General features: G+C 39.9%; 1 protein-coding gene across 1 annotated transcript; it reads left to right on the plus strand.

Annotated features, from left to right (window-relative positions):
- The first annotated feature begins 14927 nt into the window (after window positions 1-14927).
- LOC104246227 (uncharacterized) lies at window positions 14928-40608 on the plus strand. Its single transcript, XM_009801997.2, has 3 exons — window positions 14928-15534; window positions 15844-16242; window positions 40313-40608. The coding sequence occupies exons 1-3, from the start codon at window positions 14928-14930 to the stop codon at window positions 40606-40608; spliced, it is 1302 nt and encodes a 433-aa protein (XP_009800299.2).
- The last annotated feature ends 31481 nt before the right edge of the window (window positions 40609-72089 follow it).

The following is a 72089-nucleotide window of genomic DNA, read 5'->3' on the forward strand; positions in this document are numbered from 1 at the left end:
TACTGGGGTCAATGAGGCCGACCCAGCAAATGTGAGCTCAATCTTCGAGGAGTATCAACATCTTTGCTCTATTGTATGTTTTTAGTGGCACTTAAATTTCTCTAACATCATACTTTCTTCTTTTGTCTAATAAATCATTCCTTTCTGTAGGCCTTCGATAAACTTAAGACCGAGCTGCACCATTGTGAATCCGAGTTGCGTAGAGCTTCGAATAAAAAGAAAACCCTTAGGGTTCTCCTTGACAAAAAGGAGGAAGAACTGAAGCATCTTCGATCGGAGTTGACCAAAGCTCATGAATATGAGAGTTAGAAAAGTAGGTAATCTCTGTTCTGAAAAAATACGGGCTACCTCTCCCATCTTTAGAGGCTAATACTTCAATGTCTCAGCTGCAGCAAAAGCTAGATATGATTGGGCAGCTTCCGGGTGAGGTAGATCAAGTTCGAGCCGAGTGCAATAATTGGAAGGCGAAGATGGACACCCTTGTTGCGGCTAAAAATGATGTACTGGCAAAGCTATCGGCCCTCGAGGTTCAACTTCGGAATGCTCAAGGGAGCAACTTGGTTCAGGCTAGCAGAATAGCCGAGCTCAAAGCTGGTCTTACAAAGGCCAAGGCCGAAGATGTGGAAGTCCGGGCCGAAGCCAGAGAAATACAAGCCAAGGCGGACAGGATGGTGGCCATCTATCTGAAGGATGCTACCAATGCTCAAATGGAGTTGAGGGAGGCTTCCGACTGAGAGAAAAGAAGCAATGACTATGCCTGACGCCGATCCCGGAGGGAGACCCTTGAAGAGATCAATGGTAAGGGCTTCGATCTTTCCGAGGAGATAGAGAAAGCTAAGGCAGATGAGGATGATGAAAAGGAGGGGGTTGCCGAAGAAACTACCCCCGCGGAAAAGGCCGGTCCCGGTGGAGTGATAGGTCCTGGGGGGGATTCCCCTCCGGTTTAGGTAGAATTTTTTCCTATATTTTTGTAATTTTTTTCTTTGTAAGACTCATGTGTAATATCTTTTTGTGTATATTAAAAGGAAAGGAGTTTCCTTGATTGTTTGCCTTCATTTTTTCTTAAAGTTTTCTTGATTTTTGACATTGTAATCTTTGAGCGTTGATTCAAATTCAAGGTAGAGTAGACCCTCAAGTTTTGTGTTTTGATCAATAGGTTACCACTTAAGGTTCTGAGCTGGGTTTTAGCTTAGGACTTCAGAGTTTGAGCTGGGTAGGGTCTCGAGCATGGTATGCTTCGGCCTTTAAGCTCTTTAAATATTGACCCTTAGGCTTTTTAGGTTGGCCCTTAGGCTCTTTTAGGTTGGCCCTTAGGCTCTTTTGAGTTGGCCCTTAGGCTCTTTAGGTAGGGCCAATTCGGCCTCTAAAATGGCTACAAATTTTCCCCTCTTTCTGGCTAAAGACTTAGTGAAAATTTTGGTATGCCTTAGCATGTATTTTTTGTATTCATATTCGTTCGATTGGAACCTCGTTTGTAATTTGATATGCAACGTTAATCAAATACCTCTTGAGGTTTTTCGAAGGCTGACGTTATCGAAGCCTTCACATTATTTGAGGGCTCATTTTATCGAAACCCCTTATAATTTGCTTTTGCGGAGGGTAGCCTGATTTAACAATTTTTTCGAAATAGATTATGGCCTTTTAGTTTTATGGCGGAAGTTGGATGTCTCCGAGCTGCATTATTTTGGCTGTAGCCTTTTCATATGACTGTAGTCTTTTATATGCCGTAGCCTTTAGTCCCCGAGTGTGATGGCCTTGGCCTTAATATCGAGGGGATGCCTCTTCAAGGTCTTGTGAGCTTGAGTGTTCCTCTTTGAGGTCTTATAAGTCCGAGTGTCCGATGACTCGAAATGTCGATTGTCGATGATAGTCCCCGAATATTCAGGGGCATTCATGGTTTTGGCCCTTGAGCCGTCAAATGTGAAAATAGTAAACTTATTTGAGGCACATAGTGTTTTGATATAATAAGAATGCTTCTTCAAATAATTGATATATGCGTACATGTTTTGTTGTTGGGGGGCTCGACTATTCTATATGGACACGGTTCACTTGACCATTTGGCCCATTACAACATTCCCCTATCGAGGCCCTCCTTGGCATGAATTGCTTTCCTCGAGAATGCGTACTCCGTGGGTGATTGATAACAACACGATAGGGGATTCAAGAGTTAGTAAAGAAAATCACGAAAAATCAAGAAATATGCGGAAGCTAAAAAAAATAAAGAAACAAAAAAGACAGAAATTAAAGATATATTGAATTCAAGAAACTCTCTTGAATTCAAGAAGTCTATTCTTGAAGTTGAATCCTAACAACAACAACAACTAGTTAACGAAAAACTAATCGCCTTTGGTAGAGACTTAAAAACAAGAGATAGATTGTGAAACCCGACCCCTTAGAATAACAAGAACAACAATAAGCCTAAACTTATCACCTTTCTTAAATACTTAGAACTGATCTAAGATTTCGAAAACGGTTTAATCTAACCACCTTAAGTTGAGTCTTGAAGGTTGAAGAATAAATCCAAGAGTAGCCACACACAAGAGTGCAAGAAAAATCTCACAATTTTTATTGATAATAATATGAATAATCTAAGTCTAAAAATAAAAGAAGACACCCCTTTATATAGAGAGAGGGTCACAAAATTGTACCTAAAAAATTAGGAAATAAAGTCCTAAACTACTTTAAATAACAAGTCCAACTACCTTAGGAAAAGAAAAATACTAGGAAGCAAAAACCAAGCCATTCTTGGAAAATAATTCCAAAGATCTTAGTAAAAGGAAAATATAACCTTAACTAACTAGGAAAGAAATAAATATAGTCCCATAATATATGGAAATAAGTCCCAAACCAATCTTGTATAGAATCTTGGAAATCTTGAAGGAAATTTGCAAGCAACTTGGCACCTACTTGCACTTAATATCTAGCACGACTATTGTACCATTATTGGACATCATGTAAGTCCTTTTATGCTATAAAAACGTGGATTTATGTAGGACTTCATGGGCTGCAAGTTTGGATACATTTTAGGTGCTAAATTGGTCCAACAGTGGGCTGATTTCGACCTTCTACAAAGGATGTTTCTTTGGATCTAATCCACCTCTTATTGGACATGAATTTGGGCCATAAAATAATTATAACACCTAGATAACTCCTATCCTTTATCCTTAAGCTCTTCCTCCCAACTAACAACTTATTTGATTGTTCTTGAAGTCCAATGACCTTGTTTTGCAATTTTTTAGCTTGAGATCTTGTTAAACGCCCTCTTTGAGATTCCAAAGCTTCATCCTTGTCCTTGACTAGATTTTATCTTCCTAGGATGCTATCATTCCCCTCTTCTTGAAGAAAATTCGTCCTCGAATTTCGACCTTGCAAGAAAACGAAGACAGGCACTAGAAAATGCATCCACTAATCTGCAAAAATGGTAAGAATAAAACAAGATAGTGACCATATATCTACCTAACCCAATTAAGCCTGATAAGTGTAAATACTCATTTATAAAGAATATGGACATCATCATGCCAATAAAATTTATGTCTACTTAGATTTGTCCCAACAAAACCTCTCTTAAGGTAGTTAAAAGATGTGTATGACAATGAAATTATAAAAGATTGATCATGAATCCATTTAAAACATGTATCTCTAACACATTTATCAAATAAAATACATTTATGATATAGTCAAGTATTAATTACAAATCTCATGTATTCTTCTACATGTAAGTTATTCAAAGAAGCACATAAATTCATCAGAAGGTTAGAAGAACCCATAATTCCCAAAATAAAAGTTTCAATACATTCAAGCTCATGATTATAACTTTCCCAAATAATATTCTCAACATCAAAGGATTCTAAACAATTGTTCAAAGGGTCGTAGAAAGAGTCATAGCTAAACCCATGAAAGAGTATTTGATCACTAACGTCACAATAATCATGCATAGCCTCTTTACTAGTATCAAATACTTTTATATGTTCAGAATCAACATCACTAGAAGAATGACTTCCTATCACACTACAAAACTCACATTCTAGCAATTTATCAGATTAAAACTCATTTCCAAGTATCTTCTCATAAATTTCATGCCTCTTTCTACCATCCAACAAGAATAGATATCGCCAAATTCATGTTGGAATCCAATTGGATCTTTTGCCACCATCTCTTGCACTTTATCTCCCCTTTCAAAAGGTCTATAAACACTTGACTGCACAAAATCACAAGAACTAAAACAAGAAAGAGTTAATTGGTTAGGAAGTAAAGAACATGTTTTCTTATTACTTACACTCTCTTTGGCTTTTATCTCAAGACTAATTTTTTCCTCGCCCTTATTCTCTTTTTTCTCACTAATGTTTTCTTTTTCTTCACTCAAACCCTCCTGTTTTTGTCTCTCTAACTCGCATACTTTTGTTCTCATTGCCTTTTCTTTTTTCTTTTCCCTCAAGCTCACTCTTTTTCTCATTTGACATCCCATTCTCTTCACTCAACACAACCTCTCCTTTTTCCTCTCTTGGGATGTCAACATGCACTCCCTTACTCCTCTCATTCTTTCTCTCTCATATTTTTCCATATTTTCTTTAATAGTTTTTCCATCTTCACAAATTTGTGAGGGAGTCAAAAGTCCAAGAATGAGCTTCCTCCCGTTAACCTCAAAAGAGTATCTATTTTTTCCATATTATATGAAGCTCTTCTATAGTCATACCATGACTTTCCCAACAAGATATGATAATTATTCATGGGAATCACATCACACCAGATCACATCCTCATACCTTCCAATAGAGAATAGTTATAACACTCTTTTATCTACCTTTACTCCTCCAAATATGTAGGGTTCAATATGCTCAACATAAGGCAAGTTCAATTTCTCAACCATATAAGTGCTAATTGAGTTATAGCCAAACTCTTTGTCAATTCTAAAGGCACAAATCACAGACACCACTTTAGCTCTTGTTTGAAAAAATAACTTTACATTGTCTTCCTTCCCTTCAGCATGTTGTAAGTTTGACTTTTCAAATTGTTGAGTCATAGTCGCCTTCTTTCTTCATAACTACATATTTGAAACATCTTGAACAAAGATTAGAAGAATTATGTCTCTCTTAAATTTGGCTTATTCCTTCTAATATTCTCACCTCTCTTGCCTTTTTCCACTCAATGCAACTCTTGGTCGTTAATCTTTAGATTTATTAATAAACCTTACTAGTCACAACCCGTAGTGATAAGAATATGGAGTTAGAAAAAGAAAGAAAAGTGAATGACCAAACCTAGGAAGAATAGGAATTGGTTAGTAGAAAAAAAAGGAAAGAATTTTAGGAAACCCAAAACCCACAAGAATAAGGAAAGAAGTTTCCTTAATTTTTAAGAACAAGGATCCCCTCTTCTTGTTTCCTTTCTTGACTTGGAAACCAAATAATACTTGAATTCTAAAAATAATAATGAGCAATAACACTTTTTTGGGTTAATTTTGTTTTTTTTTCTTTTTGTTTTTTTGTTGTTCAAGAATCTCCGAAGATTATAAAGATTGAAATCTTGATTAGACTATGCTCTTATACCACTTGATAATAACACGATAGGGAATTCAAGAGTTAGTAAAGAAAAACAAGAAAAATCAAGAAATATGCGGAAGCTAACAAAAATAAAGAAACAAAAAAAGACAGAAATTAAAGATAGATTGAATTCAAGAAATAGTTTCTTAAATTCAAGAAGTTTATTCTTGAAGTTGAATCCTAACAACAATAACTAGTTAACGAAGAACTAATCGCCTGTGGTAGAGACTTAAAAACAAGATATAGATATTGAAACCCGACCCTTTAGAATAACAAGAACAACAATAATCTTAAAGTTATCAACTTTCTTGAATACCTAGAAGTGATCTAAGATTTCGAAAAGGGTTTAATCTTACCATCTTAAGTTGAGTCTTGAAGGTTGAAGAATAAATCCAAGAGTAGCCACATACAAGAGTGCAAGAAAAATCTCACAATTTTTATTGATAATAATCTGAATAATCTAAGTCTAAAAACAAAGAAGGCACCCCTTTATATAGAGAGGGGATCACAAAATTGTACCTAAAAAATTAGGAAATAAAGTCCTAAATTACTTTGGACAACAAGTCCAACTACCTTAGGAAAAGGAAAATACTAGGAAGCAAAAACCAAGTCATTCTTGGAAAATAATTCCAAAGATCTTAGTAAAAGGAAAATATAACCTTAACTAACTAGGAAAAAAATAAATATAGTCCCATAATATATGGAAATAAGTCCCAAACAAATCTTGGATAGAATCTTGGAAATCTTGAAGGAAATTTGCAAACAACTTGGCACCAACTTGCACTCAACATCTAGCAAGACTATTGTACCATTATTGAACATCAAGTAAGTCCTTTTTATGCTATAAAAACGGGGCTTTATGTAGGACTTCATGGGCTACAAGTTTGGACACATTTTAGGTACTAAATTGGTCCAATAGTGGCCTGATTTGAACCTTCTTCAGAGGATATTTCTTGGGATCTAATCCACCTCTTATTGGACATGAATTTGGGCTATAAAATAATTATAACACCTAGATAACTCCTATCCTTTATCCTTAAGCTCTTCCTCCCAACTAACAACTTATTTGATCATTCTTGAAGTCCAATGACCTTGTTTTGCAACTTTTTAGATTGAGATCTTGTTAAAGGCCCTCTTTGAGATTCCAAATCTTAATACTTGTCCTTGAATAGATTTGAGCTTCCTAGGATGCTATCAGTGATGCCCCTCAGTGTTCGAGGTTGATTGAAAAGAAGCCTTGAATACTTGTTGAATATTCCTTAGGCGGCATATAGGTGTTGCCTTGTTAAAAACCTTACCAGTAAAACCCATTTGGGATAAAACCCGATCTAAGGGAAAAAAAGTACAATGCATGCTTTAAAACTCGAGGTCTTCGTACTGAAAGGTGACTCAATGTTTCCAGTCGAACATCTGCATGGATTTAATCTTAAATATAAATGGAAAAGGGCATAAGGTCATAGCTCAGCAGTAATAACGTTTGAGCAATGATATATTCCAATTTTTCGGTAGTTGCTAGCCTTCCATTGTGCTAAGTTTGTAGGATCCTTTCCCTACGACTCCGAGGACACAGTACGGTCCTTCCCAATTGGGGACTAGTTTCCCTTCGTTTGGGTCTCGAGTGTTGAGAGTGACTTTCCCTAGTACTAAGTCCCCGACTCCGAAATATCGAAGGTTCGTCCTTCTATTGTAATACCTTTAGATTCTTTTTTTTTGCACGGCCATTCAAATTAATGTGGCCTCATGTTTTTCATCTCTTCCTTCTAGTAGCATGTCTCCCCCGTGCTTGACTTTGACGTCGTTCGATATGCCCATAGCACCTCGGGCAATACTTCTCTCTATTTCCCCTTTGCATCATCTAAGCTTTTCTTTATGTTTCGAATGATGGTTTTGTTTGTGGATTCGGCCTGACCATTTACACAGGGGTGGTAAGGCACTGATAGAATCCTTTTGATTTTGTGATCCTAGAGGAATTCTTTTACTTTGCTGCTGATGAATTATTTCCCATTGTCACATGCTATTTCGGCAGGTATTCCGAACTGACATATGATGTGGTCCCATATGAAGTCGATGACTTCTTTTTCTCTTATCTTCTTGAAGGCCTGCGCTTCTACCCATTTCGAGAAATAGTCAGTCATAAGCAAGATAAATTTAGCTTTACATGGCGCCGTTGGGTACGGGGCCGACAATGTCCATCACCCATTTCATGAATGGCCACAAGTATAGGACCGAATGGAGTTGTTCACCGGGTTGATGGATCATCAGTGCAAATCTTTGGCATTTATCACACCTTCGAATGAACTCCTTGGTATCCTTTCCATGCTATCCCAATAATACCCCGCTCTGATCACCTTGCGAACCAAAGAGTCGGCACCAGAATGGTTCCCATAAGTGCCATCGTGGATTTCTCGTAACACATAATCGGTGTCCCCAGGTCCCAAGCACACTGCTAGTGGTCCATCTAAGGTTCTTCTACACAACGTTTCATTTTCATCGATTCAAAATCGAGCTACTTTGGCTCGAAGTGTTCTCGACTCTTTCGGATCTGTGGGGAGCTTCCCATGCTTCAAGTAGTCGATGTACTTATTCCTCGAATCACACGTTAAACTTGTCGAATTAATCTCTGCATGGCCTTCTTCGACTACCAACCTCGATAGTTGGACGACAGTCCCTAGGACGATATTATCTTCTTCAACTGATGACCCCACGTTTGCAAGTGCATCGGCCTCGCTGTTCTATTCTCGAGGTACATGGTCCAGTGTCCATTCCTTGAAGCGGTGCAATGTCACATGAAGTTTTTCTAAGTACCTCTACATTTGATCGTCTCGAACCTCGAAGCTCCCGTTTATTTGATTTACTATCAAAAGGGAGTCACACTTTGCCTCGATGACCTCCACTCTAAGGCCTTTGGCTAGTTCGAGACCTGCAATCATGGCCTCATACTCGGCCTCATTGTTAGTCAATTTAGAAGTTTTGATAGATTGCCTAATGACACTACCCGTAGGCAGTTTTCAAATGATGCCGAGCCCGGATCCTTTCACATTCGAGGCACCATTTGTGAAGAGGGTCCATACCCCCGATGACGTACCCATTTTTAGCAAGAGTTCTTTTTCTACTTCGGGTACGAGGGCAGGAGAAAAGTCGGCAACAAAGTCTGCTAAAATTTGAGACTTGATAGCCGTCTGGGGCTGATATTCTATATCATACCCCCCAAGTTTGATGGCCCATTTATCCAATCGGCCTGATAGTTCGGGCTTATGCAAGATATTTTGAAGTGGGTATGTTATCAATACAAATATGGTTTTAAATTCCTAGATGCACTTATCAATGCAAGAGCTAACTTTTCCAAATGTGGGTACCTGGTTGCAGCATCTCCTAGGGTCCGACTCACATAATAGACAGGAAATTGCATACCTTGTTCTTCTCGAACCAACACACAAATTACCGCCACCTCGGATACGGCCAAATACAAGTAGAGTGTCTCATCCTCCTTCAGAGTATGGAACAAGGGTGGGCTCGAGAGATACCATTTTAATTCTTTCAAGGCTTTGCATTCCGGAGTCCATACAAAGTTGTTCTTCCGCTTGAGTAGGGAAAAGAAATGATGGCTCTGATCTGATGTCCTCGAGATAAATCGGCCTAGGGCAGCTATCCTTCCCGTCAGCCATTGTACGACTTTCACATTGTTCACCACGGTGATTTTCTTGATAGCTTTGATTTTATCAGGGTTGATATCGATCCCCCTATTCGACACCATGAAGCCCAAAAACTTGCCTGAGCCGACTCCAAAAGCGCATTTCTTAGGGTTGAGCTTCATGTTGTACTTTCTTAGGATATCGAACGTCAACTGCAAGTGAGTTAAATGGTCCTCTGCGTGCAGGGACTTAACTAGCATGTCATCGATATAAACTTCCATAGATTTGCCTATTTGATGTTCGAACATCTTATTAACTAGGCGATGATACGTAGCTCGTGCATTCTTTAGCCCGAAGGGCATTATATTATAGCAATATGTGCCATACTTTATGATGAACGAAGTCTTTTCCTAGTCCTCTGAGCTCATTTGAATCTGATTGTACCTAGAGTAGGCATCGAGAAAAGTAAGGATCTCGTGGCCAGCCGTAGCATCGATCAATCGATCAATATTGGGCAGTGGGAAAGAATCTTTAGGGCATGCTTTGTTCAAATCTTTATAGTCTACACACATTCTAAGTTTGTTTCCTTTATAGGGACTACTACTACGTTAGCTAGCCATTCGAGATATTTACTTCCCTAATGGATCCTATCTTGAGAAGTTTGGTTATCTCTTCTTTGATGAAAGCATACTTTACCTCGGACTGAGGTCTCCTCTTTTGCTTCATCAGTTTAAATCTGGGATCGATGCTTAGTCGATGGGTAGTTATCTCTGGTGGGATACCTGTCATATCTAAGTGGGACCAGGCAAAACAATCAATGTTATTGATAAGAAATTGAATGAGGTTTTTCCTGAGTTCGGGGGTTAACCCCGTCCGTAGGTATACCTTTCGTTCTGGAAGATACTCGATCAATATGGCCTGCTCTAGTTCTTCGACCATGGACTTCGTCGCATCTGATTCTTCGGGGGCAACGAAGGCTCGAGGGGGGTGAGAAAATCTTCTACTTCGTCCTTGAACACCCGTTCTTCGATCACCTGTCCCTCCGGCTCAACCAAGGGCCTGGGCTGTGATTGCTATTTGGCGACCTGTTTGTCCTTTGACTTCTTCGATGTGGATGGTGTCGATACTGGAGCCAAGTCATGTATTGCGAACATCTCGTTAGCTATATGTTGCTCTCCATATACTTTTTTCACTCCATCCTTTATTGGAAACTTCATCATTTGATGAAGGGTTGATGGCACTACCCTCATGCTATGGATCCACGGCCTTCCAAGTAAAGCATTATACCTCATATATCCTTCGATGACATGAAACTTGGTGTCTTTTATGGTTCCGGCCATGTTGACTGAGAGGATGATTTCCCCCTTTATCATTTCATTTGCCATGTTGAATCCATTCAAGACTCGAGAGGCAGATATGATTTGGTTAAGCAGCCCGAGCTGCTCCACAACCCTTGATTTGATTATATTTGATGAGCTACCTAGATCCACGAGAACACGTTTAACTTGAACTTTATTTAAAAGGATAGAAATTACTAGTGCATCGTTACAAGGCCTTGATGTCTTCCTTGCTCAATGTGTGGGCATCCTCGGGCATGTAGTCACCAGTCCGCTTCCCCCTTATGATAGATACTTTGGTACGTTTGAATATGGGTTCCTGTGGGACGTCGAATCCTCCGATGATCATGTGAATAACATGTTGAGGTTCTTCGGGCTCATTCTTCCTATTTGTATCTCTTTCTCGGAAATGGTTCTTGGCCCGGTCGCTGAACAATTCACGAAGATGCCCTTCATTGAACAATCAGGCTACCTCCTCCCTAAGTTGTCTGCAATCCTCGGTCTTATTCCATGAGTACCATGATATTTGCACATCAAGTTAGGGTTCCTTTGAGAAGGATCGGTCTGTATAGGCTTGGGCCATCTAGTATCACTAATTTTGCAAATGGCTGAGACGATCTGTAACACCCCGTAATTTTGAATCGGCTGTGGATGCATTAAACGAGTATTAGCGTGATGGTAATTGAGTGGTTATGATAATAAGTGTACGAGGCATATTATAGGTGATTTGGGGTCTAAGGAGAGGCTTAAGTCCAAGCCAAGTTGAAAATTTTCATTATAGCTGAAAATTTGCAAATGAGTATGCATAAGACCTCACTTTGAACGATCATATCTCCGGTTCTATAACGCGTTGTGCAATGCATAACCTATCAAATTAAATCCCTTTGGGTTTAGTTTCCAATGCAACAAACCGTTCATCATTTGGAGGTCTATACAGAAAGTTATGACCATTTTACTGGGCAGGTGTCACTAGCGCGAACAGGAGCGCGAAGTCGTGCGCGGAGTCCCGCATTTTTGCTGAGTATTCTGCCTCCCGTGCGCGAACAGGCACGCGAGCTCGCGCGTCTGGAAGGTTTTAAATATCTTAAAGACCAGAAATAAGAGAAATTGAGTCAATCCTCAAGCTTAGGGCCTCCTCTACACCCCCAACTCGACCAAGGCATCCAATTGCACACCTAAGGTGAGTTTTTAAGTGTGTTATCTTGGTGATTTCACTTCTCAATCACTATTTACAACATGATTTTGATTGGGTTTCATAGGATTTCTTCAAAATCTCAAGAACACCCAAAAGTTGTCTTTCAAGATTTAGTCTACAAGAGGTAATCCTACACCCTTAGACTTACATATATGGTGTTATTATGGAATTATGAGTATGAATTAAGTATTACAACATATGTTATGGTGATTGGAAGTCATAAATTTCCAATTTAAATGCATGACCATGGTAGGGATTTAAAGGTGATTATTTGATAGGATTTGTTGGTTGGGTGTGAATGGATGGTCATACATATGTTGTTAGAAGTTATAAATTTGTTAGGAATGATGGTGGAATGAATTGTTGGTTAATGGTGATAGTTGGATGAACCAACACTATAGTTATGAGGTGTAAATATCTATGCCTACAAGAGTATTTGATAATATGCCTAAATGGCATAAGTTATGGAATTTATTACTAATATTGGGTTCCATTGGATGTTGTTGTTGTAGATTGAAGGTTCTTAGTAGTGTGGATCATTGAAGTATCACTAAGGGGCAAATTGAGGTATGTAAGGCTAACTCTTTACGTTTGGGAATATCTATGATTCTCCCTACGTCCCATTCATCATGAACATTACTAGTTTGCTCAGAAAGTAATTATGCCTTGGTTCCATGAATAGAAGTAGAACTTATATTCTCTAGATGACATAGTTTCATAATCATTCGATATTCTATGAGTTTCAGTTATGAAAAATCAACTTATTATGAATACTCATCTCAGTTTAATCCTATTCACTATACCAGTATCATGTAAGTCAGTATGGCTCATTATTTCAGTATCACATATTACAGTATGATTCTCAGTTCCTGATTTAAATTCCTGAATGTTGAACACCAGCATTTGGGCCTGAGGCCGCAGTTTATGCTTTATGCATTTTGGACCTAAGGTCGCAGTTATGTATACGTATACTTGGGCCCGAGGCCACAGTTGTGCACATATATATATATATATACATATTGGGCCTGAGGCCGCAGTTTAATGTTCAGATAAACAGGTTGTTCATCATTCAGAAGAGGGAGAATTCACATCCTTACTTCCTTGTCCAGTTATCAGTTTATCAGCTAGCAGTTCAGTTTCAGTTTCAGTGTTGACAGTTCTTTTGTTCAGCTATTTTACATACCAGTACAATCCAAATGTACTGACGTCCCTTTTTCCTGGGGCCTGCATCTCGCGATGCAGGTAACGATTTTCAGGTTGACGATTCTGCTTGCTAGGACATCTCGTATCAGCTATTCGTGAGCCCCAGTCTTCCGGGGCCTTGTCTCTCTTTTATTTTAGTCATTATAGTATTTCAGTTAATAAATTATACCAGGGACCTTGTCCTGGTAAACAGTTAGCATTTGCAGTATTCTTTAGAGGCTTTGTAGACTATAACCCAGTCAGTCAGATCTTAGCAGGATTTCATGTGTTAGCCTTGTCGGCTACATGTTTATACTTGCAGACCTTTAAGTATTTTCCGCATCTATAATATTTCAGTCAAACTCTTTAGTAGATTATCATGTTTTATATTTACCTCTAGCTCATAGTTACACCACATGTTGATTCAGCTAGCAAGTTGGTTCGCTCGGTCACATGTAGCCAGGCACCGAGTGTCGTGTTACGTCCAGGCCCAGGTTTGGGGCATGACAAAGCTTGGTATCAGAGCCCAAGGTTCAAGAGTCCTAGGATGTCTATGAAGCCGTGTCCAGGGTCTCTTTTATGAGTGTGTGCGTGCCACACATGTAAATAGTTGACCACCAAGACATCTAGGATTGTTCTGTTTCTTTCATACTCTAGATCGTGCAATTAGAGCTACAATTTCAGGAATCTTTTTAACCCGTGCGAATTGCATATTTCAGAAAAATGCCTGCAAAAAAAAACAAGTACCCTCTTCCTAGGATAGATGATTTATTTTATCAACTTCAGGGTGCCCAGTGTTATTCCAAGTTTGACCTCAGATCGGGATACCATCAGTTGAAGGTTAAGGAAGTCGATATTCCAAAAATAGCTTTTAGGACTCGATATGGGCATTTTGAATTTTTGGTAATGTCATTCGGTTTAACGAATGCACCAGCAGCTTTCATGGACCATATGAATAGGGTCTTCAAGCCTTATCTTGATTTGTTTGTTATCGTGTTTATTGATGACATCTTGATTTATCCCTTAGCGAGACTGACCATGCCGAACATCTCAGAATTGTGTTACAGACACTGCAAGATCACAAGCTATATGCAAATTTTTTTAAGTGTGAATTCTAGTTGAAATCAGTAGCGTTTTTGGGCCATGTCATCTCAGGGGAAGGCGTGAAGGTGGACTCTAAGAAAATAGAGGCAGTGAAGAATTGGCCTAGACCCACCTCAGTATCCGATATAAGAAGTTTCTTGGGTCTAGCAGGCTATTATAGGCGTTTCGCAGAGGGATTTTCTTCTATTTCGTCCCATTGACTAGATTAACTCAGAAGAAAGTCATGTTTCAATGGTCGGACGCATACGAGAAAAGTTTTGAGGAGTTAAAGAAGATATTGACTTCAGCTCCAGTCCTGACACTACCAAAAGGAACCGAAGGGTTCGTTGTTTATTGTGATGCTTCAAGGGTTGGTCTTAGGTGTGTATTAATGCAGCACGGTAAAGTCATGGCCTACACGTCGAGACAGCTCAAGGCTCACGAGAAGAATTATCCGACTTATGACCTTAAATTAGCAGCTGTGGTGTTCGCACTTAAGATTTGGCGCCATTATTTGTATGGGGTACATGTTGACATTTTTACAGATCACAAGAGTCTCCAATACATCTTCAAGCAAAGAGAATTAAATCTACGTCAGAGAAGGTGGCTCGAATTACTTAAGGATTATGATGTTGATATCCTCTATCATCCGGGGAAAGCAAATATTGTAGCCGATGCTCTCAGTCGGCATTCTATGGGGAGCCTAGCTCATGTTGAGGCAGACAAGCGAACTATGATGAAGGAAGTACACCGCTTAGCAAATCTAGGAGTTCGACTTTTGGACTCCGAAGATGGTGGCGTTGTTCTCCAGAACAGGGCTGAATCCTCCTTAGTAACCGAAGCAAAAGAAAACAGTTCAGTGATCCTTACTTATTGCAGTTGAAGGAAGGAATTCACAAACACAAGACTATGGCTTTTGAACAAGGGGGAGATGATGGCACTTTGAGATACAGAGGCAGACTATGCGTTCCAGATGTAAATGGGCTCAGAGAGCGGATTATGTCAGAGGCCCACAATTACAGGTATTCTATTCACCCAGGCTCCACAAAGATGTATCTGATCTTAAAGAGGTTTATTGGTGGAATGATATGAAAAAGAATATAGCAGATTTCGTGGCTAAGTGTCCAAATTGCCAGCAGGTGAAAGTCGAACACCAGAGGCCTGGCGGTTTAACTCAGAATATAGAAATTCCCATTTGGAAATGGGAGATGATAAACATGGACTTCATAACAGGTCTACCTCGCTCGTTCCGAAAGCATGATTCGATTTGGGTGATTGTAGACCGACTTACCAAGTCAGCTCACTTCTTGCCAGTGAAGACTACAGATTCGGCCGAGGATTATGCCAAGTTGTATATCAAAGAAATTGTCCGATTGCATGGGACTCCTTTGTCCATTATCTCAGATCGTGGTGCTCAGTTCACAACAAACTTTTGGAAATCCTTTCAGAAGGGATTGGGCACAAGGGTGAACCTCAACACCGCTTTTCATCCTCAGATAGATGGCCAGGCGGAACACACCATCCAGACTCTTGAGGATATGTTGAGGGCATGTGTTATTGATTTTAAAGGTAATTGGGACGATCATCTACCTCTTATTGAGTTTGCTTATAATAACAGTTATCACTCTAGTATCAAGATGGCACCGTACGAAGCTCTGTATGGGCGAAGGTGTAGATCACCAATTGGTTGGTTCAAAGTCGGAGAAGCGGAGTTGTTAGGACCCGATTTGGTCTATCAAGCCATGGAGAAAGTCAATTTGATACAAAGGCATTTGAAGACGGCTCAAAGTCACCAAAAGTCCTATTCGGACGTACGCCGTAGAGACTTAGAGTTCCAAGTTGATGATTGGGTGTTTCTAAAGGTATCGCCCATGAAAGGCGTTATGAGATTTGGGAAGAAGGGGAAACTTAGCCCCCGCTATATTGGTCCATATAGAATCCTGCGAAGGATTGGACAGGTGGCTTATGAGTTAGAATTGCCACAAGAACTAGCTGCTGTACACCCAGTGTTTCATGTGTCCATGTTGAAGAAAGTCATGGGAGACCCGTCATTTGTGGTTCCTATGGAGATTATAGGGGTTAAGGACAACTTGTCTTATGAGGAAATTCCAGTGGCTATTCTTGATCGACAAATCCGCAAGCTCAGAACTAAGGAAATTGCTTCAATAAAAGTGCTTTGGAGAAATCAAAAGGTTGAAGAGGCTACATGGGAAGCCGAGGAAGACATGAAGTCCAGATATCCCCATCTCTTTGAAGAGCAAAAGGAAAATGTGGAAGGTAATTAACCTTTCCATTCAGGTCTTATATTATAATCTCTATGTCCTACAATATTTACTTAGCTTAGTATTTAGTGATCATGTGCTCGTTCAGTTCGATATACATGTATTCATAATATTTCAGTATTCTCATATCTCCATAACACCCATTTAATGACCATAGATAACCGTAGTTGCAGCTAGGACCATCATTCAAGGACGAATGATCCCAAGGGGGAGATAATGTAACACCCCGTAATTTGAATCAGTTGTGGATGCATTAAACGAGTATTAGCGTGATGGTAATTGAGTGGTTATGATAATAAGTGTATGGGGCATATTATAGGTGATTTGGGGTCTAAGGAGAGGCTTAAGTCCAAACCAAGTTGAAAATTTTCATTATAGCTGAAAATTTGCAAATGAGTATGCACAAGACCTCACTTTCGGCGAGCATATCTACCTGGATATAATGAGTTTTGTGATTCACAACCTATAAAATTAAATCCCTTTAAGTCTAGTTTCCAACGCAACAAACCGTTCGTCATTTGGAGGTGTATACAGAAAGTTATGACCATTTTACTGGGCAGGTGTCACTAGCGCGAACAGGAGCGCGAAGTCGCACGTTTTTTCTTAGTATTCCGCCTCCAACGCACGAACAGGCGCGCGAGCTCGCACGTCTAGAAGGTTTTAAATATCTTAAAGACCTGAAATAAGAGAAATTGAGTCATTTATCAAGCTTAGGGCATCCTCTACACCCCCAACTCGACCAAGGCATCCAATTGCACACCTAAGGTGAGTTTTTAAGTGTGTTATCATGGTGATTTCACTTCTCAATCACTAGTTACAACATGATTTTGATTGGGTTTCATAGGATTTCTTCAAAATCTCAAGAACACCCCAAAAGTTGTCTTTCCAGATTTGGTCTACAAGAGGTAATCTTACACCCTTAAACTTACATATATGGTGTTATTATGGAATTATGAGTGTGAATCAAGTATTACAACTTATGGTATGGTGATTGGAAGTCATAAATTCCCAATTTAAATGCATGACCATGGTAGGGATTTAAAGGTGATTATTTGATAGGATTTGTTGGTTGGGTGTGAATGGATGGTCATACATATGTTGTTGGAAGTTATAAATTTGTTAGGAATGATGGTGGAATGAATTGTTGGTTAATGGTGATAGTTGGATGAACCAACACTATAGTTATGAGGTGTAAATATCTATGCCTACAAGGTGTTTGATAATATGCCTAAATGGCATAAGTTATGGAATTTATTACTAATATTGGGTTCCATTGGATGTTGTTGTTGTAGATTGAAGGTTCTTAGTAGTGTGGATCATTGTAGTATCACTAAGGGGCAAATTGAGGTATGTAAGGCTAACTCTTTACGTTTGGGAATATCTATGATTCTCCCTACGTCCCATTCATCATGAACATTACTAGTTTCCTCAGAAAGTAATTATGCCTTGGTTCCATGAATAGAAGTAGAACTTATATTCTCTAGATGACATAGTTTCATAATCATTCGATATTCTATGAGTTTCAGTTATGAAAAATCAACTTATTATGAATACTCATCTCAATTTAATCCTATTCACTATACCAGTATCATGTAAGTCAGTATGGCTCATTATTTCAGTATCACATATTACAGTATGATTCTTAGTTCCTGATTTAAATTCCTGAATGTTGAACACCTGCATTTGGGCCTGAGGTCGCAGTTTATGCTTTATGCATTTTGGACCTGAGGTAGCAGTTATGTATACGTATACTTGGGCCTGAGGCCGCAGTTGTGCACATATATATATACATATTGGGCCTGAGGCCGCAGTTTAATGTTCAGATAAACAGGTTGTTCATCATTCAGAAGAGGGAGTATTCACATCCTTACTTCCTTGTTCAGTTATCAGTTTATCAGCTAGCAGTTCAGTTTCAGTTTCAGTGTTGACAGTTCTTTTGTTCAACTATTGTACATACCAGTACAATTCAAATGTACTGACGTCCCTTTTGCCCAGGGCCTGCATCTCGCGAAGCAGGTAATGATTTTTAGGTTGACGATTCTGCTTGCTAGGACATCTCTTATCAGCTATTCGTGAGCCCCAGTCTTCCGGGGTCTCTCTTTTGTTTTAGTCATTATAGTATTTCAGTTAATAAGGTATACCGGGGACCTTGTCCCGGTAAACAATTAGCATTTGCAGTATTCTTTAGAGGCTTCGTAGACTATAACCCAGTTAGTCAGATCTTAGCAGGATTTCATGTGTTAGCCTTGTCGGCTACTTGTTTATACTTGCAGACCTTTCAGTATTTTCCGCATCTATGATATTTCAGTCAGACTCTTTAGTAGATTATCATGTTTTATATTTACCTCTAGCTCATAGTTACACCACTTGTTGATTCAGCCAGCCAGTTGGTTCGCTCGGTCACATGTAGTCAGGCACCGAGTATCGTGTTACATCCAGGCCCAGGTTCGGGGCGTGACACGATTGTCGAGGCATCGACGCTAAAGTTGTACTCCGATAATCGAGGTGCCTCGGCCGGTCCCAAATGCCTATCAAACCCAATTTTGCTCATGAGTCCACGGGAACTTTGACCTAGACTCTTCGATCATTTCGAAGTATGTTACGCCTTGTAATATTTCTTCGATCCTCGACGTATGGCTGATATCTTTCCTTGTTCGATCTTGTCCCACTGTCTGCATTTCCTGACCCCCTTGCTAGTAACTGCTTGGATAAACAGAGCCCGAGGGGGCTCCCAACTAGTCATCCTCGACCCTAATTTTTGATTGGTACCTGTTATGCACATCCGCCCAAGTCACAGCGGGTTACTCGACCAAGTTCTACTTCAGCTGCTTCGAAGCTATCGAACTTCATTCATTTAGCCCCTGAGTGAAGGCTTCTACAGCCCAGTCATCGGAGACTGGTGGTAACTCCATTCGTTCTGATTGGAAACGGGATACAAAATCCCTTAACATCTCGTTCTCCCTTTGCTTTATTTTCAATACATCGAATTTCCTTGTTGCAACTTTTATGGCACCGGCATGTGCCTTCACAAATGAGTCTGCCAATATGGAAAACGAATTGATAGAGTTGGGGGTAGGTTATGGTACCAAATCATGGCACCTTTAGACAAAGTTTCCCTAAACTTTTTTAGCAAAACAGATTCAATCTCATCATCTTCCAAATCATTTCCTTTTATGCCACAAATATATGTGGTGATGTGCACGTTGGGATCGGTGGTTCCGTTGTATTTCAGGATATCTGGCATCCGAAACTTCTTCGGATGGGCTTCAGAGCCGCACACTGAGAGAATGGTTTTTGCACGAACTTCTTTGAGTCCAGTCCTTTCAAAATCGAAGGTGCTCCCGGTATTTGGTCGACCCTTGAGATAAATGTATCCATTTTTTTGTCATTTTCTTCAATCTTCTTTTCTTCGGTCTCGATCCTTTTGGCGAGTTCTTCGAGCACTTTCATTATCGTGGGGTCGGTCTATTTCACCCCGCAATATTACGTCCTGCAGTATTATATTACGACAATGTTATGCTCTACAATAATATTTTACGATGATGTTACGAACTGCAGTATTAAGTGACGACAGTGCTCTACCTAGCAGTATTACATTACGAAGATGTTACGCTTCGCAGTAATAAGTTGCGACAGTGTTGCACCCTGTAGTATTACATTACGGTGATATTGCGCTTCGCAGTAATAAGTTACGACAATGTTGCACCCTGCAGTATTTTACGTTGAATTTGTCGTAAAGTAATTGACATCAGTCCAAGGAAAAGATTATTTGGGAATTATAAGAATTATGCTATTTCACAAGTGATTAGTAAATTCATGAAAGTGAAAGGGGGAGCAAATCTAAGAAAATGAATTTTGTCAAAGTTTGGCATTTTGGGATAAAATACAGCCCGAGCTAAAATACCCGGTATTTATGGACTAGTACCATACAAGGTACCCCATGGCCATGATAATAAGGTGTATAAGGTGTTATAAAAATGAGTAGTATTTTAAGTAATTTGAGATAATTCTCAATTATGTGGATAACCGATTAATAATGGAGATAATTGTGGTATTGTATAAGAGCTTTTTTTTTTTTGGGATTGCCACTTGGCATAAGCTTAGCCAAGGTGGCAAAGCAAACAAATGAGTCATTTAGACAAAATGCTATCTTGGTAACACGTGAGGATGACTAATATCTTTATTGGAGAAATGCAAAAACTTTGCAAAATTAGGCAAAAACAACATTTCACTCCATTTTAAAAGATATTCCATATTCAAGACTAACCCATAAGAATGGCAATCCTTCTTACATCAAAAGCCCCTTCCAACCAAAAAACAACGTTAGCTATCTTACATCTTTCAACCAAAATTCTTAAAATCCAGAACATTATCAAGCTTAAACATGACATTTTCGAATCCAAAAAACTCCAACGAGAAGTTTTTTTAGATGCTTAACAACGTACAAATTTTGTGGTTCTAAAGGGGTACGGTGAAACCTTTTCCAAAAATATCATACGGAATTTTTTCCCTATCTTAGGTATGTTAAGGTTATTCCTTCTTTCTTCTGGCAGGATCCATACGATACGAACGAAACGTGCAAATGCACAAATTCCATGAATGATTCTATTCATAGAAGTATTAGAGCTATCTATGTTCTTGAATTTCCGTGTATCATAATATTTTATCATCTGTTCATGGGTCTCAGAAAAAATACGAAAGTTGAAAAGAGTTTACTTTATGATATTACTAAGAGGAAAAATGGTCTTATGACATTCCGAATGATTGTATTGACGTACGTTTCATACATTGCATTCATGTGCCCATGACCAGATGGCGTTATATACGCTTATATATGTAAATATATGTATATGGGACATGGGAAAAGGTTACGACGTTATATACGTACCACCACTTGATCAACTGGTATATGATGACGATGTTGCCCAAAGTGGCTGAAATATGATTCAAATGGCGTTATATACGCATATATATGTATGTACTCAAATGGCGTTATATACTCGTATATATATATATATATATATATATATATATATATATATATGTATATGGGATATTGGAAAGGTTATGGCGTTATATACGCATCACCCCCTGATTAGCTGGTATACAATGATGATTTTGCCCACAGTGGTCGATATGATATGATGGGATGCCCTCAGAGGCTAATAATGTTATGAAATATGTACCTCTACACGACATGACATTAATACGCATATGCATGACACTAAAAGTAATTCACGATTTACAAAGTTATTCAGACTTACAAGTTGAGTCATATACTCTATATTTCTTCCATGTCTCTTATGTACTTATTTATGCGCCTTACGTACTCGGTACATTATTCGTACTGACATCCCTTTTGCCTGGGGATGCTGCGTTTCATGCCTGCAAGTCCCGATAGACAGGATGAGAGCCCTCCAAGTAGGCTATCAGCTTAGTGGAAGATGTTGGTGTGCTCCATTTGCTTCAGAGTTGCTCGTTTGGTTAGTATGATTTAGACGTGTATTGTTTGGTATGGAGGGATTCTGTCCCAAACTTTATGATATTTATGTATTCTTAGAGGCTTGAAGACATATGTCGTGTACGTAAAAGATTGTACGGCCTTGCCGGCCTATGTTTTGAGTTTATAAAGGAGCATGTTGGCCTATTAGGTCTGTATATTATGTGTATATAATGATGTAATAAGAAAGATATGTTACGTTGGTACTCGGTTAAGTAAGGTACCGGGTGCCTATCGCGGCTCATCGGTTTGGGTCGTGACACAGTCCCCGAGCCACTTTCATGGGGCCTCTCTAATGCTGGTTCAACACGCCGAGTGTTCATTGGTTTGGCTGTGTTTGGAGTACTATTCTGACTCTGAAGTTGAGAAACGGTGACTTGCTGGGCTTGCAACATTTCGAATATCACCTGGAGGCTGACTCCTCCTTCCATTCCTTGTGTTCTTTGGCCATCGGACCGGGCTTCCCAACATGTATTCCCTACAAGGTCTGTACCTTAATCTGCGTGTAGATCCTTATGCGAATTGATATCCACTGGCTCCATATATGGCATTTCCTCAAGGTGTTTGGGTGGTACACCGACCCCTATACCGCTATTTTCTCCAAGACCTTCGTCCTCGTTAATAGGTGCATTCTGTGTGCTAGACATGTTTAAGCCTGAGAATCAAAAAATCTTGACAAGAAAAAAGTGTAAAGATAACTTGTATAATGAGAATCAGTAAATAAATAATCACTATTATCTTTAGCCCCACAGTGGGCGCCAAACAGTTTACCTCGAAAAATATGAATAACCATTAAAGGTGATTTGTGCTTTTAAAGATATGTGATTTATTCCAATATTAGTGAATATACAAGTAATATTAGGTTTAAGTAAGAAGAATTGATGAACCAAACTAGTGTTGTTAGAGCAATGGGGACCTCGATCTCGATTATCTCCGGGGCCTCGAGGTGAGTTAAGAGTAAATAAAGTAAGAACAATAAAGTTAAGACAATAAAGCTGAAGAACAATTGTGGAGCACGAGAAAAGCAAAGTAAAATATTCTATTGCAGTGAATAATATGTCATGGTCTTTACAAACAATTGGGGTCCCCTTTATATAGGAGGAGAAATCCCCAATATGGTACATTCCTAATTGTGGTAAGAAATTCTATTGGTACAACTGTATAACAACCTAGTACGGACCTGTACTATTTCGCACAAATTATATCCTTTAATTTATGCCCTGATCCATGTGTCCTTGAGAAATTCCCGCTTTTTCTCGAGTGTCATCGAAATTGTACTGCCCTCGAGGTAGATCATGACGTGCCTCCAATTGGCTTTTCAAGGTGCACATATCTCGGTCATGCTCGATTCTTACTTCGAGCTTCCAAACTCAAGATCGGGGTATGACCAAGTCTACTAAATTAAGCTCCCCGATTTAGACCGTATACAATATTCAAAATAATAGAAGTGAATCATGTTGCCATGAGCAAAGGTTCAAATCTTATTTGTAGTCTTGTATTCAAAATAATATAAGTGAAGTGTTACCTAACATATTACTTTTTCAAGTCTTTAAAATATTAGATGTGAATTGTCTTGTATTTAATGAATTAGGTTGTCACCTAATAAGAAATGATTCTTAGTCATTTGCTTAAGAGGTGGTTTGCTGCCACGTTACTCTTTCCCCATCTTTATCTAATTAGCTCTTTAATTAATTGTATAATATCTCATTACCCAATAATTAACCAATTACCCGTATAATTAAGAATTGTCTCAAATTATTTAAAATACCATTCATTTCTCACATATGCTATACACCTTACTATCATGGTCATGTGGTACCTTGTACGTCACTAGTCCATAAATATCGGGTATTATTGCTCGGCCCGTATTTTATCCCAACAAGCCAAACTTGGACGAGAATTCATTTTCCTTGACTTGTTCCCCATCTCACCTTCACGAATTTACTCATCACTTGTTTAAAATAGCATAATCCTTATAATCTCCAAATAATCTTTATCTTGGAATGATTACAATTACCTTACGACAAATTCAACGTACAATACTACAGGGTACAACATCGCCGTAATTTAATACTGCGAAGCATAACATCATCGTAATGTAATACTGCAGGATGACATATCAACGTAATATTGCAGGGCGTAGCATCATTACCCCCTTTGTAACATTCGTCCTCGAATGTTGATTGATGCTCTTATCATTTTCATAACTTATATCTCTTGTGAATACCTTAATACTCTCCTTGCCATTTAGGTAGTTGTTCTGTGAATAAATCCAAAGGCCAGGGTATTCCCCCCCTTTAGGCCTCTTTCCCATGCCATGACTTGTGATCGAATTCCTTCCAATCTCGTAAGTGTTGCTACCTTCTATCATGCAGCCTCTATGATACTAACCTTGTATGTGTGCCTATGCGACTCTTATCTCCTTTTTCCTCAATCTTTTAGCCGATCTCTAGGCCTTACTTTGTAAACATATACAAGGCTTAATCGGATGCCTCTCTGGGCATCTATAGGTGTAATGAAGTTCTTCGCTCAGTACTTTGTAGAACTTGCGAATATGGATATATCTTATTCCATAGACCTGGTTATCCATCCATATGACTTTACTACACCTAGGTAAGTCATATGACTTTACTCTCGTTGTTTATCCTTAAGACTGATGGTCTAATTTCATCTCATACTGTTAAACTTTTATCCATCTATTGTTGATTTACCTTAATGTTGATTCATCATCTACCACTGATAACTTGATCTTTTATGTAACACCGCCGCTGGGGCTCGCATCTCATCGGGGACATCTGGAGTGATTAGATTGATCCACCTAGCGGTGATACAATACTATACTTCCATAACCATTTTTCATAGCATCCTAATGTGGTTTACCTTATGTGGGTATTTTAATCCTGTTCACTTCATGAAATCATTACTCAATCGAAGGCCCAAACATCATCCTTTATCTATCACAATTACATCCTCAGGCAGCATTCCATCTTTTTTAAATGCTACTAGTCTTAGACTCCTTTGAGTTCATTCAGGCTATATTTAGCTTTCTATAACTTAGAGGGACCATCAGCTTCTTTGTTTTCACAGGTTTAATCCCGAGGACTTATCCATTGTCGTCACCTTCTCACTTTCCTTCTTCTTATCCTTACTCTTGTCTTTCTAAAACCTTGTTATTATATCATACTTTAGCTTGAGATCGTTTCCTTTATGCTTTTCTGGAACATCAAGCGAGAAATCGCTTCATCTCTAACTCTCCTTTTACTCTCTAATTAAACTTTTCGGTACTTAGAAACCATAGGCTGGAAGGTATACCACTGATGACGTTGTTGTCATTCCTGAATACTGAATCCCAGTGCTTCTAGTCTTTTACCTAAAGTATGGACCACTCTCAGTATTTGAGTATTTCGTACGTTGTTCACCTTTACCTTACTTTAAAATATCACCTCATATTCTTCTATCTCTCTTTCTTCTATCTCTCTTTAATAACCTCTAATATTAAGTGTGATTCTGCTATGTTCTCAATCATGATTCCTATAACTTCTGGTTCCAATAACCGGATTCCTGATTTACTTCGTTGATGTAACTCTTTAGTTTCCTCGTTCTTCTGATCGACCTTTATGTCGGCTTAAATTATCTCTCGATCTCGGGTTCATGGTATTAGTTATTCTGTTTATCCTTTCATGGGCGCTAGGTATGCATGATATTATCTTTCATTTATGACCTGGGCTCAATTTTTTTCTTTTAACGTATACTAGAATATTCTACGGATGTATATGCTTCATGTATAAAACTCTGAACCTTTAAGTGCATTCATAACGTAACCAATTCTGGATCATTGATCGAATAATTTCTTTCGTTCCATCTTAGCTTTCTTTCAACATAAGCTATTACTTTTCCTGGTCTTTCTGCCCCATTGTTGCATCCATACTTAGCTTGTCTTAGTGCCCATACATGCCAGAGTTTTCGTGCAACTCATATGATCTCGAATATTACTTTTAATTTTACTTCCCGTTTATTAGCCACGGTAGGTGCCACTTTCCTTTGGAGTTCTTACAATGTTGTTGTGAGACTGTTGTTACACGACCATTTCCTCTTTTGGTCGTTGGGCTTAGGTTGAAGCCTTCTTCCTTATTTCCTAAGCTATTCTTTCGTTGTAGTACTTAGGGAGAACCCTTGACTCTCGTAAAGTTGTGAGCCTATTACGGACCTTTTGATGTCCTTTCTTGCCTATAATCATCCGTAGTTGCTTACCTCTGTGCCTTTTTGGTTGTAGGGTTGCTTCTGAACTGATATTTTGACTGCCTTCCCGGTGACACTTTTTTTATCCCCGTAACATGCATACGATACCTTTAACTACCCTGATTCCTATTTGTATATATCTCAAGGATCACGATGTCATAATTGCGAGGCTGAATTTACTATACTGGGTTTTACTGTATTTTTCTTGCATGATCTACTGATTTATCTGTATCTTCTTGTCTAGCCATAACTAGGCTCTTCCTGAATCAGCTGCTAACTGCTCGTTGGCCCATTCTAATATCAATATTCCACGTAAACTTTCTTGGGTAATTTCCTTTGTCTTAACTTGCCTCTCACACTGGCTCTTTTTTTATCAATAACATCCCAGGTCGGAACCCTTACTCCCTCTCCTTGAATTCGTGCTTGCATAATGTTCTGGAATCGTAGCATATCTATAGGATTTGGATAAGTGCAATCTCATTTTTATCGCAATCTTCCTTTAACATTCCATAATTACTAGACTAACTTAATTCTGATTTAACGCCACATCACTCCATATTCCCCTCTTTAGGGGAGTTCTAAGATCTAGAGCTATGACGATTTACCTATATATGTTTTACCTCTTTATCCTTTTCGTCTTTTCACATCATCAATGACCCTTAATCGCCTTATGGTAATCCTTCTGTACCAAGGATAACAAAATTCCTTACCCACGAGGGTGACACTTAGTGTAGCTAGCACACATAATCCATTAAGCTTAACTTTGCTCACATTGCTTGCTTTAGGAAAGTGTTTTCCCGAATGACCTTTAAGGGTTATTCTTCTGTCGTCCATTCTTTTATCGCCGGAATGCAATCTAAAATTCTCATGATGCCGACTATTATCAAATCACTCAGTCCCTAATTTATGTTTAGTTATCTTGTTCACCAGTCCACACTGATTTCTATTACTCTGGGGTCTAACTTTTCCTTCTATTAATCACGTTAGAGTCGCGAACTTATTTCTCGAAATTAGGATGTGACTGTATGGCCTATATTCTTTTGTTGTCTTAAGGCTCATCACCTCTCGTCTCTTTCTTCATTTGACTATAGATTCTATAACACTTTACGGTTGCCATCCGTGAATCACATTTTACTCATAATGCTTCATTAACTCTCTTCTTATTTCCCTGCTACATTTCTATCTATCACTTTATTCTGAAAACTTTAACAAGAGTTCTTTTGTTTTTTGATCCCCTTGCTCCATCCACTGGCTTTTCGGATTGCTTAACGTTCTCACTCAACTAGGGACGGGAGCCACACTTAGGTAATATTTATCCCTTCAAGGGTTCTTGTGCCTATCTTTGTAGTACTCATATCTAGCTATACTATTTTAGAGTGCACTATTTGGAAGTCTCAAAAGGAGATTTATTAGCACTTTTGCAATATACTTCGAAAATGTCAACTAACGAAAACAATCCATCCACCATTTTGGGTCACTCTAGCCTCAGCTGGATCGTGATATTATGTCCTTCTCTTAAACCATATTTGTTAGCTCCCATAGAGCATAACTCAGATCGGTGTGGCCAGTTGAACATACCTTTGTTACTATTGAAGGTAACTCAAAATGCTTATATTTCACTTCCTGAATGGTAAATAATGATAATCTTCATTAGCTAGGTACCTCGTATCCTCTTTCACCTTGCTTCTTTTACTTGTTGAAACTTGTACTTTCTTATTCATTCATTTCTTTTTACCCTAAGAATTGATAGGCATTCTTGCCTTAGGTATCCTTATCAAGAAGCTTACACATCTTATATACATATGATCTGCTGAATACCTTATATTTATCCGTCACAAGCATGATGCAAAAATTGAGTTCCTCAGATTCAATTCTTCCATAGCTATATCTCTTACCAACTGTCTTTTTAGATGTAGGCATCATCGTATTATGAACAAGATAGAGTTTAGGAAATTGAGTTCTTGCAACTGAGCTCTATCACACGATCTAGAGTAAGAAGAAAGAGTGACAGTCCTAAATGCCTTGTAGCCTCCTGCTGATAAGTGTGGTGCACGACACACCCATAAACAAGACTTTACTAGACACGGCTTGTAGACTCCCTAGGATAGAACTGCTCTGATACTACTTTTGTCACGACTCCAACCAATGGGCCGCAACGGGCACCCGGAACCTTACTCAACCTAGTACCTACGTAACGTATCTTTCGTATCATACTATCATAGGTAAATGAGCCAAAGAGGTTGTCGTGAGATTAGTAGAATAAAACTTGGGGAAATACTCGACATAGATCGACCCAGCCTAATATAAAAACTTACATACGTGACATACTGGCCAATAAGGCCAACATGATCATTTGTAAAATCAAAACATAGGCCGACACGGCCATACAAGTATCTGTATACATGACATCTGCCTACAAGCCTCTAAGAGTACATAGGTATCACAAAGGTTGGGACTGGGCCCTGCCATACCAATCAATACATGTCCTAATTATACTGACCAAATAAACAACTCCGTAGCAAATGGAGCGCACCAACATCTTCCGCTGAGCTGATAGCCTACTTGGAGCACACGCGACCTGTCTATCGACGAGACCTGCGGGCATGAAATACAGTGTCCCCAGGCAAAAGGGATGTCAGTACAAATAATGTACTGAGTATGTAAGGCACATAAATAAGTACATAAAAGATATGGAAGAAATATAGAGTAATTGACTCAACCTCTAACTCTGGATAACTCTGTAAATCATGAAATACTTATAGTGCCATGCATATATATATGCATATGAATGTTGTGTTGTGCATAGGTACATGTGTTCATATTATCAAGCCTCTGAGGGCATTCCATCATATCATCTCGGCCACTGTGGGTAAAATCATCAACGTATACCAGCTGATTAGGTGGTCGTGCATATATAATGCCGTAACCTTTTTCCATATCCCATATACATATCATATACATATATACACATATATAACGCCATCTAGTCATGGGTCAATGTGCAAGAATAAATGCATGAAATGCATATGAAATACGTTAATAAAAAATCTCTCAGTACATCATAAGACCATTATGCCTCTGATTAATACCATGAAATAACCTTTACCAACTTACGTATTTTTTAGACCCATGAACAGATGATAGAATAATATGATACATGGGGAATCAAGAACATAAGTACTTCTAATACTTCTATGAATAGAGTCATTTATAGAAGTTGTGCATTTTCTCGTTTCGTTTGTATCATATAGATCATGCCAAAAGAAAGAAGGGATAGTCTTAACATACCTGGAGTGGGAATAAATCCATATAATATTCTTGAAAAAGGTTGCACCGTACTTCTTTAGAACCGCAAAAATTTTCGTTGCTAAGGTGGTAATAATTCTCGTTGGAATTATTTGGTTGCAAGAGATTCGTTAAAAACTTGTAGGAATTTGTATGAAATGGGTAAGAACTCACGTTGCCATGAGCAAAGATTTAAATCTGATTTATAGTCTTGTATTCAATATAATAGAAGTGAATCACGTTGCCATGAGCAAAGGTTCAAATCTTATTTGTAGTCTTGTATTCAAAATAATATAAGTGAAGTGTTACCTAACATATTACTTTTTCAAGTCTTTAAAATATTAGATGTGAAGTGTCTTGTATTTAATGAATTAGGTTGCCACCTAATAAGAAATGATTCTTAGTCATTTGCTTAAGAGGTGGCTTACTGCCATGTTACTCTTTCCCCATCTTATTGTCACGCCCCGAACCTAGGCCTGGATATAATACGACACTCGGTGCCTGAATACATGTGACCGATCGAACCAACTGGCTAGCTGAATCAACATGTGGTATCATAACATACTGAATTTGGAAGATAAACTAACACATGCTGATATACCGAAAGTCTAGATGATATAAATCAAAGTGCGGAAAATACTAATACAATTCTGAAACATATTTGTAACCAACATAGCTTAATATGAAAGCCTGTGACTCTGTCTAACTGTAACTCTAGTCTATGAAGCCTCTATTTGAGTACTGAAAACACTGACTATATGGGAATACTAACTGTAGCAATGATAATGCCCTGAAAGAACTGGGGATCACCGAATAGCTGGTACGAGAATCCTAGCGCTCTGAATCATCAACATATAAATCATTACCTGCATTGTGAGATACAGGCCCCGGGCAAAAAGGACGTCAGTACATTTGAATTGTACTGGTATGTAAAGCAACTGAAAGAAAGAATTATAAATGCTGAAACTAAAATTAAGCTGATAACTAAGATTTGATAATTGATAACTGAACTGATAACTAATAGCTGAACTGATAACTTATACTGAACTGATAACTGGCAACTGAAATGGTAACTGATAATTGAAGTAAACAAAGGAAGTAAGGATATGAATACTCCCTCTTCTGAATGATGAACAACCTGTTTATCTGAATAATAAAATGCGGCCTCAGGCCCATATATATACATATGTGTGTGTGTGTGTGTGTGCACAAACTACGGCCTCGGGCCCAAGTATACGTATACATAACTGCGACCTCAGGTCCAAAATGCATAAAGCATAAACTGAGGCCTCAGACCCAAAGATGCATAAAGCATTAACTGCGGCCTCAGGCCCAAATACAAGTGTTCAACATCCAGGGATTTAAAATCAGGAATTGAGAATCAAACTACAATACATGATAGTGAAATACTGAATCACGTTGAATTACATGATACTGGAATACTAGACCATACTGAGTACATAAGACTGGAATACTAAATCATACTAAGCTACATAATACTGGAATACTGAATAGGACTAGAATGGGACATGTATTCTTGAACTGATTATGAACACTGAAACTTCAACTGTCTATGACATACTGAGTAAGATATACTGAGACTTAGGGACATCAAACCCAAGTCTATATTGAATACGAACTGAGTTCACGACGTTCAGAATGAAAGTCATGAACGAGTTATGAAGCTAGAGAATAGAAGTTCTACAACAATTCAAGGAACTAGGCTTAACTATATTTCTGAAGCAATTGATACGTCGTAAAAAGAACGTAGTCTAGGGAGGATCATTAACATTCCCAAACATAGAGAGTTAGCCTCACATAACTCAATGTCGCCCCTTAGTGATACTACAATGATCCACAACACCAAGAACCTTCAATCTACTATAGCAATATCCAATGGAACCAATATTAGTAACAAATTTCATAACTTAAGCCATTTAGGCATATTATCAAACACCTTGTAGGCATAAACCTCTACATCTCATCACCATATAATTAGTTCATCTATTTACCACCATTCATCAACAATTTATCCTACCATCATGATTAACCAATTTATAACTTTCAACATCACGTATATGAACATCCATTCACACCCAACCAACAAATCATATCAAATAATCACCTTTAAATCCCTACCATGATCATGTATTTAAATTGGGAATTTATGGCTTCCAATCACCATACCATAAGTTGTAATACTTGATTTATACTCATGATTCCATAATCACACCATATATGTAAGTCTAAGGGTGTAGGATTACCTCTTGTAGACCAAATCTTGAAAGACAACTTTTGGGGTGTTCTTGAGATTTTGAAGAAATCCTATGAAACCCAATCAAAATCATGTTGTAACTAGTGATTGAGAAGTGAAATGACCATGAAAACACACTTAAAAACTCACCTTAGGTGTGCAATTGGATGCCTTGGTCGAGTTGGGGTGTAGAGGAAGCCCTAAGCTTGAGAAATGACTCAATTCCTGTTATTTCCGGTCTTTAAGATATTTAAAACCTTCCAGACGCGCGAACTCGCGCGCGCTGGAGGCAGAATACTCAGCAAAAACGCGCGATTTCATGCTCTTGTTCGCGCTAGTGACACCTGCCCAGTAAAATGGTCATAACTTTCTGTATACACCTCCAAATGACGAACGGTTTGTTGAGTTGGAAAATAGACTCAAAGGGATTTAATTTGATAGTTTGTGAATCACACAACATATTGTATCCAGGTAGATATGCTCGCCCAAAATGAGGTCTTGTGCATACTCATTTGCAAATTTTCAGCTATAATGAAAATTTTCAACTTGGCTTGGACTTAAGCCTCTCCTTAGACCCCAAATCACCTATAATATGACTCGTACACTTATTATCATAACCACTCAATTACCATCATGCTAATACTCGTTTAATGCATCCACAACCGATTCAAATTACGGGGTGTTACATTATCTCCCTCTTGGGATCATTCGTCCTCGAATGATGGTCCTGGCTGCAACTACGACTATCTATGGTCATTAAATGGGTGTTATGGAGATATGAGAATACTGAAATATTATGAATACACGATTACTGACATGTTGAGATACTGAACAGAACTGTATTGACTAAATATTGATCTGCCATGAATACGTGAATACTGAACTAACATGGATATCTGAATATTGAACTGGCACGAATATTTGAGAATTGAACTAACATCAATATCAAAGTACTAAGCTGGCATGAATATCTAAGTATTGGACTGACATGAGTAGCTGAGTATTGAACGGACTTGAATATCTGAGTATTGAACTGACATAAGTATCTGAGTACTGAACTGACATGAGTATTTGAGTGCTGGAAACATGAATGTTATAACGTTACACGCGAAATACTGGTTGTAGCACCACTAATTCTAGTGGCAACTCCAACTCATAAGCTAATTGACCGATCCTTTGCAAGATTCTATATGGCCCAATATAGTAGGGACTATGCTTTCCCTTCTTCTCAAATCTCATAATGCCTTTTATAGGCGAAACTTTCAAAAACACCCAATCATCAACTTGAAACTCTAGGTCTCTATGTCGCACGCTCGAATAGGACATTTTAGTGTCTCTGAGTTTTCTTCAAACGTTGTTGAATAAACTTAACTTTCTCTATAGTCTGATAGACCAAATAAGGTCCTAATAACTCCACTTCTCCAACTTCGAACCAACCAATTGGTGATCTACACCTTCCCCCACACATAGCTTCGTACGGTGCCATCTTTATACTAGAATGGTAGGTTATTATTAACAAGGCCAATAAGAGGTATGTGATCATCCCAATTACTTTAAACATCAAGGAAATATCCTCAATTGTTTGAACAATGCGCTCTGCCTAGCCATCTTTTTTTGAGGATGAAAAACGTGTGCCTAATCATTTCTGAAAGAACTTCTAAAAGTTCATTTTAAACTGAGCACCACAGTCCCAAATGACGGACCACGGAGTCCCATGTAATTATACGATTTCCTGAATGTATAACTTGGTATAATCTTCTGTTGAATCTGTAGTCTTTATTGGCAAGAAATGTGCTGACTTGGTAAGTCGATTTACAATCATCCAATCAAATCATGCTTTTAAAATGAGAAAGATAATCCCGTTTATAAATTTCATATTTACCATCTCCACACAAAATATGTGTATTTTGTGATAAAACACTAGGCTTTTTGCTGCTCGACTTTCACTTGCTGACAATTAAGACAATTGGCCGCAAGTGTGCGACGTTCTTTTTCATGTAGTTCATCTAATCAATCTCCTTGGTCATGATGCATATTTGGGGGACCTAGATGGAAATAATACCAGGAATTATTGGCTTCTAACATGATCTTCCCTTTTTAAGTCCATCTATGTCTGGAACATACAATCTTGGTACCTCAAAGTACCATCATCTCCCCCTTATTCGAAAGCCATCATCTTATTCTTGTGAATCTCCACTTTCAGCTACAACAAGTAGGGATCATCAAACTATTTCTCATTCACTTCGCCTACTAAGGGGGAACAAGTCATATTCTAGACAACAACTTTGTCATCTTTTAGAGTCCGAAGTCGAACTCCTATCTTGGCTGGTGAACTTCTTTTACCAAAGTTCTCTTATCTACCGCAATCATGAGTTATACTTCCCATACTGTATCTTCTTAATAACTTCCTAAAAACACCTATAGAATTGTTGTGAGCTAAGTCTTTAACCAGTACTCTGAAGACTAGAGTCTCGTGCAATGGCACTACCCTCATGATACATAACTGGGCATGATTCTATAGCTTTCTGTGATCATTTTATCATCAATAACTAAACTCGGTGATCATTCTACTCACTTTGTTTTTCTTACACTTGTTAGACATAATCCGTGTGGTAATTATACAATATTCCCTCATTACCGAATTGATTTTCTTTTTTCATATCCCATGCTACTATTCGAGTTTCAGATCTCCAACTGGACTTATTGAAAATTTTCACATCACCCCTTAGACCACAGGTCTTATACTTGTGGATCCTTCTCATTTTGCTGGGATCCAAATAACTTTCCTTATTCTCTGCAATTCTTTGCACTCTACGTCAATGCCGACTCATCTTCCAACTTACTTCTGAGAAATCTTTCTTACTAGGAAAAATTAAATTATTCACTTAACAGAAAGCTAATGTATTCACAGCTATCATATACAATCTTAATAATTTAACTCTGCTCACACTGTCAATCCTGGAGAAACCACATTACGATAAATCCTAAAGGCTGTTCTTCTATAGTTTGTGCTCTCACTGCTAGCTAATATTTTTTTCCCACTGCTACTGTACTTCGAGTTTAACATAAACTATTTGGGTTATAACACACGTTCGGTATTTCAAACTGTCATCCACTCACTAGAGTTAACCTGGCTAAGTGAATCAAATTGTACCTCTACTAGCTCTGTTGAAAGTGCTAATTCACTGTATCTACTCAATCATACTCACTATTTTGTTACTAACTACCTGCTAGCATCATGTGTTCATGTTCTGTTTTGAATAACTAGAGTGAAACATAAGGTTACTCCTAACTTCCCTCATCATCTGACCATATTCTTTTGTCGTGCACTATCATTCTTTTTGAACTATGGACATGGATTGCACTTAGGGAAAGTTCATCTGTCTTAAATAAAATTGGAATATCTAACCCCAAACTTTCTATACACTTCAAAATCATATCAGATTATAAACCTCCAACCTAAATACATAGTCACATCAAGGGGAACTGTCATATCTTTTATCTCACAATAATAGCCACTTCGTATATAAATTTACTAACATGGTACTTTCTAGTTCTGATTTGAATAAATATGAACAACTTAAAATCATTCCCTCAAATTCACTATTGGCTGCTCTTGGTTCTCATTTCATACATCATATCTTCTAGTCATTTGCATGAATTGTATGAATCATATCTTTGGTAATAACAAACGTTTCTGACTCCCAGGTATTTTACCCTTAGGCTCTTTTCTGTCCAAAGCTATAGTGATCAATTCTATGCCCGCTGCAGTTGAATCATTATCCTGATACACCGTGGGGTCTGACATACGGATACACTGCCATATATATCTGATAAATCACTTTATGTACCATCCCGTGAGTCTTGGGTCTTAATCCCTAAAACATGCAAAGATTTTTCTATAATCACTGTTACTTACATTCTCTTTGAGCATCCATATGCATCACTGTATACTCACAAGTATATAGAAATTTTGATACACTGAAAATTGGATATCTGGTAAACATATAACTGAATACTGGCATACTGAATAACCATAAGACATGATAACTGTTTTTGTACTTTCTGATAAGGTTATGCTCTAATCTGTAACACTATCCATTGCATCCCACTTTTTACATCCTCTAAAGTCTCGTATTTACTAAGCTGTACTCCATAATCATACCTCAATGGGCAATTATCCTCTCTAGGACTTTAGGTTTCTCCTGCGCGTCGCTTGGGCATCCAATACGTTTGGAATTTGATAGGAAGAAAAGGTTATCTATTGCTCTAAGATTCATGGCATGATCTAGAGTAGAAAGAAATGAGACAATCCTGGATGTTTTGGTAGTTAACCGTTTATATGAGTGGCCGGTACACACATATAAAGGAAACTCCATTGGACACGGCTTCATAGACTCCCTAGGACACTTGAACCTAGGGCTCTGATACCAGGCTTTGTCACGCCCCGAACCTGGGCCTAGACGTAACACGACACTTGGTGCCTGACTACATGTGACCGAGCGAACCAACTAGCTAGCTGAATCAACATGTGGTATCATAACATACTGAATTTGGAAGATAAACTAACACATGCTGATATACCAAAAGTCTGGATGATATAAATCAAAGTGCGGAAATACTAATACAATTCTGAAACATATTTGTAACCAACATAGCTTAATATGAAAGCCTGTGACTCTGTCTAACTGTTACTCTAGTCTATGAAGCCTCTATTTGAGTACTGAAAACACTGACTGTATGTGAATACTGAAGACTATAGCAATGATAATGCCCTGAAAGAACTTGGGATCACCAAATAGATGGTACAAGAATCCTAGCACTCTGAATCATCAACCTGTAAATCATTACCTGCATTGTGAGATGCAGGCCCCGGGCAAAAAGGACGTCAGTACATTTGAATTGTACTGGTATGTAAAGCAACTGAAAGAAAGAATTATAAATGCTGAAACTGAAATTAAGCTGATAACTGAGATTTGATAATTGATAACTGAAATGATAACTATTGAAACTGAAACTGAAATGATAAATGATAACTGAACTGATAACTGATATCTGAACTGATAACTGGCAACTGAAATGGTAACTGATAATTGAACTGAACAAAGGAAGTAAGGATATGAATACTCCCTCTTCTGAATGATGAACAACCTGCTTATCTGAATAATAAACTGCGGCCTCAGGCCCAATATATATATATATATATATATATATATATATATATATATATATATATATATATATATGTGTGTGTGCACAAACTGCGGCCTCGGGCTCAAGTATACGTATACATAACTGCGACTTACGGTCCAAAATGCATAAAGCATAAACTGCGGCCTCAGGCCCAAAGGTGCATAAAGCATTAACTGCGGCCTCAAGCCCAAATACAAGTGTTCAACATCCAGGGATTTAAAATCAGGAATTGAGAATTATACTGCAATACATGATAGTGAAATACTGAATCACGCTGAATTACATGATACTGGAATACTAGACCATACTGAGCACATAAGACTGGAATACTAAATCATACTGAGCTACATAATACTGGAATACTGAATAGGACTAGAATCAGACATGTATTCTTGAACTGATTATGAATACTGAAACTTCAACTATCTATGACATACTGAGTAAGCTATACTGAGACTTAGGGACATCAAACCCAAGTCTATATTGAATACGAACTGAGCTCACGACGTTCAGAATGAAAGTCATGAATGAGTTATGAAGCTAGAGAATATAAGTTCTACAACTATTCAAGGAACTAGGCTTAACTATATTTCTGAGGCAATTGATACGTCGTAAAAGGAACTAGTGTAGGGAGGATCATTAACATTCCCAAACATAGAGAGTTAGCCTCACATACCTCAATGTCGCCCCTTAGTGATACTACAATGATCCACAACACTAAGAACCTTCAATCTACAATAGCAATATCCAATGGAACCAATATTAGTAACAAATTCCATAACTTAAGCCATTTAGGCATATTATCAAATACCTTGTAGGCATAAACCTCTACATCTCATCACCATATAATTAGTTCATCTAATTACCACCATTCATCAACAATTTATCCTACCATGATGATTAACCAATTTATAACTTTCAACATTATGTATATGACCATCCATTCACACCCAACCAATAAATCCTATCAAATAATCACCTTTAAATCCCTACCATGATCATGTATTTAAATTGGGAATTTATGGCTTCCAATCGCCATACCATAAGTTGTAATACTTGATTTATACTCATGATTCCATAATAATACCATATATGTAAGTCTAAGGGTGTAGGATTACCTCTTGTAGACCAAATCTTGAAAGACAACTTTTGGGGTGTTCTTGAGATTTTTAAGAAATCCTATGAAACCCAATCAAAATCATGTTGTAACTAGTGATTGAGAAGTGAAATGACCATGAAAACACACTTTAAAACTCACCTTAGGTGTGCAATTGGATGCCTTGGTCGAGTTGGGGTGTTGAGGAAGCCCTAAGCTTGAGAAATGACTCAATTCCTCTTATTTCCGGTCTATAAGATATTTAAAACCTTCCAGACGCGCGAGCTCACGCGCGCTGGGGGCAGAATACTTAGCAAAAACGCGCGACTTCGCGCTCTTGTTCGCGCTAGTGACACTTGCCCAGTAAAATGGTCATAACTTTTTGTATACACCTCCAAATGACGAACGGTTTGTTGCGTTGAAAACTAGACTCAAAGGGCTTTAATTTTATAGTTTGTGAATCACACAACGCATTGTATCCAAGTAGATATGCTCGCCCAAAGTGAGGTCTTATGCATACTCATTTGCAAATTTTCAACTATAATGAAAATTTTCAACTTGGCAGACTTAAGCCTCTCCTTAGACCCCAAATCACCTATAATATTACTCGTACACTTATTATCATAACCACTCAATTACCATCACGCTAATACTCGTTTAATGCATCCACAACCAATTCAAATTACGGGGTGTTACATTTATCCAATTAGCTCTTTAGTTAATTGGATAATATCTCATTACCCAATAATTAACCAATTACCCGCATAATTAAGAATTGCCTCAAATTATTTAAAATACCATTCATTTCTCACATACCTTATACACCTTACTATCATGGTCATGTGGTACCTTGTACGGCACTAGTCCATAAATATCGGGTATTATTGCTCGGCCCTTATTTTACCCCAACAAGCCAAACTTGGACGAGAATTCATTTTCCTTGACTTGTTCCCCATCTCACCTTCACGAATTTACTCATCACTTGTTTAAAATAGCATAATCCTTATAATCTCCAAATAATCTTTACCTTGGACTGATTATAATTACCTTATGACAAATTCAACGTACAATACTACAGGGTGCAACATCGTCGTAATTTAATACTGCGAAGTGTAACATCATCGTAATGTAATACTGCAGGACGAAATATCGACGTAATATTGCGGGGCGTAACATAAACTTTATCAACTTACATATTTTCTAAGACCCATAAACAGACGATAGAATAATAAGATATATAGGAATCAAGAACATAGGAACCTCTAGTATTTATATGAATAGAGTCATTTATTGAAGTAGTGCATTTGCTCGTTTCGTTTGTATCGTATGGATCATGCTAAAAGGAAAGAAGGGATAGCCTTAATGTACCTAAGCCGGTCCTCTTGACAATCCCTCTAACATACGATAATCGCGACAAAACATGGCAAGATCGAAGTAGGGAAAACTCCGTATGATATTCTTGAGAAAGATTGCACCGTACTCCCCTATAATTGCAAAATCTCACGTTGCTTAAGATGCTATGAAATCTTGTTGAATTATTGAAGATGCTTATGAAATCTCACGTTACTTATGTGTTGAGATGCTTGTTGAAGATGCTCATGTGTGATATATGGACCTCTCTTTTAAATTAGAGAGGTCTTATATTAGAATGGGTGTGGGCCCCACTTTATGTGGTGGCTTAACCTCATCACTCTTTTAATTTCCACCTTATTCTAATGACTTATGAGTCATTAATTAGAAGGGTGGGCTGCCACATTAGACACTAGTTAAAACTTATCCAAATACACTAATTAAATAATTAATCTCCCACTAAAATCAGTAATTACCTAATTATTCACATAATTAAGAATTACCTCAAATTACTTAAAATATTACTCACTTTTAACATATTTTATGCACCTTACTATCATGGTCATGTGGTAGCTTATATGGTACTAGTCCATAAATATCGAGTATTATAGCTCGGACCGTATTTTATCCCAAATTGTCAAACTTCGATGAAACTCATTTCCTTCAATTTGCTCTTACCTTCACGAATTTACTTATCACTTATTTGAAATAGCGTAATACTTATAATCTCAAAATAATCTCATTCCCAAACTTACATCAATTAACTTACGACGAAACTTTAACATACGAAAATGCGGGATATAACATATCATTTCTGAGCTTTCATAAATTTATTTATGGCGTACTTTCACGTATGAAAGTATGGGGTGTAACAACAAAGTTTTCAATTGAGAAGAAAAATGAGCAAACTGCCTTGAGAAAGAATAAAGGTCAAAAACAAGTTATTTTTCAACCTGGAGATTTAGTTTGGGTTCACTCTAGAAAGGAGAAATTTCCTTCCAAAAGGAAGTCAAAGTTTCATCCTAGAGGAGATGGCCCATTTTGAGTCCTTGAAAGGAGTAGAGATAATGCTTACAAACTGGACCTTCTTGGTGAGTTTCAAGTAAGTGCTACACTTAATGTTGCTGACTTATCTTTGTTTGATGTAGGATCGAATTCGGGGATGAATTCTTTTCAAGGAGAGGGGAATGTTAGCATCAAGGACAAGGATAGAGTTTTGAAAGCTCCAAGAAGGTCATTTATAAGATCTCAAGCTAAAGAATTGCAGACTAAGGTTGTTGGATTTCAATGGAAAATAAAGAAGCTTTTAATTGTAGAGGAAGAGCTCAAGCCCAAAGGACAATTGTCCAAGTTTTATAATTATTTGGTGTCCCAAATTGAAGTCCGAGAGGAGGAAGATTGGGTCCCAACATCAGCCCTTGAAGTCTACCAAAAGGGCACCTAGAAGAGCTTAAAATGAGCTTAAAATAGGTCCAAAAAGGGGGTGTTCAAAAGGAGCCCAATTGGAGTCCAAACCAATGGCCCAAACTAGTAGTTTTAAGGCCCAAAACTGCCCCAAAGGGATTTGACCGCCCGCCCTCTTATTTTTATTAGGTTTTCTAGTATTTAGCTTAGCCTCCATATTAGGGTTTACCTTGCCAGCAACCCTACCTAGTTTTAACGACTTTTTACTCCTATAAATAGGAGTTCTTTTTATTCATTGTGATACTTCATTATTGATTAATAATATTATACTTTGAGAGTTCTTTGAACCTTTGTTACTTATGCTTGGAGATTTATCTTTCAAACTTTACTTTGTAATAGTTCAAGGTAGTAAGATAACTTCTTTAGTGATATTATTGATTCCTTTATGGTATTCTTAGAAGGCGATTAATACTAGTTATTAATTATTATCTCAAGTTACTTGTAAAGCGGTCAAGATTCGAATCTATTGTTTTTTATTTGCTCTTAAGTAAAAGCGTTTGATTTTTTCAATAAATCAAAACGTTGTTGCTTGGATTTGTCAAGGCTATAGAATTTACGTTCTTGGTTTATTTTCTGCACTTTAATTCTAGTTGTTCAATTCCTTATTGTTATTGCTACTGCCATTACTTCTCAAATTCTTACTCTAGTTTGGATTCGCAACCTTGTTGTTATCAATGGTTGCTAACTCTAAATCATGAACGGGGTAGTTCTTCTCATTAGGCTTCAACTGGCTTGAAGTATAATGTTACACCCCATATTTTTTTACATGAAAGTATGCTATAAGTGAATTGATGAAATCTCGGGAATGAGATGTTACATCCCGCATTTTCGGACGTTAAGGTTTTGTCGTAAAGTTAATCGACGCAAGCTCAAGAATGATATTATTTGAGGTTTCAAGTATTATGCTATTCAAATAAGGGATAAGTAAATTCGTGAAGGTGAGAGGGTAAGCAAATCGAAGAAAATGAGTTTCCTCGAAGCTTGGCAATTTGGGATAAATACGATCCGAGCTATAATACCCAGTATTTATGGACTAGTGTCATACAAGGTACTACATGACCATGATAGTAAGGTGTACATGACCATGATGTCTAGTAGAGTCTACAAGCCATGTCTAGTTTTGTCCTATGAGAACTCAGATAAGCTAAGTATGCATGCAAAAGGAGGAAAAGACTGGGAAAAACAATTGCTTACATTTGAAGAAAGCTGAAATGGAACGAAAGGAATTATTCGATTAATGATCAGTGGCAATTTGGGATAAATACGGTTCGAGCTATAATACCCAGTATTTATGGACTAGTGTCATACAAGGTACTACATGACCATGATAGTAAGGTACTACATGACCATGATGTCTAGTAGAGTCTACAAGCCATGTCTAGTTTTGTCCTATGAGAACTCAGATAAGCTAAGTATGCATGCAAAAGGGGGGGGGGAACTGGGAAAAGCAATTGCTTACATTTGAAGAAAGATGAAATAGAACGAAAGAAATTATTCGATTAATGATCAGCCGCAGAAGACTTCGTTATAAGTTAAAAGAAGGAATTGGGTCCAGGTTATAGACAAAAGATTGAATCATTAGAAGATTATATCATGGTTTTCCATAGCGTCCATAAAAGGCTAAAGTAATAACTAAATGTCATGATCCACAGATCGGAAGATAGCTTAAGCCTACATAAAGGCTAATCAGAAGGAAGAGGAAACTAAAGAGTTACATCAACTAAGTGAATTAGGAGTTTGCTTATTGGGCCCAGAAGTTACAGACATCATGATTGAGAACATTGTAGAATCACTCTTAATATCAGAGGTACAAGAGAGATAGTACAATCGCCATATTCTATAACGGCTCTACGATAAAGCCAGTTAGAAGTGTCCCAACCTCATAAGAAATTAGTATGAAGCTCTCACGAGATTGTGTAAAGAGGTGCATGTAATGTAATAGAAATTCAAGATGTGGATGTGAATTATACTTATGTGGAGGGGAGGTCATGAAAGATATAGAAGATGTGATGTGAGGCTTTAAGGTAAGTAAGGTAAAGGTGGACAATATACGAGATACTCAAAAGCAGAAGGTTGTGAATAATCCGTACTTCAGATAGAGGGCTAGAAGCGTCGGGATCCAGTATCCAGGAATAATAGCAGTGTCATTAGTGACATACCTTCCAGCCCATGGTTTCTAAGTATCTAGAGGTCTAGTTAAGGGAGTAAAGAAGAGTTAGAGACGATGCGGTGTCTCGCTTGATGTTCCAAGGAAATTTATGGTGCAAACAAGTTGAAGGAAGGTTGCGAGTAGTATAAATAGATATGTATAGATCGCAAGCTAAAGTATGGAAAAGCGACAAGGTTTTAGGAGGACAGGAGTAAGGATAAGAACGGGCAAGTGAGAAGGTGACGAGAATGGATAAGTCCTCAAGATTAAGCCCATGTAAACAAGAGAGCTGATGGTTACTCTAAGTTGTAGAAAGCTCAGTATAGCCGAATGAACTCAAAGGAGTCTAAGACTAGTAGCATTTAGAAGAGATGGAATGTTGCCCTGGTAATAGAATGAAGATGTAATTGTGATAAATAAAGGGATTTCAAGAATTGTACAGGACTAAAATACCCACGTAAGTGAATCACATTGGGATGCTATGAAATACGGTTATGGAAGTATAGTATCGTATCACCCCAGATGGATCAGAAAAATCACTTTAAATGTTCCACGATGCAACATGAGCACTAGTGATTACGTAAGAGGTTTCAAGTTATCAGTGTTATATTGTAGATCAATATTGAGGTGAATCAATAATGGATGGACACAAGTCACAAAGTATGAGGTGAGATTAGGCCGTCATTCTTAAGATGAACAAGTAATGAGTAAGCATTAAAGGACTTAGATTTATACATATGGGATAAGTAACGAAAGTAACCTGGAGTTCGGTAGCAGACCTCAGTAATGATAAATCAAACTAAGAGTTATGGTATAGTATGACTACCTAGATCCAGTAAAGTCATACGAATAGATAAGCGGATCTATGAAATAAGATATAGCAATATTCGTAAGTTCAAAAAAATTACCGAGCAAAGAACTTCAAGAATACCTATAGATGCCCAGAGGAAAATCTTGTCAAGCTTTGTATATGTTTACAAAGTGAGGCCTAAAGATTGGATAAAAGCTGAAGGGAAAAGGAGAGAAGAGTCGCATAGGCGCACTTAAAAAGTAGAGTCATACAGGTTGCATGACAAGAGGTAGCAACAATTACGAGATTAGAAAAAATTCGACCACAAGTCGTGATATGAGAAAGATAACTAGAGGGGGGAATATCCTATACTTTGGAACTATTCACAGAATGGTCGCCTGGATGGCAAGGAAACTACTAAAGTATTCGAAAGACATAAGTCATGAAAATGATAAGTGCAACAGCCAACATTCGAGGACGAATGTTCCATGGGGGGAATGATTTTACACCCTATGTTTTCGTATATGAAAGTATGCCATAAGTGAATTGATGAAAGCTCGGGAATGAGATGTTACATCCCGCATTTTCGGACGTTAAGGTTTCGTCGTAAAGTTAATCGACGCAAGCTCGGGAATGAGATTATTTTGAGGTTACAAGTATTATGTTTTTTCAAACAAGGGATAAGTAAATTCGTGAAGGTGAGAGCGTAAGCAAATCAAAGAAAATGAGTTTCGCGAAGCTTGGCAATTTGGGATATATACGGTCCAAGCTATAATACCCGATATTTATGGACTAATGTCATACAAGGTACTACATGACCACGATAGTAAGGTGTACAAGGTATATTAAAAGTGAGTAGTATTTTTAAGTAATTTGAGAAAATTCTTAATCATGTAGGTGATTAGTTAATTATTGGATAATGGGATATTACCCAATTAATTAAGAAATTATATTGGATAAAGATTGAGGGCATGAGGTGGTAGCCCCCCATTCAAATTAAAATAACTCATAGCTTAGAATGAAAGGTGGCCATTTAAGTGTCATACACATGACACTTATGTAAGTATATTTAAAGTTTTGCCTTAAAACAATCAAAGATGATCCTATAGCTTTCTTCCTAAATTCCAACACTTAAAAAGTTAAGAAATACAATTATAATCTCTTAGAATTTCAACAAAACTTTCCATACCTTAGTAACAACATTCCTAAGAGATTCATTCAAGCTTCCCATTTCAAAGTTACGTTAATTCTAATCACTTAAGCAAAAATTTCAGCCATGATGGTCTTTGCATAAGCAACGTTATTGCTTCGAGCTTCTCATACAACTTGTTCCGTATTTCGTCGCAATTAACGTGTGTTAGGGGATTTTCAAGAGAATTGACTCAGGTATGTTAAGGCTATCACTTATTTCTTTTGGCATGATCCATACGATATAAAAGAAACTAGCAAATGCACAACTTCCATAAATGACTCTATTCACAGAAGTATTAGAAATGTCTATATTCTTAAATTCCCATATGTCTTATTGTTCTATCGTCTGTTCACGGGTCTTAAAAAATATATAAGTTGAAAAAGTTTACTTCATGATATTAATCAGAGACATGATGGTCTTATGACACTTCGAAAGATTTTATTGACGTACTTCTCATGCATTGCATTCATTTATAAATGTACATTGACCCATGACGACGTTATATACGCGTATATATGTATATTATATTTATATAGGACATGGGAAAAGGTTACAACATTATATAAGCACCACCACCTGACCAGCTGGTATATGTTGTTTATTTTGTCCCATAGTGGTCGAAATGATATGATGGGATGCCCTCAAAGGCTTGATGATGTTATGAATACATGTACCGATGCACGACATGACATTCATACGCATATGCATGACACTATAAGTATTTCACGATTTACAGAGTTATCCAGACTTACAGGTTGATCATTTACTCTATATTTCTTCTATGTCTTTTATTTACTTAGTTATGTGCCTTACATACTCAGTACATAATTTGTACTGACATCCCTTTTTCCTGGGGAAGCTGCATTTCATGTTTGCTGATAAGTAGGATTTTAAAATGTTTTATACCCATACTTGCCTGCACTTTGAGTATAAATTGCTACAAAATAGTCCCAAAAAGCTTACAGATTGCGCTTGATTGCAGGTTTGAGCTATAAAGTAACAAATCGTCAAAGATCGGCTCAAATTGGAGTGAAACTTGCTCAAGTGCCAAAGATCAGTAGAGTGAAGACATTCAGAACTTGGTGCAGACCGCACCATCATGTCATGCGGCCGCACCATAGAAGTTCAGAGACTGTGTACTTACAAGCCATGCCCCATGCGGCCGCGTCCCAATTCATGCGGCCTGTGTCTCACTCATGCGGCCGCACAATTTTGCTATGCGGTCGCGTCCAATAAGTTCAGAGAGTATTATATTCCAGAAACAAACCACGCGGCCGCGTCCAACTTCATGCAGCCCGCGCTCCCCCCCATGCGGCTGCACTCTATGGTCACGCGGCCCGCATCAGTGAAGTTCAGAGAAGCTGCAAAACCTTTCATGCGGACGCACAACAACTTTGTGCAGTCCGCGCTAGTTTTCATGCGGTAACACCCCAACTTTGTGCGGTTCGCATCACCATTTTCAGAGAGCAGGATTCAGAGGTCAAGCAACCTAGTGCGGCCGCGTTCCATCTTTGTGCGGTCCGCAGTAACCCCGCAGGGGCATTTTTGTCCAGTTTTTCCAGCTCACTATAAATAGAACATTTTACCATTTTTAGGTCAAGTTTTGTACAACTGACAACTGCTGCACTTGTGAGACTTATGTTTTGGCCTATCTTGGGCATTTTTAGCTTAGTTTCATCATAGATTATTGTAGTTTAGTATTAGCAATTAATTAATATGGTTGTTTCATCTTCTATTTCTTCATTTTCTGCTTTAATTATGTCTAGCTAAACCTATTAGCTAGGGTTGTGGCTCAACCCTAGTGTGGGTAATTAATGGGTGTTGCTTCTTACTGATAGATTGATATTGGGTGTTTGTTATTTGGGTTAATTTTATGGTTTAGTTAAGGATTGACGGTTGCAAACATTGATTCTAGCTTAGTGGGTCTTGACCTTTCTTGAGAAAGAGAGTCTATGACCCCAAAATTGACCCAACAAGGGATTGGGGTGGATCCATGAGAAATGGTAGTCCCAATTAACGGGTTAAACCTCGAGAGAGTAATCACCCTACTTGAACCCTAGTTGCTTGGTCTAATTGGCCTACCCAATTGATCTCGAGAGAAGTCAATTGGGCAAAATCGCTCTCTCTACCGAGAGGTGTGAGAGTGAGTACAAATGTGCACGGTTATAACATTGATCCCAAATATGTCAATCTATTATTAGTAACCTCTACCCGTTAGTTAACCACCTAGGTGATGCCACGACCCTAGTGCCTTTCTCTATATTAATCACAACTTAGAACATACCCTTTTATCATAAATTAGCTTAAACTTGTAGTTGATAATAGTAGTGATTAAACAATACCCAAAAAATGGTAGAAGTACAATTAGGAGCAAACACGCGTTCCTAGTCTAAACAAATACGCAACTCCATTCCAAGCTCCCTGTGGAAATTGACCCCGATACCACTATTCGGGTAAAAGTATTAGTGCCCGCTCCTCCTACCGTTGTGTAAGGTTGAGTTCACCGCGACCAACTTTTTGGCGCCGTTGCCGGGGAGCTTACATTGTTGACTATTTGTGTAGCTAGAATTGTGTTTTGCTTCTCTTTCCTACTTGTTTACTAATTTTGTTTGTGTCGATCAATCAGGTACAATGGCTATTAATGCAAATGACCCTCTCGGTAATGTGATAGCGGGGGAGGAGGTAGAGGATCTAGAACAAGATGACGTCTTACCTCAACTTCTACGGAGAGGCCGACATGTCAATATAAATGCAAACAACAACATTCCAGACCCTCCTCCGGCACCGCCGAAAGTGGCTCCCAGAGTTTTACCAAATCAAGGATACGCCAGTGCTATTGTTCCTCCCCGAATCCGGGCGAGGAACTTTCAAATCACAAATATTATGCTGACCTTTCTCGAGCAAAGAGGTTATTTCACGGGTGCCTCCGATCAAAATGCCTACAAGCACTTGAAGGGGTTCGTGGATACATGTTGGGGTAGCAAGTAGACAAACATGTCCGAGGATGAGTTGAGATTGAGGCTTTTCCCGTTTTCTCTTCGGGGTAAAGCATTGGATTGGTTAGAAAGGCTCCCCAATCATTCTATTACAACATGGGATGAATTGGCGGACAAATTTATTGCCAAGTTCTTCTCTCCAAGTCATATGGCAGCTCTTCGGGATGAAATTCTAGCTTTCAAGCAAGAGCCAACGGAACCTTTGCATGAGATATGGGAAAGATATAAAACAATGGTGAAAGAGTGCCCTAATAACGATATGACCGAGGCTATGATTCAACAAACCTTTTATCGGGGCATCAACACCACAAATCAATGCATCGTGAACCAATTGGCCGGAGGGAACTTTATGAAACTTTCTTACCAAGAGGCATGTGATGTACTTGATGAAATGGCCGACACCTCTTCGGCATGGCAAAGCCGAGCAAACGTGCCCCAAGGTGACCCCACGGTCATCCATTTGCACAAGGAGTTGCACGATCATGGCCAAGCTATCGCAGAGCATACAAAAACTATGAATCAATTGGCAAAGGCGCAATTGCAACAAGTCCAAAACCCGCGCCAAGTCAACGCAATAGAAGGTGTTTCTATGTTGAAAAGGAGGCAAAGAGGACAACAACCTCAAGCTAATTGTGAACAATATGACAACAACAATGATGGTGGTGGTTATTCAAATGAGTGCATTGATGATCAAAGAGAAGAGGTCCAATATGTCAACAACTATCAAGGGAATAGAGGTAACTCTTCAAACCAACAATGGCGTCCTCAAGGTAATTGGGGCAATCAACAACAAGGCGGAGGTAATTGGAATAAAAACAACCAAAACAACAATTGGGGTAATCAAGGCAACCAAGGAAATTGGCATGGTAATAACAATAATTGGGGCAACAACAACAATCAAGGAGGGTGGAACAATGGCGGGAACCAAGGCAACCGGGGGCAAGGTTTTCAAAGGCCCCCCATGTACCAACAACCGAACAATCCACCTCCCTTTCCTTCTCAAGGTCTGAGTTCGTCTGAAAGCGAGATGGGGGGAATTGAAAGCATGTTCGAGCAAATGATGAAAAAGAACCAAGATTCCGAGTGATAAAAACTAGGTCGGAAATCCAAATTAGAGTAAGAATTTGAGAAGTAAATGCGGAAGCAATAACAACAAGGAATTGAACAACTAGAATTAAAGAGATGAAAATAAAGGATATGGGAAGAATTCAAGGAAAGAATTCCAAGAACTTCCAAGAACGCAAGTTCTATAGCCTTGACAAGATCAAAGTAACAACGTCTTGATTTATGGAAGAAATCAAACGCCTTTACTTAAAAAGCAAATCAAAACAATAGATTCGGATCTTGACCACTTTACGAGTAACTTGAGACAACAATTAATAACTAGTATTAATCGCCTTCTAAGAATACCACAAAGGAATCAAAGATATCATAAAAGAGAAGTAATCTTACTACCTTGAACTAAGAACTAGTAAAGGTTGAAAGATAAATCTCAAAGCACAAGTAACAAAGGTTCAAAAGAACTCTCAAAGTATGATATACTTAATCAATAAATGTTGTGTCTTATGAATGAGAAGAACTCCTTATTTATAGGAGTTAAAAGCACTTAAAATAATGTAGGGGGTTGCTAAAAAGTCATCTAAATTAGGTAGGGGGCTGCTAGGGGTCACAATAGCCATCAAACTTAGGTAGGTGGCTCCTAAGGGGTAACAAAAGCCATCAAAATTAAGTGGGGGGCGGCCAAATCCTTTTGGGGCAGATTTGGGCCTTAAAACTATTAGTTTGGGCCATTGGTTTGGACTCCAATTGGGCTCCTTTTGAAACACCCCCTTTTGGACCTCTTTTAAGGTCATTTTGAGCCCTATTGGTGGACTTCAAGGGCTGATTTGGTAACCCAATCTTCCTCCTCTTGGACTTCAATTTGGACTACCAAATAATTGTAAAACTTGGACAATTCATCTCCTTTGGGCTTGAGCTCTTCCTCTACAATTAAAAGCTTCTTTATTTGCCATTGAAGTCTAGCAACCTTAGCTTGCAACTCTTTAGCTTGAGATCTTGTAAATGGCCTTGGAGCTTCCAAAACTCTATCATCTCGATCATTGTCCTTAACTATATCCTTGTTCTTGATGCTATCACCGAGGCCCAATTTGCTTCGCATAACACATCTATCTAGAACTTGGAAGTGCAATTAGGCCAAATCTCTCAGTCTTTAAATACTCGCCCAAAGGGTGCTCTACCAAGTGATACGGTAGTAAACCCCAAGGGTGGGCACAATAATCATGTGATGGCAGTGACAACGCGAAGTGGAAGAGGCGGTGATGTGCATGCCTCAAGAGGAAACCAAGTTACGCTGGATAAAGATGAGTTACGAGATAATGAAATACCTTTGGTGGTTGAAGATGTAGTTGAACCGAGTGTGATAGATGATGTGTGGATTGATGTTCATGAGGTTGAGGAAGAAACACAAGAGGCCGTGAACCCATCTAGGGAACACGTGATTGATATGCCCGAGCCGGTGGTGCCCAAAGCTCGAGCACCCTTACCTCGACCTCCTCCGCCCTATCCTCAACGGTTGGCCAAGCAAAAGGGTGACAACCAATTTTAGAAATTCATTGAGATGATGAAGAGTTTGACTATCAAAGTGCCTTTGGTGTAGGCACTCGAGCAAATGCCAGGATACGCAAAGTTCATGAAAGATTTGGTTACAAAAAAAGAGATCAATGGAGTGTAAGACAATCAAGATGACCCATCAAGTGAACGCAATTGTACATTCTATGGCTCCAAAACTTGAGGATCCCGGTGCATTCACTATCCCATGTACCATTGGAAGTGTCGACTTTGCAAAATCCCTTTGTGACTTGGTGGCAAGTATCAATTTAATGCCATATTCGGTCTTCAAGACCTTAGGAATCGGACAACCTCGTCAAACTTCTATGAGGCTTCAAATGGCGGACCGGTCAATGAAGCGACCTTTGAGAATTATTGATGACGTCCTTGTTCGTGTTGATAAGTTCATATTGCCGGCCGATTTCGTTATCTTGGATTGTGATGTGGATTTTGAGGTTCCAATTATCCTTTGGAAGACCTTTCCTAGCTACTGGGAAGGCTTTGGTAGATGTCGAGGCGGGAGAGTTGACCTTCCATGTTGGTGATGAAAAGGTGGTGTTCCATGTATGCAAACCTATGAGGCAACCGAATAGCACCGAGGTGTGCTCGTTTGTTGACATTGTCACGGCGGTGATAGTGGATGACACAAGTGCAATGGTGAATGTTGAAGACCCACTTGAAGTCGTTCTCTTGAATATGGATGTAGATGATGATGCTGGGAGAGTTGAATGTGTAAACGCTTTGCATGGTATGGGCTCGTATTCTTATGAGCCTAGGAAGTTATCTTTGGATCTTGAGAATCGCAAAACTCCCCCAACCAAGCCATCTATTGAGGAGCCGCCGGTGTTGGAGTTGAAACCACTTCCTCCTCACCTTAGGTATGAATACTTGGGCCCTAATTTCACTTTGCATGTTATTCTTTCGTCTTGTTTTACTAACGTGCAGGTTGACGCCACTTTGGTGGTTCTACAAAAGCGCAATAGGGCAATTGGATGGATATTGGCGGATATACGGGGTATAAGCCCCGCCTTTTGCATGCATAAGATCATATTGGAGGAGGATGCGAGGCCCTCACTTGAACACCAAAGGAAACTCAACGAAGCTATGCAAGAAGTGGTCAAAAAGGAAGTTATCAAGTGGCTTGACGCCGGTGTGGTGTATCCTATTTCTGACAGCTCATGGACTTCTCCGGTGCAATGCGTACCGAAGAAGGGCGGGATAACTGTGGTGACCAATGCCAACAGTGAGTTGATTCCTACTCGGACGGTGACAGGATGGAGAGTTTGTATAGACTATAGAAAGCTTAACAAGGTGATTCAAAAGGATCATTTCCCGTTGTCGTTCCTCGACCAAATGCTTGATTGTCTTACGGGTCGGTCGTTCTATTGCTTTTTAGATGGGTATTCGGGGTACAATCAAATTCTCATTGCCCCAGAAGATCAAGAAAAGATGACCTTTACATGTCCCTACGGCACATTCGCATTTTCGAGGATGTCGTTTGGATTGTGTAATGCCCCAACGACCTTTCAACGATGTATGATGGCAATTTTCACCGACATGGTGGAAGATATATTGGAGGTCTTTATGGATGATTTTAGCATGGTGGGAAACTGCTTTGAGGAATGTTTGACAAATTTGGACCGAGTGTTGGCCCGATGTGAAGATACAAACCTAGTCCTCAATTGGGAAAAATGCCATTTTATGGTAGAAGAGGGTATTGTATTGGGTCATAAGATTTCGAGGAAAGGTATTGAAGTTGACAAGGCCAAGATTGAAGTCATTTCAAGGTTACCTCCCCTACTTCTGTCAAAGGGGTGAGGAGCTTTTTGGGGCACGCGGGTTTCTACCGAAGGTTCATCAAAGATTTCTCTAAGGTAGTTAATCTGTTGTGCAAGTTGTTAGAGAAGGAGGCCAAATTTGATTTTGATGAGAAGTGCATGGAGGCTTTCGAGCTGCTAAAACACAAGTTGACAACAACCCCTATCATTACTGCACCCAATTGGAGCTTGCCATTTGAGCTCATGTGTGACGCTAATGATGTTGCGGTAGGGGCGGTCCATCCGGTGTACTACTCAAGCAAGACGATGAATGAAGCTCAAAGAAACTATACAGTCACCGAGAAAGAATTGCTAGCTATTGTGTTTTCCATGGAAAAGTTCCGACCATACCTTATGGGGGCCAAAGTAATTATCCATACCGATCATGTCGCCCTTAGGTATTTGATGACCAAGAAAGATTCAAAAGCAAGGTTAATGAGATGGGTGCTTCTTCTTCAAGAGTTTCATCTCGAAATTGTGAACCGCAAAGGAAGTGAAAATCAAGTGGCGGACCACTTGTCCCGCGCGGAAGAAAAGGGGAGGCCTTCTGGCGGCCTTGAAATCAACGATGCGTTCCCGGATGAACAATTCCTTGCGGTATCTATACATGATATGCCGTGGTTAGCTGATGTGGCAAATTATCTTGTCACCGGTATAATCCCGTATGAGCTCTCTTCTAACCAAAGGAAGAAGTTCAAGCGGGATAGTTTTGGATTATTATTGGGATGAGCCATATTTGTTCAAGATTTGCACCGATGGTGTGATTCGCCGGTGTGTCTCGGAAGAAGAACAACTGAGTATTTTGGAGGCTTGTCATTCCTCTCCCTATGGTGGTCATCATGGCGGGGTGAGGACGACTTCTAAGGTGCTTAGTTGTGGTTTCTATTGGCCCTCCTTGTTTAATGATGCCGGTGATTTTGTCAAGAGATGTGATGAATACCAACGAACCGGTGGGATTTCTAAAAAGGATGAGATGCCTCTCAACACAATTCTAGCGGTAGATATTTTTGATGTGTGGGGTATCGACTTTATAGGGCCGTTCGTGAGTTCTTGTGGGAATACCTATATCTTGGTAGCGGTTGATTATGTGTCGAAATGGGTCGAAGCCGTCGATTTGCCCAACAACGAAGCTCGAAGTGTGGTGGCATTCTTGAAAAAGAGTATCTTCACAAGGTTTGGCACTCCACGTGCTATCATTAGTGATGGTGGCTCTCATTTTTGCAACCGGGCTTTTGATTCATTGCTTGCCAAGTATGGTGTAAATCACAAGGTGACCACTCCTTATCATCCTCAAGCGAATGGCCAAGTTGAGGTTTCCAACCGAGAGATCAAGAATATACTGTCCAAAACTGTCAATGCCAATAGGACCGATAGGTCGAAGAAACTAGATGATGCTCTTTGGGTCTATCGGATAGCTTACAAGACCCCGATTGGTATGTCTTCGTACCGGTTGGTGTTTGGGAAAGCTTGTCATCTTCCGGTGGAATTGGAGCATAAGGCTATGTGGGCCTTGAGAAAATTGAACTTAGAATGGGATGTCGCTGCGAATCTCCGGGTTGAGCAACTCAATGAGCTAGACGAGTTTAGATTTCATGCCTACTCCAGCTCATCCGTGTACAAGGACAAGATGAAGTATATTCACGATAAGTATGCCCATGGGAAGGAATTCAAAGTTGGTGACATGGTTCTTCTTTTCAACTCCCGATTGAGGTTATTTTCGGGAAAGCTTAAGTCTAAGTGGAGTGGTCCATTTGAAGTTGTCGGTGTAACCCCATTTGGTGCTATTGATCTCAAAAACAAAAATGGTGAAGTTTTCCGGGTCAATGGGCATCGTGTCAAGCATTACTTGGGAAAGTTTGTTGACAGTACCGTGGTGGCACTCATTCATTTGAAGTGACTTTGATAGTAACATGCGTCATGCCGCGACGTTAAATCAGGCGCTTCTTGGGAGGAAACCCATGTCTTTTTCTTTCTTTTTGATTTCTGTGGTAGATTAGGATTTTTGAGCTAATGGTTTGTGAGATGTTGCAGGAATTGCGATTGAACCAGTGAAAAAACAACTGTGTAAAACAACAGTCTATGAACAATGACGCCGCAATCCCACTTTGCACGGTTCGCACCGGCCAAAGAAATTATTGCCAAGTCTCTGAACTGTGTTCACGCGGTTGCGTCCCACTTTGTGCGGCCCGGGTAGTACTCATGCGGCCGCATCCCATTTCATGCGGTCCGCATGCTTTCGCTGCAGCTTCAGGTAAAAAGATTAAACCCCAGTGCGGCCCGCGGTCGTGTTCACGCGGCCGCACTGGACGGTAAGTGATGGGCCCCCCCTTGTTTCCTGTAAATAGACCATTAGGGTCTTCAGTAGAACTTTTCGCCAAAATTCACTCCTGAGCCCTAAAAGTTACTGTTCACCTTCAGAGATCCTTCTTAGTGTTAATATCAACGGAATTTCTTCGCTTTCCTGGTAACATATCTCTCACATTACTCCTTACTTAACATTAATTTAAACTTTATACATGTTCCCCTAGTCATAACTTCTTCAATTTTTCTTTTTGATTTTCATTTTTTCATGATTAGAATAGTTCTATAGTGTTCTTGTTGCTCTTTGAAATAATGGGCATGTTATAAATGAGTAGAGACAAAGTAGGATGCTAAAACATGAAAGATTTGAGCCTAGTAATTAAAGCCCTAGTTGCCCCTGTATTTTCAGCTCAGCGCGGCCGCGTACTCTGTTTGTGCGGTCCGCGCCATACCCCACGTGGCCGCATCAGTCTGTTACGCGGTCCACGTAAACCTTGAGCCCAAAGGTTGATTCTCTCAGCGCAGCTGCATGCCGGGTTTCTGCGGTCTGCGCCATGCTCCATGCACTGCATGCCATGTTTGTGCGGTCCGCATGGGTGAGGTTCAGAGGGCACCACTTTTCAATATATTGCCAATGCGGCCGCATGACCAGTTTGTGCGGACCGCATTGGCTCCCATACGGTCGCGCACCCTGTTCATGTGGTCCGCATGATCCCTAATTAGAGAGTGTTGAATTCCAAAGTTGGTCAGTGCAGTCCGCATGCCTAGTTTGTGCGGTCCACACTTCTGTCAGCTATTCTCTATCTGTGTTTCTGTTTTGTACTTAAACTCTGCAACTGCCTGAACTAACAATGTTAGAATTATTTGTGTGCAGAAAATGGTTAAACAACGAGGTCGTGGAGCTAAACAGCCCGTACGAGGAGGTGACCCCTCCCGGGGAGGTAAAGCTAAATTGAAGAAACTCACTCCCCAATCAAAGCTAAAAACAAGAAAGCAGGTGGTGAGTGATGAAGAGTAGTCGGGGAGTGAGTACCTCCCCTCCCAGGATTTCTCAACGGGTTAGTGGAAAGCCCCCGCAGGCCCTGCTAAAGCTCCAATTGTTATACAACCTAAGTCGTCTGAGGGCTCAGAAGCAGGCAGTACCAAATACTCCACCTCCCCCACAGCTTCAGAATCCGGGGAAAGTGCAGAAGACAAAAACAAGAATGATGAGGAGGTCCTGGACAGTGGGGTACCTAGAGTTGGGGGAATTGAAAGAAGTAGAAACCCAGTTGTATGGCAGGACAGATTTGTCAGCGAGGTAGCCTTTCATAAATTTCAGGAAGTGTGGCCAAAGAAGAAGCTGATTCCAGAAAGAAGAATAGTCACCCGGGATTTGTTACCCTACCTTCCTAGAGTCTATAATCAATTTCTTACTAGATTGGGGTGGGATTTCTTTAAAGTTGAGTTGATCGATGCAAATGAATATATGGTGAAGGAATTCTACTACAATGTAGCCCACACCAAAGAAGGGTCAATTGCAACCAAAGTGCGGGATAAGACGATAGTGTTTTTGGCAGAGGCGTTGAACGAATATTTGGGTTTCAACGAGGAGGATGACGCTTTGTACAGAGAGAAATTAGCGTTGAAAGATCAAGCTCATCCTTGGGTGGCACAGTTCTTAGCTCAGCCGGGTACCATTCCGGAATAGATTCAGGTGGGGAAGAAAATACTGAGAAAGGACCTTAATTTTGAGGCGGGTGGATGGTTAACTTTTGTATGCAATAGGTTGGACCCTTCGTCCCATGACCAAACCATTCCAATCGCCCGAGCGGTTCTCATTGCATCCATCATGGCAGGTTTCCCCATCAATGTGGGGAATGTTATGTACAGTGTGATCACATCCATTGGCATTGATACGGACAGAAACTACCCCTACCCGAACACCCTCACAATCTACTTTGAAGATGCAAAGGTAAAAAAATACCCCTTCGATGTTGAAGTCCGGCCGGTGTCCCCGTTCTCATGGTTTAATATTCAGGGGCCGGACAACCCGAAGGGGGATAAGAAGGGCAAAGCATCCACCTCTGCCCCGACTGGCCAGTCTAAGGAGCCAGTTGCGGTAGAAGCCTCTGTTGAGCCACCCACTCCCACTGCCACTACTGTTCCGGACATCCTATGAGGCTCTGCGGGTCCCAGTTCTTCAACTGGCCCAGTGGTTCCCACCTCCAAATCCAACCCCCTCACGGCCCAACAATTAGCAAAGACATTGGCCAGTTTGAACAATTGGATGTTAGTCTCGACATCCAAGTTGTCCACTTTGGCTACCAAAGTTGCGGCCTAGTCTGTTCCAGCCACAGTTGAGATTCCTCAGTCCATTGAGGAGACATTGAAGACACTCCTGGCCAACCAGGAGAAGATTTTGGCTACTCAGGCTGCCTTGACAAAGGCAGTTGATGCACAGGGCAAAGCTCTAAAGGAGCTTGCCCAAGAACATAAAAAGATGAGAAAATCCCGGGCATCCAAGAATGAGGTGAAGGAGCTCCGAGATGAGGTTGACAAGCTAAAGGCAGACCAGCTTCCTTTATTCTTGTTCTTTGATGAGTCAGCACCTCCACCATCAGTAGTTGTACCGGAGCCACAGCAGGAGGAGGAGCCTAGGCACCCAAGGAAGAAGAGGAAGTTTCCTAGCACTGAGGGTGTTGTGATAGAGGTAGCACAGGTTCATAAGGATACTTCCAGTGCTCCACCAGATGTTCAGCCGGTCCATGACCCGGCCCCTGTCCCAGCAGCAGAGCAGCAGCAGGCCGAAAACCAGTCTGAGGTTCCCGCCAGTACAGAGGACCAGGGGACCACTGATCAGCCCATGACGACGGATTAGGCTTGAGGAGCCACTATATATCCTTTCTCTATTTATATGCTTATTTTGGTAGTTGGCATTGGGGACAATGCCAGCTTTTATTCGTGGGGGTGCGCCCTACTATTTTGTATTTTGATGGTTGATACATTTGGGATGACTGTACATATTTATTTGATTCTAAGCTTATGTTGCTAGTTGATAGTTGGCATGTATATAACTTTTCTTGCTAGTTACTTTTCTACTTTATGTACATATTCATTCCCCCCGTTGTATATTCTACTCCCCTATTGTACATATTCATTCGGTTTTTTTTTTGTTTTCGTTAAAAAATTTTGTTTGTAGCTTCATAGTAAGATCACAGCCTTTTTGTTTTGTTTTGGCATTTGCAATAAGCCCTTGGTTTTCTTAATGCCACGGTTCTTTCCAAGGGTAGAGTGTTGTGCAAACCGGGTGGCTCTTCCCAATGATAGATGGCGTGACAACCTTCTTAAGGGTTTGAGTCCATTTTTGATTTTTCATTTTTTGATTTTAAAGTTTTGCAGTCAAGGATACCTCAGGCAAAGCTTCACTTGGGCCTAACACATTTTCCTTTGATCCCATGGTCAAAGACATAATGTTGTGCTTAGGATGGTGAAAGTCTTGGCCTTGAGACTCTTGTGTTGACCAAACAGTCATCATGTGGTCGTATTGAACCATTGTGCGCTTGAATCGTAACTAAGGTCGTTGTGGGCCCTCGACTCGACATCTTTAGCAATCCTTGAGTGTGTGGTGAGAATTCGATTTGCGAGTCCAGGTCCCGTGCTGATGGTCTAGAACTTGCCTCGAATGTTTGTCGAGGCGAAATCTTAGGTGAAATTTGGCTTGAGAAATGATTGTAGGCTCTCTTTGATCCAAAATGCTAAGATTGAAAAATTCCATGACCTACCAATGAAATGATCCCTAGTTAACTCTTTTGAGCCTTGAACCTTCTTCTTTCAAGAACCGAAGCTACAAGCCTACACCCGTTCTTAAAGATACCCTCTCGTGGAACCCAAATCTTCCCTTGAGTAGATGACAAACGTCTAAGTTTGGGGGGGGGAGACAAGAAAGAAAACAATGTGGTAAAAAGGTACAAAAGCAAAAAAGAAAAAGAAAAGATAAGACAAAAAGAAAGACCCAATTGAATAAGGTCAAAAAGGGGATTCAAAGAAAACAAAAGTGAAAAAGGGTGTGGAAAAAGTAAAAAAGGAGAAATGTGTTGAATTGCATGAAAAAGGGTGACAATGTGTCTCTCTAACCCCTTGAAAAAGAAGTGAATACTCTAATGAGTCAAGAAAGTGTGCCGAAATGAATCAAAAGAAGTGTTTAAGGGAAGATTGAACCCACTTGAACAAAACTATGTCCTACCCTTACCCAAAAGCCTTCACAATGACTCTATAAAAGCCCTACATGATTTTGAGTTGAAGGGAACCTACATTAGTGGATACTTACATAAGGGGCAAGCATATGGTACTTAGACCCGGGCTTGTGGCCTCTTCCTTGAGAGAGATGAGTGGAAATCCATCAACCTCGGTTTGTGTGATAATACTCAAAAAGGTGAGGTTCGCTTAGGGAGAGTTGAGGGTGTTTGAGTTTAGGTTCCACAATGGCCAAGGTAATTGAGAAACGTTCTTTGATGAAATGTGCCAACTCTTGAAGCTCTTGTGTCACACTTGATCCACAAGCTTTCAAAGTTTAAATGTGTTAATGATGCATTCGCATTGAGGGCAATTGTTAGTCCTAATTGACGCTTGTTGAGGTTACTTTAGGATAAGCTGAAATTGCTTGGATGTTGCCTTTGAGGGGTGGGTTTTGTTTTGTTTGCTTGAGGACAAGCAAAGGTTTAAGTTTGGGGGAGTTGATAAGTAGGATTTTAACATGTTTTATACCCATACTTGCCTGCGCTTTGAGTGTAAATTGCTACAAAATAGTCTCAAAATGCTTACAGATTGCGCTTGATTGCAGGTTTGAGCTATAAAGTGACAAATCGCCAAAGATCGGCTCAAATTGGAGTGAAACCTGCTCAAGTGCCAAAGATCAGTAGAGTGACGAAATTTAGAACTTGGTGTGGACCGCACCATCATGTCATGCAGCCGCACCATAGAAGTTTAGAGACTGTGAACATACAAGTCATGCCCCATGCGGCCTCGTCCCAATTCATGCGGCCCGCGTCTCACTCATGCGGCCGCACAATTTTGCTATGCGGTCGCGCCCAATAAGTTCAGAGAGTATTATAATCCAGAAGCAAACCACGCGGCCGCGTCAAACTTCATGCGGCCCGCGCTCCCCCCCCTCCCATATGGCCGCACTATATGGTCATGCGGCCCGCATCAGTGAAGTTCAGAGAAGCTGCAAAACCTTTCATGCGGCCGCACAACAACTTTGTGCGGTCCGCGCCAGTTTTCATGCAGCCGCACCCCAACTTTGTGCGGTCCGCATCACCATTTTAAGAGAGCAAGATTCAGAGGTCAAGCAACCTAGTGCGGTCGCGTGCCATCTTTGTACGGTCCGCACTAACCCCGCAGGGGCATTTTTGTCTAGTTTTTCCAACCCACTATAAATAGAACATTTTACCATTTTTAGGTCAAGTTTTGTACAACTGACAGCTGCTGCACTCGTGAGACTTATGTTTTGGCCTATCTTGGGCATTTTTAGCTTAGTTTCATCATAGATTATTGTAGTTTAGCATTAGCAATTAATTAATATGGTTGTTTCATCTTCTATTTCTTCATTTTTTTCTTTAATTATGTCTAGCTAAACCCATTAGCTAGGGTTGTGGCTCAACCCTAGTGTGGGTAATTAATGGGTGTTGTTTCTTACTGATAGATTGATATTGGGTGTTTGTTATTTGGGTTAATTTTATGGTTTAATTAAGGATTGATGGTTGCAAACATTGATTCTAGCTTAGTGGGTCTTGACCTTTCTTGAGAAAGAGAGTCTATGACCCCAGAATTGACCCAACAAGGGATTGGGGTGGATCCATGAGAAATGGTAGTCCCAATTAACGGGTTAAACCTCGAGAGAGTAATCACCCTACTTGAACCCTAGTTGCTTGGTCTAATTGGCCTACCCAATTGATCTCGAGAGAGTCAATTGGGCAAAATCGCTCTCTCTACCGAGAGGTGTGAGAGTGAGTACAAATGTGCACGGTTATAACATTGATCCCAAATATGTCAATCTATTATTAGTAACCTCTACCCGTTAGTTAACCACCTAGGTGATGCCACGACCCTAGTGCCTTTCTCTATATTAATCACAACTTAGAACATACCCTTTTAGCATAAATTAGCTTAAACTTGTAGTTGATAATAGTAGTGATTAAACAAAAACCCAAAAAATGGTAGAAGTACAATTAGGAGCAAACACGCATTCATAGTCTAAACAAATACGCAGCTCCATTCCAAGCTCCCTGTGGAAATTGACCCCGATACCACTATTTGGGTAAAAGTATTAGCGCCCGCTCCTCCTACCGTTGTGTAAGGTTGAGTTCGCCGCGATCACCTGCAAGTCCCGATAGACAGGTCGAGAGTCCTCCAAATAGGTTATCAGCTCCGCGGAAGATGTTGGTGCGCTCCATTTGCTGCGGAGTTACTTGTTCCGTCAGTATAATTTAGACGCGTATTTTTTGGAATGGCGGGGCCCTGTTGTCACGAACCAAACTGGAGGGCCATGACTAGAACCCGGCCATACTTGCCGAGCACCAACGTACATTTTATCTAACTTTTTTTTATTATCTTTTAGGGTTGACGAGATCAATATAAATGGTAGACCTGGATCATGGACAACCAGCAATAAAATATGACGGCATGAACAAACATAGCAGGGGATGACCAGACAATCAAGAAACTACATATAAGGTATGAGCTACCACGCTACCATGAAAGACTATACAACAAAAACCAGCTGACAAGGCATACCAAACTATACATAAGTCGACACTTGTCTATGAGCCTCTAAATAAACATAAGTGCTGCAACATAGCCGAATAGGGCCTCGACATACCCATAATGTCTATAACAGAAATGCATACCAAGACCACGGCAAGTCCGGTGAAGGGATCTCGCCAATCAATGCTGAACTGGACAACCTACTATGGTGGGGGAGCTGCACCTGCCTGTCTATTAGGGCCTGCAGCACGACATGCAGTGTCCACAAACAAAAGGACGTCAGTACGAATAAAGTACTGAGTATGTAAGGCAGGGAACCCTAAATACGAACAATAATGTAAGCAAGGATAGAGGATATACAACCTGGAACATTTGAGTACCTCTGAGGGCTACTAACATGAAATGCATGATACATATGTATGTATACATAAACTTTTAAAACATATGCCTCTGTGGGTATCATCATCATCATATCGTACCCAGCCATAATAGGCTCGGTAAAAACGTACCCGACCGTCATAAGGCTCGGTAGAATCGTACCCGGCCATGTGGAGCTCTGTAAAACCCAACTGATCAGTGGTTGCACAATATGTGCCATACCCGGCCGACTATAGCGCGACTCGGTAGAATAAAATAGATACATATATATAATGCATGCTCGACTCATGGAATCACATTCTAAATCTTTCGGAGTGACGTAAGGTCGATATCCTCTGTACACGTTATTACGACAAACTCTTCATTACGAACCTTATAAGAATCAGGAAGTACCAACAACATTGATAACATAATAATAAGAGAAGCAACATTAACATCAATCATTCCATAAGAGGGAAAGCAATGTAAGTACTGCTAGCTTCTAAAAGTAGAGTATCTTTGGAAGCTCGTTCATTACATTATGTACAATCGGAGTCGTGCAAAAGAAGAAAAGGGATAGCCTCACATACCTTGTATATACTACCCCAATCACAAGCTATGCAATTGTCACAACTCCTTAGTCTACAATAAGAGAAACGATACTATCGTTATTATTTAAGCGTCATAACTATTATGTATCGACCACAACCTATTTTACGTTGAAACAGACAGCACCTCCCCTATATATATGACTTCACACCATTCCAAACAATCACCAAACAGCCCAAACAACATCAATAATAAACATATTGAGCCTCCCAAAATAGTCCACGCACAACCTAATTACATAATACATACGACGACCACCGTAGTCGTGTCAAACGACCCGGAAATGTTACGAATCACTATCAGCCCACAACTCTACATATATATAGTGTCCCTCCACACCCTTCCACCTCCAAAACTCCACAAAATAGTAGTAAAACACGCAGCCCAAGAGCAACACAAAACAGTCCACAAAACAGTCCGCTACAAGTGAATAACTCGAACTCACGGCTTCCGATCACCGTCCCGTGAGTTCTTACATGTATAGAACGAATTACCATGAATTCACAGCAGAGAAAAATGTATGAAAGATGGCAGTAACTTACCTTACTTGTTGGATAACTCAGCCCTTCCCTTGGTTCTTCAAACTCTAGGTTTTACCTTCAAATAGAACTTGAAAGAGAGGGAAAATCGATTAGGGTTTGTGTGGGATTTTTGGGGAGGAGTTGCAGGGGTTAACTTTGGTTTTGAGGGTCTGAAATATGGATGAAATAACTGAGTTCATAACCCCTTAAAAGTCCTCTCTTGGCCGACTTAGGTCTTTTAATTTTGTCCTATCATTTTGGCAAGTAGGTGATGCACCTACTTGTCATCTACCAATCTGCGCGGCCTTGCGAAAATATGAATATCTCTATACTCCGAGATCGTATTGACAAATAGTTTAATGAGTTGGAAACTAGACTCGTAGATCTTTAATTTGGTGGGTAGATCACTCCGTAATTCCTTGTAAATTAGGATAAAAGCTTAGAAACATTTAACCTAATGTTTAAGTAAAATTATGAACCTAAGTTGCGACAACGTTTGTTGACTTTTGTTTCATAACTCGTTTAATTTCAAGACTTATGATACGGATATTATATGATTCAAACACCTTAATACATGACTTTGAGTGTATTAAGAACCTCTAGGTTTACCTGAAAATACGAGTTACCACATCCTTGATTCGTTTAACTTCTAATACTTATTAATCACCCTTATACACCCTTGTATCACTTAAGACCAATAGGATTAACTTCTTATCATCTTAAAGGTAATTCCTTCTTGAATTTATGTTAACTAATATATGGCATGTACTAACACGTGTGGATATGGGTTGTAACACCCTTCCCCCTTAGGAACATTCGTCCTCGAATGTTAGGGTTCATGGGGAGTTTAAATCATCGTGGATTCCGGTCAAGTTTCTCCCATAAATAGAGGACAAAATTGCAAGCGGTTAACTCAACGTATGGCCTTACAAGAGTATGCAAAGCATTATGGACATGTACATTATCTGCATATCGCCATTTTGTATTAAGGAAGAGTATTCTCAAGTTATTGCTTACCTCATAGAGCCATTTCACCTTCCAATGTATCATGTGTTCCACCAGCATCCTTGTTATCTTCATTCTGGAATAGGTACGGGTATTTAGACTTCATCTCCTCTTCTGCTTCCCATGTTATTTCTTCCATATTCTTGTTCCTCCACAATACTTTGATGGAAGCTACATCTTTTGTTCTCAGCTTGCGGACTTGCTGATCTAATATAGCCACTGGCACTTCATCATATGATAGGTCCTCAATAAACTGTACATCTTTGATAGGGACGACTTGAGAATGGTCTCCAATACATTTCCTCAACATAGATACATGGAATACCGGGTGAACAAATTCCAATTCGGATGGCAATTCTAACTCATAAGCAACCTGTCCAATCCATCGAAGAATTTTATACGGCCCGATATACCTTGGACTCAGCTTACCTTTCTTCCCAAAACGCATAATACCCTTCATTGGTGAGATCCTCAGGAAAACCCAATCACCAACCTCAAACTCCAGATCATGACGTCGGACATCGGAATAAGATTTTTGCCTGCTTTGTGCCGTCCTCAATCGCTCCTGTATCACTTTCACCTTCTCAATAGCTTGGTGAATCAAATCTGGCCCATATAATTCTGTTTCACCGACTTCGAACCATCCAACTGGTGATCTACATCTTCTCCCGTATAGTGCCTCGTATGGGGCCATTTTAATACTGGAATGGTAGCTATTATTGTAGGCGAATTCTATGAGTGGAAGATGGTCATCCCAATTTCCCTTAAAATCTAGAACACATGCTCGTAGCATATCTTCCAGTGTCTGAATGGTACGTTCAGCCTGTCCGTCAGTCTGCGGATGAAATGTAGTGCTGAGATTCACTTGTGTGCCTAAACCCTTCTGAAAAGACCTCCAAAAGTTAGCTGTAAATTGAGCTCCTCGGTCTGATATAATAGATACCGGCACACCATGAAGCCTAACAATCTCCTTGATATACAACTTCGCATAATCTTCAGCCGTGTAAGTTGTCTTAACTGGCAGAAAATGGGCACATTTTGTAAGTCGATCAATTATCACCCAGATGGAGTCAAACTTATGATAAGAGCGAGGTAATCCAATAATGAAGTCCATATTAATCACCTCCCATTTCCAGGTCGGAATCTCTATATTCTGAAGCAATCCACCGGGTTTCTGATGTTCTATCTTTACTTGTTGACAATTGGGACACTGGGCTACAAATTCTGCAATAGACTTCTTCATGTTATCCCACCAATACTGCTCCTTGACATCATGATACATCTTTGTCGAGCCGGGATGGATGGAATATCGGGATTGATGAATGTCATTCATAATCTTCTCTCGCAACCCTGCCACATTAGGCACACATAATCTACCCTGGTATCTCAGTGCCCCATCTTTTCCGATCTCAAAAGCCATACTTTTACACTGCTGAACGCTCTCTCTTAATCGTACTAAGATAGGATCTTCATATTGCCGTGCTTTTACCTCGGCTACCAAAGATGATTCTGATGTATTCTGTACAGTAACACCTCTGTCATCAGAGTCTAACAATCTGATTCTCATATTGGCTAGCTGATGAAGCTCTTTAGTCAACCCCCATCTACCTGCCTCAATATGTACTAAGCTTCTCATTGATTTACGGTTGAGAGCGTCTGCCACAACATTGGCTTTACCGGGATGATACAATATCTCGACGTCGTAGTCTTTCAATAATTCAAGCCACCTACGCTACCTCAAATTCAACTCTTTCTGCTTGAAGATGTATTGTAAACTCTTGTGATCTGTGTAGATGTCAACATGGATGCCGTATAAGTAGTGCCGCCATATCTTCAAAGCATATATTACTGCAGCCAATTCCAAATCATGGGTTGGATAATTCTTTTCATGCTTCTTTAATTGTCTTGATGCATAAGCAATCACCTTCCCACGCGGTATCAATGCGCACCCCAAACCTATACATTAGGCATCACAATATACCACATAACCTTCTATTCCTTCAGGAAGAGTGAGCACTGGTGCGGATGTCAATCGATTCTTCAGCTCCTGAAAACTACGTTCACAAGTGTCAGACCACTGGAACTTGGTAGCTTTCTGTGTTAACTTAGTCAATGGTGATGATATAGAGGAAAACCCTTCCACAAACCGCCTATAATATCCTGCTAGCCCTAGGAAGCTGCGGACTTCTGATGGTGTTGTAGGTCTCGGCCAATTCTTTACTGCATCGATCTTCTGAGTGTCGACACTAATACCCTCGTCAGATATCACATGGCCAAGGAACGCTACTGAGTTCAGCCAAAATTCACATTTGGAGAGCTTAGCATATAACTTACGATCCTGAAGCGTCTGTAATACTATCCGCAAGTGGCCCGCATGTTCTGCCTCCGAACGAGAATATACTAGAATGTCATCAATGAATACAATCACGAACACATCAAGATAGGGCCTAAATATAGTATTTATGAGATCCATAAAAACTGTTGGGGCATTTGTTAGCCCGAACGACATCACCAAGAACTCAAAGTGCTCGTATCTTGTCCGGAAGGCCATCTTTGGAATATCCTTCTCCTTAACCCTCACCTGATGATACCCTGAACGTAAATCAATCTTGGAGAAATACTTGGCACCCTGGAGTTGGTCAAACAGGTCATCAATTCTTGGAAGTGGATACTTGTTCTTTATAGTAGACTTATTCAACTGTCGATAGTCGATACACATCCGTAACGACCCGTCTTTCTTCCGCACGAATAGGACTGGTGCACCCCAAGGTGAAGTGCTAGGCCTAATAAAGCCCTTATCCAGCAAGTCCTTCAACTGCACCTTCAACTCTCGCAACTCTGCCGGGGCCATTCTGTATGGAGGAATAGAGATCGGTTGAGTGTCAGGCAACACATCAATGCTAAACTCAATCTCCCTTTCAGGAGGAAGGCCTGGGAGTTCATCTGGGAAAACATCTGGGAATTCGTTGACCACAGGGATTGATTGTAAAGTAGGCGGTTTCGCCTCCGCATCCCTAACGCGAACGAGATGATAAATGTAACCTTTTGAGATCATTTTCCTTGCCTTAAGATAGGAAATAAACCTACCTTTCGGTGTAGCAATGTTCCCTTTCCATTCAATGACGGGTTCACCCGGAAATTGGAACCTAACCATCTTCGTACGACAGTCAACATTTGCATAGCATGAGGCCAACCAGTCCATTCCCATTATCACATCAAAATCAACCATTTCTAACTCAAATAAATTTGCCGAGGTTTGACGACTACAAATCATCACAGTGCAACCTCTATATACCCTTCTAGCAATCACAGAATCTCCTATCGGAGTAGATACCGCAAGGGGTTTACTTATCAATTCAGGTTCAATGCCAAACTTATTAGCCACAAAGGGTGTAACATATGATAATGTAGATCCCGGATCAATCAGCGCATATACATCATAAGAAAACACAGATATAATACCTGTAACAACATCTGGAGACGACTCGAGATCCTGTCGACCTACTAGAGCATAGGTTCGATTTTGAGCACCACTCGAACTCGGCACTGCACCTCTACCCCTACCACGACCTGTCGACTGCTGAAAACCCCGTGCTGGAGGTCGAACTGATGAGGAAGAACCAGACACAGATCCAGTCGGCTGAGCCATACCATCACCTCCTCTATTAGGACAATCCCGCATCATATGGCCAGGCTGCCCGCACGAATAGCATGCATCAGAACCTCGACGACACAGTCCAAAGTGGGCCTTGCCGCACTGATCACAATGTGGTGTTGGGGGTCTCATCTGACTAGTATCCCTGTGATGTTGCGAGCCAGATGCCCGCGAACTCTGACCTGGACCAGAATAGGATCGATCATATCGAGGCCTCTGAAACTGTGGAGGAGCACTAGCTACAGGTGGCGCCGAACTCCTCGAAAACTGTGGCCTGATGCGGCCTCTGAAGTCATCAGAATACCCTGCAAATCTCGCCCTCTTATGCTGGCCCCTATCCTGCTCCCTAACTGCCCTCTGCTGGCGCTTACGATCCTCTAGGGTCTGGGCATAAGCTTGAATACGGGAAATATCCATGCCCTCCACCAAGGAGGCTGTCGTACACTCATTTATCAGATGTGGTCCCAACCCATTCACGAACATATGCACCCTATCACTCATCTCGGCCACCATATGGGGAGCATACCTTGCCAAAGAATCAAACTGCATACTGTACTCTCGCACACTCATATTACCTTGTCTAAGGTTCAAGAACTTATCAGCTCTAGCTCGTCGTATCTCAACTGGCAAGTAGTGACGAAGAAAGGCCTCAGAAAATTCCTTCCACACAGCTGGAGGAGGGTTCGGACCCCTGGATCTCTCCCAACTATCATACCAGAGAACCGCTAAATCCCGTAGCCGATAAGAAGCCAACTCTACTGCCTCTGTATCACTAACATGCATAACCCGAAGTGTACGATGAACCTGGTCAATAAAAGTCTGTGGGTCCTCCTTGGGGTCTGATCCGGTAAACACTGGAGGGTCTAAATTAATAAAATCACGAACTCTCGTACTAACTGGTTTCTCAGCGACACTTGTATTCTGCCTCTGAGCCTGAGCAGCTACCAAGCTAGTCAATAATAGCAAAGCACTCCACATATCCAGGTCTGTAGTGCCAGACGGAGGAACTAGAGGTGTTGGGTGCCTCCTAATATCCTCTGGAGGAGAGGGGGTAGATGAGGTATGAGACGGCATCTCACTCTAAGCCTCACTTTGGCCTGCTCTGGCTTGGGGCACCTGACTGGTACCCTCTCCCGCAGCTGTATCAAGCCGTCTACTAATTGTTTGCTTCCTAGTCGAAGGCATCGCTGAAAGAAAACAAGGTGAATATTAGAGACAAACACTTACGACTCAACTCTACGCACGATCTAGATTCAGGAAGAAGGTAACAACCCTAGATGTCATGTAGCCTCCTGATTATAAATGTGGCGCGCTACACATCCATAATCAAGACTCTACTAGACATGGCTCATAGACAATCCCTAGGACAGACTTGCTCTGATACCAAGTTTGTCACGACCCAAACTGGAGGGCCATGACTAGCACCCGACCATACTTGCCGAGCACCAACGTACATTTTATCTAACTTTTTTTATTATCTTTTAAGGTTGACGAGATCAATATAAATGGTAGACCTGGATCATGGACAACCAGCAATAAAATATGATGGCATGAACATACATAGCAGGGGATGACCAAACAATCAAGAAACTACATATAAGGTATGAGCTACCACGCTATCATGAAAGACTATACAACAAAAACCAGCCGACAAGTCATACCAAACTATACATGAGTCGACACTTGTCTATGAGCCTCTAAATGAACATAAGTGCTGCAACATAGCCGGAAAAGGGCCCCGACATACCCATAATGTCTATAACAGAAATGCATACCAAGACCACGGCAAGTCCAGAGAAGGGATCTCGCCAATCACTGCTAAACTGGACAACCTACTGTGGTGGGGGAGATGCACCTGCCTGTCTATTAGGGCCTGCAGCACGACATTCAGTGTCCACAAACAAAAGGACATCAGTACGAATAAAGTACTGAGTATGTAAGGCAGGGAACCATAAATACGAACAGTAATGTAAGCAGGGATAGAGAATATACAACCTGGAACATCTGAGTACCTCTGAGGGCTACTGATATGAAATGCATGATACATATGTATGTATACATAAACTTTTAAAACATACACCTCTGTGGGCATCATCATCATCATATCGTACCCAGCCATAATAGGCTCGGTAAAAACGTACCCGGACGTCATAAGGCTCGGTAGAATCGTACCCAGCCACGTAGAGCTCGGTAAAACCCAACTGATCAGTGGTTGCACAATATGTGTCGTACCCGGCCGACTATAGCGCGGCTCGGTAGAGTAAAATAGATACATATATATAATTCATGCTCGACTCATGGAATCACATTCTAAACCTTTCGAAGTGACGTAAGGTTGGTATCCTCTGTACACGTTATTAGGACCAACTCTTCATTACGAACCTTATAAGAATTAGGAAATACCAACAACATTGATAACATAATAATAAGAGAAGCAACATTAACATCAATCATTCCATAAGAGAGAAAGCAATGTAAGTATTGCTAGCTTCTAAGAGTAGAGTATCTTTAGAAGCTCGTTCATTACATTATGTACAATCGGAGTCGTGCAAAAGAAGAAAAGGGATAGCCTCACATACCTTGTATATACTGCCCCAATCACAAGATATGCAATTGTCACAACCCCTTAGTCTACAATAAGAGAATTGATACTATCGTTATCATTTAAGCGTCATAACTATTATGTATCGACCACAACCTATTTTACGTTGAAACGGACAGCACCTACCCTATATATATGATTTCACACCATTCCAAACAATCACCAAAAAGCCCAAACAACATCAATAATAAACATATTGAGCCTCCCAAAACAGTCCACGCACAACCTAATTACATCATACATATGACGACCACCGTAGTCGTGTCAAACGACCCGGAAATGTTACGAATCACTATCAGCCCACAACCCTACATATATTTGGTGTTCCTCCACACACTTCCACCTCCAAAACTCCACAAAATAGTAGTAAAACACGCAGCCCAAGAGCAACACAAAACATTCCACAAAACAGTCCGCTACAAGTGAATAACTCGAACTCACGGCTTCCGATCACCGTCCCATGAGTTCTTACATGTATAGAACGAATTACCATGAATTCACAGCAGAGAAAAATGTATTAAATATGGAAGTAACTTACCTTACTTGTTAGATAACTCATCCCTTCCCTTGGTTCTTCAAACTCTAGGTTTTACCTTCAAATAGAACTTGAAAGAGAGGGAATTCGATTAGGGTTTGTGTGGGATTTTTGGGGAGGAGTTGCAGGGGATAACTTTGGTTTTGAGGGTCTGAAATATGGATGAAATAACTAAGTTCATAACCCCTTAAAAGTCCTCTTGGCCGACTTAGGTCTTTTAATTTTGTCCTATCATTTTGGCAAGTAGGTGATGTACCTACTTGTCATCTACCAATCTGCGCGGGCTTGCGAAAATATGAATATCTCTATACTCCGAGATCGTATTGACAAATAGTTTAATGAGTTGGAAACTAGACTCGTAGATCTTTAATTTTGTGGGTAGATCACTCCGTAATTCCTTGTAAATTAGGATAAAAGCTTAGAAACATTTAACCTAATGTTTAAGTAAAATTATGAACCTAAGTTGCGACAACGTTTGTTGACTTTTGTTTCATAACTCGTTTAATTTCAAGACTTATGATACGGATATTATATGATTCAAACACCTTAATACATGACCTTGAGTGTATTAAGAACCTCTAGGTTTACCTGAAAATACGAGTTACCACATTCTTGATTCGTTTAACTTCTAATACTTGTTAATCACCCTTATACACCCCTGTATCACTTAAGACCAATAGGATTAACTTCTTATCATCTCAAATGTAATTCCTTCTTGAATTTATGTTAACTAATATATGGCATGAACTAACGCGTGTGGATATGGGTTGTAACACCTGTCCCAACCTTTATGTTAATTGTGTACTCTTAGATGCTTGTAGATAGATGTCATGTATACGAATGCTTGTATGGACTTGCCGGCCTATGTTTTAAGTTTACAAATGATCATGTTGGATTTATAGGCATGTATATCACATGTATAACTTTTTATATCAGGTTATGTCGTCCTATATTAAGTATTCCTCTATGTTTATTCTAGTTAGCCCATGACGGCCCATTTGGCCCATTTGCCAACGAAAGTACAATAAGAAAGATATATTATGTTGGTACTAGATTAAGTAAGGTACTAGGTGCTTGTTGTGGCCCATAGGTTTGGGTCGTGACACATAAGCAATCACTCGACTCTTCTGCATCAAGACACACCCAATACCAATCGGAGAAGCACCATAATACACTGTATAAGAACCCGATGTTGAAGGCAAAACTAGTACTAGAGTTGTGGTCAATGCGGTCTTGAGCTTCTGTAAGCTATCCTCACACTCATCCGACTACCTGAATGGAGCACACTTCTGGGTCAACCTGGTCGAAGGCACTAAAATGGACGAGAAACCCTCCACGAAACGGCGATAATATCTGGCCAAGCCGAGAAAACTCCAAATCTTAGTAGCTGAAGACGGTCTAGGAAACTCTGAACCACCTCAATCTTTTTCGAATCCACCTTGATCCCCTCACTGGACACCAGGTATACCAAGAACGCCACCGAACTGAGCCAAAACTCACACTTGGAGAACTTGGCATAAAACTTCTCTTCCCTCAAGCTTTGTAGTACAATCCTCAGATGTTGTGTATGCTCCCCCTAGC

Source organism: Nicotiana sylvestris, chromosome 8 (genome assembly GCF_000393655.2).
Source record: "Nicotiana sylvestris chromosome 8, ASM39365v2, whole genome shotgun sequence".
NCBI classification, from domain to species: domain Eukaryota; kingdom Viridiplantae; phylum Streptophyta; class Magnoliopsida; order Solanales; family Solanaceae; genus Nicotiana; species Nicotiana sylvestris.

What these genes read in the sequence shown, in the direction of transcription:
- LOC104246227 (XM_009801997.2), top strand. Translation starts at nt 14,928, where the DNA reads ATGCGTTCCAGATGTAAATGGGCTCAGAGAGCGGATTATGTCAGAGGC. An exon ending in ATGTGTTATTGATTTTAAAG is followed by an intron (nt 15,535 to 15,843) that starts GTAATTGGGACG and finishes CGCCCATGAAAG; the next exon opens with GCGTTATGAGATTTGGGAAG. An exon ending in GCAAAAGGAAAATGTGGAAG is followed by an intron (nt 16,243 to 40,312) that starts GTAATTAACCTT and finishes TGTTTGATGTAG; the next exon opens with GATCGAATTCGGGGATGAAT.